A 72,089-nucleotide genomic window follows, 5' to 3' on the forward strand; every position below is an offset into this window, starting at 1 on the left:
GTCCTTTAAAAGAACAACAAGGCAATCTGCAAAATATATTAAATATCAACTTAAAGCATTTTGGTGTGTTTTTATCACTCATTTAATATCTACGTTAAGAGTGAGAAGGAGTTAATGATGCTCAAAAGCAATGAACTGAATTTATTCACCATGAGGAGAGAAAAGAAGTTATGTGTCACTATGAGGAAGTGAGCAGAAAGTTGATGCTGTATTCATCTCTGAGACTGTCTCATTTGTGAGATTACACTGAAAGCACGATGGCTGCATTCACATGGATACAAATGTCTTCATTACTGATGCTGATGCTTCAGTTTAAAGGTAAGTGTACATAGAAACACATTCAATTAATAAACTGCATTATTATCATAATTGTTACATCTTTATTTTTCATTTGCAGCTGATGTTTGTTTCCTGTGAGATGAGTCTGATCACTATTTTGGTCACAAACATTTTGCAATGACTGAGTTTAACCCTGCAGACACTGAGTCTGGTCCAGGAACCAGTCAGGAGATGGTAAGATGACACCCTACTACCAGTTCAAAGTGTTATGTTTAGGTCAACAGAGAAGAGGAAGAACCGGGATGTGATGAGGATAAGCTGAAAATGAATTTACTTAAATAAATGTGAAACTCACCTGTTATAAATCCACACATTACTGAGCAGTCATTATGTTGTCTTCACTGTGAAGGCTGAAGATGATGATGGTGTTTCCTACGTCTCCATCAGCTTCACAAAGAAAACCAAGAACAAAGACCAGGTAAGATTTTAATATTTACAGACATGATGTTAGCAGTACGTTTATGTTTTTAAAGCTCCTGCCAGGTATATGTATTTAATAACACATACTGTTTACTTATAGTCATGTGGTGATGATGATGATGATGATGATGTGTGACTTACATCACTGTGAAAGCTTCCTCCTTTCCCACTGGAGTTTCCGACCATCCCAGCGACCTCTATTCCACCATGGACAAACCAAAGAAACAGTATGTTGCTAATGAAAGGTTGTGTGCTGTTTTTCCTTCATGCTGATGAATGTTTGTTTGATAGAGTAACTTCCTTTTTCTTCCCTTTGAAAAATATATTTGGAATAAAGGTATACACATCACTTGTCCAGTTTTTAAAAAGACTGTTGTTTAGCTTAAGCACATTATTAGAGCTAAATATTCATCTGTAATTTGATCCCTTCACAGAGCGCTTTGATTGAACTACTTCATCTCAGCTGTTACAACATGTAGCGTCTCAGTTCAGTAAACTCAAACAGTCTCTGCAGTTGGTTGATTTACTTTCTACAGTTTGATTGGTTTGTTTGAGCCATAGTTGTAGTTGTTATTAACCAAAATCCTCAAGTAGCAGTGACTGTTTTAAGGGCGCTGATGCCAAAAGAGTCTGAGCTTTTTTAGTCCATACTAATCTTTGTATTATAGATATACCTGTATGTGCACTGTAAATATGATCTGTGTTACTGAGTAACATAGTTTACAGTAGTTTATTATGTGACTTGTTTGCTGCCTTTATTCATTATTGTAAACATAATGTTGAGTATTTTGGACTTTAGTTCTTGTTATTGTTTAGTCTCAGTTTTACTGTTAAATTTGTTCCCTTAGAGTTTCCTGTCATGACTTCTTGCGCCAATTTTCTTATGTGAAGTTCATTCGTGTGTCTTTTCCACATTTAGTTATGGTTCTCACTTCCTGTTTTATTGTCTTTGTGTTTAGTTTTACTAATTAAATTGTCTTTGATTAGTTTCACTTACATTTCATCAACCACCTGTGTTCACTTCCTGTAATTATGATACCCTCGTTTATAAGCAGTGTTGTCCTTCTTTCAGTCTTTGCCTTAATGTTTCTTATCTTGCCTGTGATTTCCCAGTTGGTTTTGAAATCTGTTAATTCGATCAGTGGACTTTGTATTTTGGACATTTCATCAGTTGAAATAAAGGCTTTTAAATCAGTCAGTCTTTTGTGTGCATTTTGGTCTGGAAATATGAACATAATTACTTTTTTCTTCAGGTAAATGCAACTACTCAGTAACTTCTAAAAGTATTAAAGAGGGGTGCAAATTTTAAACCATAAACAAAATGTTTTGAGTAAACCTGAAACAACTACAGCTGGGCAGAAACTTACTGGAGAGAAACTTTAGTTCAGTAAGTGTCATCTACAGATTTCTGTCCAGTGATATGAGGTTTAGTACATATTTACTCATTAAATCTATTTAAAAAGTTTTTTAATCATTATTTTAAAAGAAACAGGAAATGACAGCATTGTTGTCAGCTAACATATTAAATGTACAGACCCACATACACTGTAAAAAAGAAAAAGTTGAGAAAACGTAAAATTTCAAGGCAACATGATGCAAGAGATTTTTGAGTTTTCTCAACTTTTGCAACTGTTGTTGACTTAACTAAGATTTACAAGTTCTGCCAACTTGGTTCTTCTTGTTCACCTAATTAGGATAATCCTGGAAGTCTAACGAAGAAATTCTGGTTTCAATGCCATGTTTTTCTGCCTTCACCAAACAAGGATATTCTTGTTGAGTAATCATACAATTCTTACTCCAGTGAGTTGAAAATGTACCTATATAAACAAAGGAAAATGTATGCTGTGATTGTACTTGAAAGAACACTCAATAAATAGATATAGAATAAAACAAAGCACAATTCAATGTTATCTAAAAGCTTATTTATTTTGTTCAACAGTGCTTTCAGTACATTTCAGAATGTCATGGGCAGTAGGGTGAATTTCTGTTAAAAAAAAAAAGAAAGAAAGAAAAGAAAAAAACCAAATAACAAACAAACAAAAACATGTTGCCAGTTTCTTTTGTGTGCTTTGAGCACCCCAGCAGAGACGTTAAAATTCCAGAGTCCAGAACCAAAAAAGAAAAGTGTCCAGCAACTTAATAATTCACACACATACCCTGACCGTCTTGTAAAAGCTTAACATAACTACTGCACCTTAAATAGGGTAATTCCACAAACGATTGCCTATGTACCCAGACATTCACATTTTACATGGGCTTACTATGATGAACTATGGAAGTTAAAAGTTATTAGAAATGTTACCATCAATGAAGAGGAAACAGGTAAAACACCAGTTCTATGCTTCATGTGAAGTAGAAAACACTTTAACAAATCTTTTAAAATACTACAAGACAAAGTTTCACCATATATTCTCAACAATACAGATTCATCTGACTAAAACTTACATTTCGAATAATGATTTATCCACGTCACCTTCATATTGTCCGACCAGGTCAAAATAAGATGGACTCAATTGCTTCAAAGGTGTAACTCATCTGCTTTGAATAATCAATGTTGAGGGCATACAGAAGGCCAAAGAGGTGTGCCAAGGCAGCAGAGAGATCTGGAATGTTATGTAGCACGATGTCCCCTTCCAACACAACTGCATGTTCTCGCACAGACGTATCGGTATCGTCATCTTGTAGGATGGTGAGGATGGCAACTGATACACCGTTCAACACTGGTTACAAAATGTCAGTGCCCTGAAGAAAAGTAAAATATGAATTATTGAAAGCTAAGAAAAACTAAAGACTTTAGATAAGATTTTAACTTTAACCTCTATACCATGCTGGTCATTTGACTCAAAGGTTTTAAGAACAAAAAGCTTATTTTCCTTTAATTAATGCCACCTTGTGAGTGGTATACATATTTTCTTCTGGAACACCCACTAACAATGCCCAGCTGCTGCTCAGCAGAAAAAAAAGGAGTGAGAGTTATGACAACTGCAATCCTCACAATAAAATTATCTGGACTGCACTGAGGAAGCGTACATTTCCATTTTGGATTAACTCATCCTTTAAAAACATCTCATAGCAATTCGTTTTACTTGCATTACTTTTTTGTACTTACTAAGCACTTCAGGAAAACCTCTGTTGCATCCTCTCTGAGGACAATGGGCAGGCCTCTCAGTGCCGGTGGGACACAATGTCAGATGCCTAAAAAGTATTCAGTGGAAAACAAGAATTTCAGTGAGTGTAGTAACATGGTGTACTATACACAATGCAAAATCAGAACTCTCATAGTAATGAAAATAAAGCACAGGTCAGACCCAGCAACACGCAAAACTTACAAAAAAAACAAAACAACAACAACATCATGTTAACAATTTTACTTTCTATTTACAAATTAAATAGAAATACTGCCAAATTAGAACAAAGCAATGACTGATAATATAAATTTTTATTGACATGTCCACTGATGTGTTTTGTTTGAAGCCAACATCTTTTTCAGTTTCTGTTAAGAGAAAAGTATACTCTCTTCTAAAAATGTCAGATAAAGAAGCACTTCACTCACCTGTTCATCAAGTTTATCCAGGAGGTCTTCCATCTCCTCACAAAGAGCTCCCTTCTTAGACCGGTACAGTTTCAGCAGGCCAGGCACAAATTTGTCAAGGGATGCATTGAAGGTCCCCAGGAGGTCTTTGCTTGTGATCCGATGAAATTTCTCAGATATCTAAACAAGACATTCACCAAAATATTGTCATTTATTCAGCACAGAAAATTCCTGGGTAGCGGTCTTGGACAGTCTGCACCATGTTATATGCCTGACTGTGTTATCAACAGCAAAACCTACTTCAAAAATCTCTCATGAATACGTATTTTGCACAGGAATAGAAACACCGTCCACAAAACCCAGTATCAATATGCAAATACATATTATGTTCTAAGTTGCACCAAAATCTGTGACCAATCAGATTCTGTGACCTGCCTTGGTATTCTTTCCCTAACCATCTCAGTCTATAGAAGTCCTATTTCTAGCACTAAAAGAAAAACAAACAAACCCCCCCCCCCCCCCCCCCCCCCAAAAAAAAGCATGCTAAGTCAAAATTATGAGATTGCCTTTCTGTTTCACAATTTCGATTTAGCATGGGGACTCTTTTCTTAAAAGAAATTTCTTTACACATTTTCTGTGTAAAGAAAAGTTCAGGGTAAGGATTTCAATGTAACACTGGCAAGGGTCTTGACTGGAGTAGCAGCACAATATAATAAAGTTGGCCAATGCATTACCCCAGCAAATACTGTACTACTTCAATATAGTCAATCTAGTATAAATCATGCCCAATTTGAATAATAATTAAATTATAAATAAATTATGACAGTCTTACCTCCTCAGAGTAAAACAGCGCAGGTCATCTCTCCTTGACACACACACTGGACACCATAGGCTGACACTCCACGACCTCTCTCCGCCTGAGAGAAAAATATTTGCAATAATGAAACATTTCAATATAATGTAGAAAAAAATCGAATTACGGATCGGACTCTCTGATCCTTACTGCGCATGTGCAAAGTCGGACCGTACAGATCGCGTCTACCCGTGGAATTGTACATAAAATCAATTATCCACCAACAAAAAGGCTCTCAAAACAATACAATACTTTCCACAGCTTTGAAGGATGGGTCAGGTGCATCCTTTGTGGGCCACCCTATGCCAGAATTCATAGCGTGGCCCAGCCGATTCTAGCTTCCAACAATGGCGGCAGCCACGTAGTTTTAATATTACTCTTATTACTCTTTCTGGGTCACAAAGTAAACTTTTAAGATATTTTCAGGCGAGAATGTAGCTGTGTAAATTTTAAATATGTACTCAGTTTATTAAGACAACGCATATTTGCAAAAATGCTTCTACGTTTTCGGAGAAGTCTGTTACCACCGGCTTCGATAGCTAGCTGGGGATTCAAGGCTAGCTAGACCCCACCCACCCCGCGCGGTCCTTCGCTAGCTTAAACATGATATATAAGTCACTTAGATAACTTAAATATGTTACTGTTTGGCTTTTTTTTCAGTGTTTTACTCATTCCACCCTCCTGGGTCCTCAGGAGGATGCAGCCTAGGCGCTTGTAGAAAATCCTAATAATAGATCTTGTTAGCTTACCTGCTAGGGCAAATGGTCAGCAGCTCCCGCACCTGTCCAAAAAATGGTCAACTAATACACTCCAACTTCAGACCAGGTAAAATCCGTAATGGTCGAAATTTTTTAATTTTCATCCAACTTTGGCCACGTTTGTTCAAATTTTCTTAGCAGGTTTTCAGTCCAGAACACTTTGATAAACCACAATCACACAGCTCAGGTCTGCTCAGGCTCGTTTGGTCCAGTTCAAACTTGTTCAGACCACGTGTGCCAGTCATCTACGGGGTTTCCCACTGGTTCCCAACTTGACTCAAAAAATCTACTCAAAAGTTGATAATCTTTGTTAGGGCTGGGCGATATGACCCAAAATTCATATCTCGATATTTTTTACCTGGACGGCGATATAAGATATATATCTCGATATATTTTTTTAAAGCCATAAAGTAAGAACAAAAAGAGAGTTCTTAGTCAAAGCTGTGTCCCAGATGTCACACAGGCACTTTTATTAACATAGAGCATAGATGTACATAAAATTTACTCAAAAATAAATTATGAACATTTATTAAATAATCACGCTCCATAAATAAAAGAAAACAATGTTGTTTTTGTGCATAACAAAAAGCTCACAATTGTGCAGCCAAAATGTAAACTAACAGACGCTGAGCATAATAACAAAGACAGATTTCACAGCTGCTCTATTCTCAACTTCTACTGTGTGACTCACAGCATTGAGTTTGAAATCCTCTTCGTAACCACGTCTCTTAACAGGTGCCATTTATGGTCCTTATACACAGTAGGGTAATAATACGTTGAAGCACAGTACGTATCACTCCGCGAGGCTCCTCGGTAGCCGTAATGCTCTGACAATCCATCAAGCGCTGCAGCTCCGTAGCTTAGCAAAGTCGTACTAAAACATTTTTTGACAGATTGCTGAGCGCCGTGTTCCACATAAAATCGGTTCGCGGCCATCAAGCACAACCAGAATTCATACATAAGGCGCGCTGTCAACTTTTGAGAAAATGAAAGGATTTTAGGCTGTGCAGCGCCGCTGGGCTGCATGGCGTTAGCGTGGTTAGCTTGTTAGCGTGGTTAGCTAGCTAACACGTTGACGGCGTCCAGCCCCACGCACGGGGCGATGCGCAGTAACTCGTTAACAGAGATTTTGTCATCTTGTCGCTTCCTGCAGGTGAAGCGATGGGGGAGGAAGGGGAGTTGTGTTCAGTGAAGGAGGGGCGAGGCCGAGTAATGTTGCGTAAAGACAAAAGTGGACGAAAGAGAGGCAAACTTGCGGCTCCACAAGTATAGTTATAACGTAACATAGACTATATCGATATAAAGGATATTGTCACATCTTATATCTCGTATAAAAATATATCGATATTTTTTAAAACTCGATATATCGCCCAGCTCTAATCTTTGTTATGCTCTCTAGAAAATCTTAGTTAGGACAATTATGGAAGAAATTTGTTGGGCAGACAAGCTTTTTTAGGTTGTAAATGGAAACTTTTATTTCTAAGTCAGTTTAATTTGAAAACTTTAATCAAACCAACAATTACTAGTTATCGTTTTTACAATGTATAACCTCAGCGCATTCAAAATAAAACTAAAAGCCTATTAAGCGAGATATGAATTTATTTAGAACTCACCGGAAAGAAAATGCCGCGAGCAAACCAACAAAAACTTGGGGATGGCAGTGAAGTCGATATCCACTCGTCTGACCGCTGCAATCCAAGCCTGACGTCTTCGTTTAGTAATATCGGATACATGAGATCCCTCACGTTGCCTCCAGGAGGGGAAACGATGAAAAGTGAGCCCGTTTTCCAGCTTCTTGCTTCCCTATCGTGTGATCTAACGTTGCAACCGACAACACAGCACGTACGAACCATAGTGGACGCTTCCGTGTGCTTTGTTTGGCCTACTGTCATGGCGGGAGGGGGCATCACGCTCCAAAGCCCTATAATTATAACTTCTTTCAATTAAATTCACAATATGGCAAAATGTGACAAGCTAGTATAACAAGGGAAAGAACAAAGTTGCCAAAAAATACCACGAGGACATTCATCTCATAAGAAAAGAAACATCTACTAAACATTGCAAGCAAGTAGGAACCACAGGATGCTGGAAAGCTGCTCGGTCTCAGAGATGGAGAGATAAACACTCCTGTCTCATCTATTCCCTGCTTCTGTTTTCATGTTAGTGTGAAGTGTTTTTTTTGTTTGTTTGTTTTTGTTTTTGTGGGGTTTGTGTGTGTATATGTCTGTATTTTTGTATTTAGGATATTTCTGTTTTGCTTAATTTTCTTTAGTATAACTTTGAATAAACCAAAGAACAGTGTCTTAAAATCAGTCAATTATCTTGATGAACAACTCTTATTCTCCATGTGATGAATTAATTCATTTAATCGTTTTTACATTTTCTGTGATTTTTTTTACTTAGAAACTGCATTCTTCCATGTTTACTAAAAATCCTCCATATTAACCAAGAAATTAAAAAAAAGTTTTTTAATAAGATGCCACCTGCAAGAATTACTTAAAAAATGACAGGGTAAAAACATCATATAGAGGATTTTATAACAACTGATAAAAGTGAACATTAAAGAAAAAACCCCACAAAGATGTTTCCCTTAGAAAATAAAAATACAAGGTTAAACATGATCCTGAAAATAAGAATTTAAATTTAAATCAAATATCTGCTGATTGTAAATTGTTTATGAATCAACCTTAAAATCAGTCAGACGAGCCAAAGATTCTGTTGTGCTCGTATGTAAAAATAATGTAGTACAGACTCTCCTTTAACGCACCAGCAGTTACATCTGCATTCTTGTACTCCAAACGTAGCATTTTGTGCTGAAATATTACAAATTGTATTAAATGCACAGAAAATCATTTGTCCATGTAGCTGAAATCTGACAATAATTTTAATCAGCTCATAAAACGCTGCAGGAAGAGTCATTCAGAGGTTTTTCTATGAACTCTGTGATCTTTTCTGCAGGTTTTATTTTTCATCCTCGATGTTTGCAATCTTCATTTGGTCCTTGTGTTTTGCCAGCAAATCTCTGATTTTTGTCAGATTTCCTCTCTTCTTAGACAGACATACTTATATTTATTTAATACTAAATATTTCTAATTACAGCAAGCATGCAAATATCTAATAAACTTCTTCTATTGTTTAATACACTGGTGCCTGCAATAATCTAAATAAAATATACCAAAAAATTAAACAGCGTTTCAAATATTTTCTAAAACCTTAAGTTACATGGCAGCAATTCATCCCACATGCATCACTGACATCATATAAGTTACAAAATGAAACACAATCCTGAAAATATAAAAGATAAATCAAGAATTCCATCTGTAATTGTAAAATGTTTACAAACTGACCATAAAATATATCTCTTTATCTCAACTTTTAATGTACAGAAAGTATTTTATCCAGCTGAGCTCTGTCACAAAAAGTAGAAAAAAAATCTCATGAAATGCTGCAGTAAGATGTCTCATCCAGAAGTTTTTGTATTAGTTTACTTATTTCTGTTTCATGGATGTTCTGCAGGTTTTCTTTTTCTTCCTGATTTTTTACATTCTTCATTTGATCCTCATGTTTTATCAGCAACTCTTTGATTTTTTTCAGATTTCCTCTCTTCTTGGAAAGACACTTCACCACATCACTGATGTCTCTAAGATGTTTTTCTCTCTTTTGTTTTTCCTTTTGCTCAGCCAGAGCCTTTAACAGGTCATACTTCTCATCTTTGTCTTTAATCTTCTTCTCGTGCTCCTCCTTCTGAGCTGCAAACTCTTTGTTGTGTTTGTCTTTGAAATCATTGAACTCTTCAGCTTTCTTTCTGGCCTCATCTTCATATTTTTTCTCCAGATTTCCCTTTTCTGTTTTATGTTTGTCCTCCAGGTCTTTTCGTTCGTTCTTCTCCTTTTCTCTCCTGCTCTCATCTTCTTCTTTTCTTTTCTTTTCATTTTTTTCTATTTCCTGCTGTATTTTTTCTTTCTCTTCTTTCAGTCGTCTTTCCTCCTCCTGTCGTCTCTGTTCATCTTCTTGTCTTCGTTTCTCTCTTTCTTCACTTCGTTCTTTCTCCCAGGCTTCTTGTTTTCTCTTCATCTCGTCTCTGCTCTCTTCCAGTTTTTTGGCCATAATTTTCTTTTCCTCTTTTTCTGACTGATTTTGCTTATCCAGAGTTTCAAGCTTCATTTTAAACTCCTGCCTACATCTTTCTTCTTCCTCTTTCCGTTTCCTGTTCTCTTTTTCTCTTATTTCCTGTTCTTTCTTTCTCTTCTCTTCATGCTCCTTTTTCATATTATTCTCCATCTCTTTGATTTTCAGCTCTGCTTCCTGCTGCATTTTTTCTTTCTCTTCTTTCAGTCGTTTTTCCTCCTCCTGTCGTCTCTGTTCATCTTCTTCTTCTTGTTTCTCTCTTTCTTCTCTTCGTTCTTTCTCCCAGGCTTCTTGTTTCTTTTTCATCTGTTCTCTGTTCTCTTCCAGCTTTTTGTCAATCCTTTTCTTTTCCTCTTTTTCTGACTGAATTTGTTTGTCCAACTTTTCAAGCTGCATTTTAAACTCCTGCCTACATCTTTCTTCTTCCTCTTCCCGTTTCCTGTTCTCTTTTTCTCTTATTTCCTGTTCTTTCTTTCTCTTCTCTTCATGCTCCTTTTTCATATTTTCTTCCATCTCTTTGATTTTCTGGTCTGCTTCCTGCTGCATTTTTTCCTTCTCTTCTTTCAGTCGTCTTTCCTCCTCCTGTCGTCTCTGTTCATCTTCTTCTTTTTGTTTCTCTCTTTCTTCTCTTCGTTCTTTCTCCCACTCCTCCTGTTTTCTTTTCATCTCGTCTCTGCTCTCTTCCAGCTTTTCGTTAATTCTTTTCTTTTCCTCTTTTTCTGACTGAATTTGTTTGTCAAATATTTCAAGCTGCATTTTAAAATCCTGCCTACGTTTTTCTTCCTCCCCTTCCCGTTTCCTGTTCTCTTTTTCTCTTATTTCCTGTTCTTTCTTTCTCTCCTCACGCTCCTTATTCAGATATTCCCCCATCTCCTTGAGTTTCTGGTCTCTTTCCTGCTGTAATTTTTCTTTCTCTTCTTCCAATCTTTTTTTGATGGCTTCCTTTTCTTCCTCATGTTTTCTTTCTAGCTCCTCTCTCTCTCTCTTCATTTCTTCTTCCTTCTCCTTCAGGATTCTCTCCATTTCCTTCTTTATCGCTGCTTCAGCTTCTTCCAGCATCTCATTGGTGAAGCAGTTTCCTCCATTGTCCTTCACCATGGTGTCAATCTTTGTTATCAGCTCACTGACTTGTTGGCGGTTCTCTTTGTCTACATTATTGAACACATGGTATCTTCCTCCACAGTCAGAGATCAGCTTCTTGAATAAATCATCACAGTCCTCTTTAATATATTCTTCCATGGACCGCTCATCGCGTTCTAGTTCATCTCCTCCAGTTAAAAGAATGATGGTGAACTTCTCAGAGTTCTTCCCGAATCCTTCCTTGATGAGTTTTAATGTTTTCTTCTCTTCATCTGTGAATCTTCCAATATGTAACACCAGCAGGAAGACGTGTGGTCCTGGAGCCAGAAGACTGACACATTTCACCATCTCCTCATGAACTTCTTCATTTGACAGAGCTGTGTCAAACAGTCCAGGAGTGTCGACCACAACAACCGGACGGCCGTCCACCTCACCCTTTTTTTTCTCACAACATTTGGTGACTGATTTTTGACTTGACTTTGCTTTAAACGTGTTTGATCCTAGTATGGTGTTTCCTGAAGAACTCTTTCCACTGCCGGTCTTCCCAATCAGAACAATCCTGAGACACTCTGGGCTCTTCTTATCCTTATCAGTCAAAGCTGTAACACAGTATTAAAATTAACTTTTCATTTAAATTTACACTAAATTTAGCTCAGTTCTTTATGGACAAGAACTATTATTAATGACTTATTAAAGCTTGCAGGAGACTGTGTGAGAATCAAAACTACTGAGTTATTACTTTGCAGTTTCACACTGCTTATAGTAAACTATCCAGTGTACAGTATTTATATCTTTACAAAAAAGGAAAAATGATTTCAATTAAAAGTACTCACCGGTGTTTTGGGTTTTTCTCAGCTTCTCAAGTTCACCCTGTTGTTTGTTGATCTGTTTCTCTTGCTGTACGACTCTTTCCATTTGGGCATCTAAAAATGTTTCTGTTGTATAGTAGGTTGGTTTTCCACTGAAGTGTCTTATTTTCTCCACAGTCTCCATCAATTTTGGGCACTGCTGTTTGTCCTTTATGTTGAGAACAAAATATCTTCCCCCACAGAGTTCCTGGATTTCCCGATTTTCCTTTAAAACGTTAAGAACAGCTGGATCTGTAGGATCTGAGTCCACAGTGAACAGAATCATAGTGAAGTCATTGACTCGAGAGCTGAATGTGTCCTGGATGGTCTCTAACTCTTCCTTGTCTTCATCAGTGAGGGGAGCCACAGGTAGGACCAGGATGAAGGCATGGACACCCTCAGGATCACAGAGGGAGATACACCTGAGTGATTCCTCCATCACTGCCTCCTGAGGTTTTCCATACAAGGCAGGCAGCTCCACCAGGGAAACCCGACGTCCACACACCTCTCCCTGATGTTTAACACACTCTGATGAGTTGGAGACTGAATGAAGCTCAGTCTGACCTAAAATGGCCTTGGCTGCTGACGTCTTCCCTGCTCCTCTCCTCCCACACAGAACCAGGTTCAGAGGCAGTTTCATCTGTTCACACTCTGGTCTTGTGATGTCTTCAGTGAAGGTGAGGAACTTTTCTCTGTTTTCATGCACAATTTTGTCAATGCTTCCCATTAATTGTTTACGATCACGCTTAACCATGTTGTACGATTTACTTCCACAATCTTTTAGCAGCTCTTTCACAGCAGGATTTGCCCATGTTTCCTTGTGTGTTATGATGATCATTGTGTGTCTAAAAACAGTTTGGCCAAACAAGTTCAGGATAAAATTAAGTCTGTCTTTGTCATTTTCATTAAAGTCAGAAGGGTTCACCAACAGCAGCAGAACATTTGGTCCAGGGAAGCACAGATCTGTGCACCTTTTCACTCGTCTTCTTACTGTCTGCTCAGTAAAACTGAAAATGTTTGGTGTTTTTACCACTGTTAAAGACTTCCCGTTCCACTCTCCACAGGAGGCCACACAGTGGTCCATTGGTTTTTGTTTTTCTGAATTAAAACCTTGACCATCAGTGATGAAGTTGCCAAGTTTATTCTTTTTTTCTTCACTTGTTCCTACCAGCACAATCCTGAGTATAGCAGCTGCAATACAAAGACAGAAAGGGAGACAGTTTTCAGAGTTCAGTGTCAGAGATAAAAAGCAAGTAACCTAAATTCAGCCACTCTTACACAGCAGGGGCTTAATCATGACATAAAATGTCTTAAAAACAAAATGATAAATACTGACTGTCAGTATTTAGTTTCTGGACACACTGATTAAAGTTTATATATGTATACACAAAGTAACACATAACCTAAAGAAATTAAAAATGCATTTCTCAAGTACAGATTTTTTTCCCCCTCAATTTATCTTACACTTTCAGTGTGAACAGCCATTTGTAACATCTTACTCTTGAGTATTTGACAGCATGTAGTGTGTAAAATACATCTTTTTTTCTAAAAACTAAAAAGAAAAAAGCAAACAAACTAAAAACACACACACACACACACAAAACCCTAAAAGATTCTTGCTGCGTGGTTTATGCACTCCTTTGTATTTTTCTGTATTCATCATATTTGATATGATTTTATTTCATTTACTTACATTTATTGGATGCACTTTCTGCTGGTGATTGCATTCCTGGAATGTAATATGTGACGACTGTAAAAAAACAACAAGCAAATCATAAATAAAAAAAATAAATCAACTTTATGTGGCTGCCTTAATAAGTGTGATGATTTTTCAGTTTACTCACAGTTCCATAAAGACTTGCCTCCTGTAAAATGCAAAAATAAACTGTCAACTTCAATAACTGTTAATTATTTTCAAACTTAACCAATGAAAATATTCCTGAAACCTACCTGCAGCTCCAGCAGGATCCGTATTGACTGCTCCCCCCTGCCTGCTTAGTAACTCAGACGTTGTGTTCTTAAATGCATCACAGCTCATGTGATCTCCACCATTTTCCTCAACAATTTGGTCAAACAAACTTAACAACTTTGAAAGTTCAGTGTTCTCCTGCCACCATAAGTGGTGTTTACATTTTCTGATAATTTCACCTAATGGTGGATGTTTGTCTGTAAGACCAGTATTCTTCTCTCTGGGTGCTGAGATCAGTACCAGTGAATGGTGAAAGGACTGACCACTGAAGATTTCAAGGATCGACTGAAGCCTCAGTCTTTGCTCCTCAGTGAAGTCTTCAGGCTGTAGAACCAGCAGGAACACATGAGGTCCAGGATCAGAGAGCCTCACAAAGTTTTCTACCAGCTCTGTCAGTTTTGGTTCAGAGACCCGGAGCAGGTCCGGAGTGTTGATGAGAGTTATTAATTTCTCCTTAATCTGTCTACTGTGTTTCAAGCATTTGTCTAACTTATCCTCAGTGCTGAACTCAGTCTCTCCCAGGATGAAGTTCCCCACGTCGCTCCTCAAAGACCAGCTGTTCCCCAGCAGAACAACCCTCAGCTCAGACACTGAAAAGAAAATTCTTTGTTATTTAAAATTACTGTTAGTTGTATATTGTATCATGCCTGTTTCTTTATAAACTATATTTTCTATTGTCAAATAATAAATAATAAACCAATGCTATTTCAAACACACATGAGTCTCAAGTCACCCTGATTTCTTTGTATTTTGTGCCCAAGGATGTAGCATTTTGGGCAACTTCTTGCTATTTATTAAGATAAGATAAGATAAGACAAGATAAGATAAGATAACCTTTATTAGTCCCACACGTGGGAAATTAGTTTTGTCACAGCAGAAAGTGGACAGTGCAAGTTATATAGCAAAAATTAGAATACAATACAAATAATAGACTGTACAGAACTGTACAGAATAGAATAAAATAAAATACTATATACAGTAGAATAAAATAGAATAAAATATACAATATGATAAAAATAGAATACAAATGCGAGGACACGAGGAAATGAGAGGACATAATAAAAGCCTCTCATAATGTGTGTCTTCCCTCTGTTCCAGGAGAGAGAACAGAAGGAAGACACACAGCAAATGGCACAGTGCAAATATGAATCCTGGCCTCAGCCTTACAGAATGTGGGTCAGTCCCAGCGGCCTACACCAGAGCTCCAGGACAAGCCAGGCTTTCTCGTCATTTTTTTTCTCCAGGCTTTCTGAAGCTCTTTTCAAACTTCTTCTTCAGACATCGACTGCTTTTACATTCATTTCAGTTCAGTTTTCGTACCTGACTATTTTCAAAAGACAGGTTTTTTTTTTAATTATTATTTTGGTGTTTTGTTTTTAAAAACCTGAGTATGAACTTACATGAAATGCCGCAAAATATATATATATATAAAACCAAAACAAACAGTTTTATTGATTATAAAATACACTATATCAGATTCATATCGGTATTGGCAGATATCCAAATTTCTGATATCAGTATGGGTATCAGACATAAAAAAGTGGTATCATGCCATCTCTACACCATACAATGACACATTTCAATAAACTGCTCCACAGAGATTGATAGATAGACTTACTTAAAGGTGACATGTATCCAGTACTGTTTCCTTGCATCTGCTCACTCCTGTTGACTGTAAGATAAAGAAACATTAAGTCTCTTTTTTCACATGTGCTCTCTAAATCAGACATTCTTAACCTTGTTAGGCACATTCCCTCATTTTGAATATGTCATATTTTCACAGAGTTGTGGGTTTTTGGTCTTTGATATTTTGTGTTTGCTTTTAACCAGAAAGTGTAGGCGTTGTCAGAGGTTTACATCCATTCATCATGGGCATGGATTCCATGGTAATTTGAGTCTTTTAATGATTTCTTTGAACTGTTCTTTTTCCAGGGCAGAATGATTATACGGCACACATTTTAAATAACTTTTAAAAACAAGAATTAGGTGCACAAATTAATTATTTTGAATTTGTTCTAATCCATACAGGCTCAAAAATTCACATAGACCCCCAGTAATATTTGGTTAAACGTCCCTTAGCAAGTTGGATCTCAACCAAATACTTTTGGTAGTCATCAACAACACAACCAAAGACACCAAGAGTACATGAAACAAATATAAACATTAAAAAACCAACACAGAATATTTGAATGAACACTAGAAAGTCCAAAAATACACAAACCATGGGTGAAAGGGCCCAGCACCATAACACTAAGAAAAGAATAATGGAAGCTTACTTACTTTAAAATACACAAGCACCAATGTTAACAAGGCAGTTAAAAAAAGCTTCCAAATTTGTATTGATTGTCTGGAGTAACAGCTTCTTAAGTATCTCATCCTCAGACTGACCACTCACCTTTCGGCTTTGCTCAGTTGTAGTTCCTCTAAAGCTCACAATATCATTGCTGTTAATCTGAGCAAAGTTACTGTTTACATAGATACTGAAGAATCACGTCCTTCATGCTGAGTTTTTTCACAAATATATTTCATTATTTTAACTGATTTACTGACTCACAGTCAGGCCGTAGAAAATCTGGGCTCCCCTCGCGCTGCTCAGGTTTTACAACACCGTCCTCTGTAGAAAAAACAAACCTCAGAATGATATCTACACTTATAACTGAAGTCATCTTCTTTTTCAGGAAAAACTTCAAGTTAGTTTCAACACTGATTTTTCCAGGACAGATGTGCAGAAAACACAAGAAACAACAAAAAGAAAAACATGATTTAAGGAGATTGCAGAGAAGCTGCAACAGCGCTGCTGAAAAGCACCAAGTTTGGGACAATGAAAGATGTTTATGTAACTCTTCTTCAATATATCTGGATGTTACGACTGTGGTCGTAATTATCATATGTAAATTTGAGTGTCCAGGTGCTCCTCCGTGATTGGTGCATCCAGGGTGGATGGATCGCACCGATTGGCTAAGGACTGGGAGGCAGCGGATAAGAAGAAACCGCCAGGACTGCCAGGTCCTTCATCCTCGGCCCAACCCAACCGGCAGACGGTTCACTGTGTCACTATGTTGGTTAATGTAAGAGCATGTAGGGGTGGACCGCCTTTTTTGTTTGATCAGTTTTCTCCTGTTTTTGTTAGGTAGGGAGGAAAGTAATTGTCGTTTGAGTTAGTTCTTTTGAATAGGTAAGTTGTATTTACTCCTGAGATAGGTTACCTTTTGTTTGTTGTTTTGGCCTTGGGTTCACCCTGAAGTTATAATTCGCTCCCTTCCTTTGTTTAACTGCACTCATTGTAAATAAATCACTGTCACAAAGTATTAATTGTGTGAAGTGCTGCTTGGGGTTGGACAGGGATGGATTACCCTTTATGTTGTGGTCTGGCCGCGCCTAGACGGGCTATAACATAATTGGGGGCTCGTTCCGTCTCTTTTCTCGCTTTTTGGTGAGTTGGGTTGGCGTGTCTTGTTCTGGTTGGCAGTTTTATTTTTTTTGTGTGGGGGGTGTGTAAGAATGGATTTTTCACTTGAAGGTTTTGTGGAGGTGCCTTCATGGGAAAAATTGACAAATGTAAGAAAGCGGACCTACTCATTGTGGCTAACTCTTATGATGTGGAAGTGTCTTACAGTGCTCACAAGGCAGACTTGAAGGAAACCCTGGCTGAAAAGCTAGTGGAGAAACGTGTGCTTCTACCACGGAGGGATGCTGAAAACAAGCCAGTGAAAGGGGCAGATGGCACTGCAGCTGATACGTCTGCTGCTGGCACGGAGGCTGATCGGATTTCTGAATCCAGTGAAGGTACGTCAACTGAGGATCTGCGCCTCACGCTCTGCATAAGAGAGGCGGAGACCCGCAACAAGGAGCTGGAAGTGCAAGCTATGCATCTCCGTATCAGAGCTCTTGAGCTTGAAAAGGGCTCAGCTCAAGGGCGATTCTAGGATCAGAGCTTTGGGGGTGCTGAGCACCCAGAGAGCTGCCCAGCCAGCCAAGATAAACCTGTCTCTGTCAGTCCCTGCATCCTTAAATGTCTCCAGTTGTCCTGAGTTCTCTATAACTGTCTCCTTGGTGCATTTAAACCCCTGTTCCTCCCTGTCCTCATCATCTGTTGTCTTTGTCTCCGTTATCAGTCATCATAATTTTACCATCTCTGTGCAAGTCTGCAAATTTCTTTATTAAATCATAAGATTCTTAAATCCATCAAGTCTCTCTGTGCCTGGGTCCTCGTCACAAAACATGACATCACTGTTTTGTACATTTTAACACAATTTAATCCCCACATTTGGGAAAGAAAAGCAAAACACTTTTTTGAAAAGTCTGTAACAAAACCATCAAATCTGATCAAGGTTATTTAAATGCTGCTAAAGAAGAATGGATTGGAATTAAAGAAATATACATCCTAACCTTAATTACTGCGGGAGAATAATGAATGATGCTCACAGTGAGCAAAAAGTTAACTGAGTGCATTTTTTGGACAGAGATTCACTTTGAATGTGTATGTATAATATAATACAGAAACAAAACACTCCCAAAACAGAATAAATTATTACAAAATATTAATAAAAACTATAAAAATTGAGGCAACTTTGCCTGTGGTAGAATTTATACAATGTATGAAAAAATCTTTATTGCAGATACTGATTTTACTAATTTAATAATACTAATTTTGTGTTGTAAGATTTATGAGTTTCATGCTTTCATAGTGGTCCTTAGGAGAGCTCGACATTTTCTCAGGTGGTACACACTGTAAAAAGTTTGAGAAACACTGATAAGTGTCTGTGTGCTTTTGGAAAACATTTAAAGCTGCTGTACAGAATCTTTGAAACAAGCTTAAAACATGTTTAGAAACAGAACATCTGCTTCTCTTTACAGCTCCCCACTCCACCAGGGCTGTTTGGCACTGATAGTGTGCAAATGTGATGCACGTACTGCGGCAGTCATACAGACAACTGGACGGTCCAAAAGTTGGCCGACCTGTTACTGGCTGAGGTTTTAGTAGAGTTGTGGCTGAACCACATAAAAAAATATCATTAATTTTAATCTCCCCAATCAATGATAATGTTATGTTGGAATGTTGTTAAAGAGGGTCAAAAATGTTTCAACCCAGTTTGTTTAGCAGATTCTGTACAGCAGCTTTAATATCGGGAGGACACAACTTCCAGATTGTGAGTAAAATCAGTTTTTTGCTCTTTGTCAGTTTAACAGTTTCTGTCTGTCACTGTTCCCTGTCTGTTTTCTTACCTGGTTCTTCCTGACCTTGTTCTTTCTCCTCACGTTCCCATCTTTCCTCTCTCCCTCTTTGGACTGACAATCATACACAAATAGATTGTATTCAATTAGATGAAAAATTACATTAATATGAAAAAAATTGAAAAAAATAAGATCACTAATAAAAAAGTCCTCTCTCAGTTTACTTTCAACCAAAAGGCAAATAACCAAACCACATGAACATCTAATAAAAGATATAAATATTGAAACACTGATCCAACATTATTCCTGATTCACAGGTCATTTGATTTTACACTTTTACCTGAATGTGGCTCCTTTTTTTGAAAAAACCTCCTCATATCTATTATGAACCTGGCTGTCACTCTGTACACACACACACACACACACACACACACACACACACACACACACACACACACACACACACACACACACACAACAGGAGTTTTAAGGTTAATGGGCATTCAGTCAGTTAGCTAGTTAGTACCCATTTAAAACAGGACAGTGGTAACAACTTTAGGCTACAGACAATTATAAGTTTTAGATTTTTAAATAGGCTGTATACATTTCAATGGGAGCAACAGGACGGTGAAATGTCGCTGAATTTACTACAGAGCAGGAGGGATTGTAGGGCAGCAAACATTGTCAGAAAACACGTTTTCAATACTGCAGGTTACCTGGTGTAATGCTTTTCAGCTAAAAAGAAACATGGCCTGACGCCTACCTAAATAAAGAGTAACTGAAGGTTAAATGCAGCTAACATGTCCTGTTTTAAGCCAGGCACTCACACCTCTGCTCCGCTGCGTCTCAGCCACCATCGCTCTGGCAGCAAGAGCGCTAGAGCCAGAGCAGGGGAGAGCTGGAACAAACCATTTTAGGAGGGGGAGTTATCTATACTTTTGTTGTTAAAATGTTACGTCTCAAACAAGTACAGTACTGTATGCTTTTTATATTTTTAGTAGTGTGTCACACAAACAGCAAATATTGTCAAAAAAAGTAAGAAATCTTTGGGGGTGCTTTGATTCATTTTGGGGGTGCTGAAGCACCCCCAAAATTGGGCTAAAATCACCCCTGGCTCAGCTAATGGTTCCCCAACGAAGTAGACGGGCCATAACACTGGATCTTTATATTTCTACTGAAGATACTGACTTATTCAGAACAATAAAACATTACTGTACTCACCATGTGCCACATTCGCCATAATGAATTCTGCTTAAAATATCAGTTACACCTTCATCTGCAGGGGCGAAACACAACTTATCTGGTTAACAGGTAAGAAGGAACAATTCATTAACTGACAACAACGTCTTTGGACAAGCAGTGAATACTTTGTTTTAGTAACTTAGTACTGGGTTACCTGTGTATTAGTGCAGTGTCCTCTGATTCTGAAGAGTTCTCAAAAAGCTGTTCATTCACCATCTAAATGGGACACGAATACATTCAGTCATTTACACCAAAGGTTTGTTAAGTGAAAGCAATGTTTATTTAAAGTGAAGTGAAAACTCTAATGTCACAGAGAGCAAGAAACAATGTTGAGTTTTGTTGAATCATCATTATCGTTGAGATTTAAGCTCCATGCTGAATAAATGCTGGCTCACTAGTACAGTACTGATGAAACTAACAGTTAGATGACAAAGACATTGGAATAATACTTATTTAAAAGTTGTCCTGCCCTACACAAAATGCCACCTTACCAGGGTGAAAGGGTTTGTGTGTCACAATGATCCGATGCGCTATGTTGTTGGCGGGCCAGGCAAAGAGTGACTCAGTCAACCTCTTGTGATTCAATCCCTACTATTGGGACATGGAATGTGACCTCTCTGGTGGGGAAGGAGCCTAAGCGAGCTACTGTGTGAGGTTGAGAGATACTTGCTAGATATAGTTGAGCTCACCTCAGCACATGACTTGGGTTCTGGACCCTGTCTCCTAGAGAGGGACTGGACTCTGTTCCAATCTGGAGTGAAAGGCAGCAGGCAGGGGTTGGTATTCTTGTATCACCTTGGCTTGCTACTAATACACTGAGATTATTGCTAGTGGATGAGACGGTTTCTTCCCATTACCTTCAGGTAGGGAACTGGTCATGACTGTTGTTTGTACTTGACAGTTCAGTGCATATGCCTTGAGCCTTCTGGGAGTCACTGGGCAGTTTGCTCAAAGGTGCTCTATCCAGTGACTACGTCATCCTACTGGGAAATTTTAATGCTCATATGAGACCTGGAGTGGTGCAGCTGTGAGCAACAGAATGCTTGATCTGAGCCTGATATTCTTTTCTATTCTGGTTCACCTTAGGTTGCAGGTTAAAAATCGATTTTGTAATGGTATCACTGATCTCTAACTGAAATGTCAGCTGATTACCAGCTGGTGGTGAGTTGGATCAGGTGCTGGGGGAGGATGTCAGACATGCCTAACGCACCTAAACATTTAGTGAGGGTGGGTTGGGAATGCCTGCCAGAGGCCCCGGCCCCATGAGATGTTCAACTCAAATCTGCAGCAGAAATTTGACAGCATTTCGAGTCCAAATTCCTTCTTCTTCCACAGCATGTCTTTATCCTGTCTTCCTTCTCTCACCCCATCCAATCACAGCAGATGGCCCCGCCCCTCCCTGAGCCTGGTTCTGCTGGAGGTTTCTTCCTGTTAAAAGGGAGTTTTTCCTTCCCACTGTCGCCAAAGTGCTTGCTCATAGGGGGTCATATGATTGTTGGGTTTTTCTCTGTATCTATGAAGCGCCTTGAGGCGACTTTTGTGTGATTTGGCGCTATATAAATAAACTTGAATTAAATTGAAATGGATGATGTTCCAGATCTCTATAATTATGGCTGGTGCCTGTTGTAGTGGTAATCCCCAAACCAAATTGTCCTATCAGGCTCGGCAAGCCTGTGGGACTTCTGAGGCAGCTGACCGGTACTGGCATGCCAAGCAGAATGCAGTTAGCTTTTGCTTCAGCTTTGCCCAAAGACAAAGTTTGGTTGAGGGAAGAGAGAGTGAATGAATATGATGCAGTTCTACAGAAAACAGGCATTTTATCGGGCATTTGGGTTCTGTTTATGTTGCTTTTTCATTGTTTTGTTTTGTTGTTTTCTGTGTTATTTGCTGAGTTTTGGATGTGGTGCCCTGCCTGGGATTACTGTAATGACCCTAATATCACTAAAAAGAGCACAGTAGTTTGACCTAAAACCAGTGGAAGCGCCCGCACTTCTATCTGTTTCAATGGGTTAAATATCTTGGGAACTTGTTCACAAATAAAGGTAGTAGGACACTGACCAGCGGATTGGGGCTGCAGCTGCAGTGATGTGGATGCTGTACCAATACATTGTGGTAAAGAGAGAGCTGGGTGTAAAAGTGAAGCTGTCATTTTACCAGTTGATCTACAACCCTGCCCTTACCTGTGGTTACAAGCTTTAGGTAGTGACCAAAGGACTGCGGATACAAGCGGTGGAAGTGTTGAGCTTTCGCTAAAGGGTGGCTGGCCTCTCCCTTAGAGACAGGATGAGGAGCACAATCATTCGAGAGGGCATCAGAGTAGAACTGCTACTCCTCCACATCAAAAGGAGCCTCCTGGGTGAGGGGTTTGAAGCATCTCCTGCTGGGAGGAGGCCCCATGGCAAACTCAGGAACACACTGGAGAGATTATATCTGTTTGCTAACGTGACAATGTGTCAGAGTTCTCCTGGCTGGCCACTGATAAATGGCAGAAAATGGATGGATAGGATAAAAGTTGCCCTGTTATAATTGGTTGATCGTGTATTTATAGTTGACCAGGTGACAACACTGGGGTTGAAAAGTCATTGACTTAACTGGAAAATTAAAGCTATTATTATTTAGACTATTTTATCAAACTCTTCTTCACAGCATTCCATCTGTCCAGTAATAATACATTTTATTTAAAAATAGCGGCTTTCAGAGCACCCAAGGACACTATACAACAAATATACAATATACACAATAATAAGAGTAACAGATAAAAGTTAAGAGCATGCAGAGGTTTAAACATAAGCAATTTTAAACAGGTGGGTTTTGAGGGTGGACTTAAAAAGAGGGAATGAAGTAATGTTTCTGAGGTCAGGGGGTAAGGGATTTCAAAGTCGAGGGGCAGAGCAACTAAAAGCTCTGAGAGATATGAGGTGAACCAGGCAAAGGGGGTGTGACTAATGCCAATGGATGCTAATTTGCTCAGGAGGATATTATGAGAAATTGTGTCAAATGCCGCACTAAGATCGAGAAGAATGAGAATGATTAAAAGACCAGAATCAGCTGCCATCAGAAGGTCATTAGGAATCCCTAACAAAGCAGTTTCTGTGCTATTATTGGGGTGAAAACCAGATTGACATTGTTCATAGAGATTATGGTTATTGAGGTATGAGTGAAGGCAACAACTTTCTCGAGGATTTTCAAAATAAAGGGGAGGTATCTCTTTTACGCTACGTCCACACCTACACAGGTATTTTTGAAAACGCAGCTGTTTCATCCACACGTAAACGGCATTTCGAATCACCGAGAACGGAGATTTTTTAAAACTCCTTTTTTGCGTTTACTGGACGAGGAATACAGAGTTCGTCATGCAACGTCAAAGGTATGTGCCTTTTTTCACGTCACGCTGTGCGCCACGTTATTGTTTACATGAGATGAATTGCAGAATGGCAGATAGAGACGAAATACTGTTAATCTGACTGTCTGCAGGTTTTACACACAGTTACTGTCCCTCCATTTACAAAGGCAGAGGCGTCACGCTGTGATTATTTTACATGTAGTTGTTTTTTTCCTGTGTAATAATATTCAACATTGTTATCAATACATTTTTCAAAAAATCCGTCTGCAAAATGGGTTCAAAAACATAAACAACTGTTGGATGCTGTTTGTCCGTGATTTGAACCGGGGGAACAAATCGTGGCAGGATCAGCCTGATGTTATTTGTATCCCACTGTAACTTTACTGTATAAAGAGCAAACATTGCAAAGGACTTTACAAGCAACCTGTGCTCTATGTGTGCCTTCCTCCTGTTTTGTACATATTTCTGTCGTTTGTATATCATCTGTTATTTTTCTCTTGCTGTCCTATTTAAATTTTTAATTCCATACACAGTTTGTGTGGAGCACAATTTGCAATTTGCAATGACAATAAAAGGCTCTTCTAATCTATTCACCACCAGAATGAACAAAAACAAAAAAAAGATCTAGATGATTACAGCCTCCTTTAACTCACCAGGTGTTGCAGTTTCCATAATATCAACTGTCACATCAGAGTAATTCAACTGAAGACCAGCTGCTTCTAACACCTAGATGAAGAATGCAGATTTAGGTGAGACAAAGACATTATCAGTCAGGTTTATAGAAATTACATTTTTTGTCAAAGTAAAACAACACAAACGTGAGTTACCGGTTGACAGATTATTTAAACACAGTTGTAAAGCTTCAGTTTGGATTACTGCAACTAAAGAATTTTCAGCACACAGACACATACAAACAGTCTTACATTCATTCTAATACACACTCATTAGATGAAAATTTACAGCCAAAAAGAATGGGAGAGAGATTATAGAAAGCTAATTTTAAAAGTTACTTTTCTATAGTTATTTTAACAAACAAAGATTCGGCCAATCTGAGGAAGGCGAGAGTTTAGGTGCTATAATCAAACGTGGGAAGCACCAAATGCTTTGTTGCTGTACTTAAGTAGAACTTTCAGGTATTTGTACTCTACTCGAGTATTTTTTTTTTCTGAAAACAAGTACAGAGAGTCCTGTGCAGCGTGCTCCGGGAGTTTGGGGTGTCTGGCCCACTGCTTACGGTCCATTCAATCCTTATAGTACAGTTGCAAGCGCTTGGTCCGCAAAGCCAGCAATAATTCAAACTTGTTCACAATGGATGTTGGACTCTGCCAGGGCTGGAATTTGTCACAGATTCTCTGTATAATTCTTATGAACAGAATTTCTAAGCGTAGCCTCGAAGGCCTCCAATTTGGTGGTTTCAGAATCTCGTCTCTAGTCAGATGATGTGTTTCTGTTGGCTTCATCGGGTGAGGAGGTGGAGGAGTTTAAGTATTTCAGGGTCTGGTTCACAAGTGATGGGAGGAGGGAGCGGGAGGTCGACACACTGACTGGTGCTGCAGCTGCAGTGATGCAGATACTGCACTGCTCCATTGGGGTAAAAAGAGAGCAAAGCTCTCAGTTTACCTACCGGCTGATCTACGTCCCTACCCTCACCTGTGGTTAAAAATCAAAGAAAGAGGTCGCGGACACAAGCAGCAGAAATGAGGTTTTGGGTCCAGTCTGCTCCATACAGCTCAGGTCGTAACAGAAACATAAAAACAAAAATATCTTCTATTATCTCATAAAACCAGAGACAGAAATAAAACGGGCTGCTGTCTTTCATTATTTGTTCTACAACGCTTTCAAAATGTCATTTTCTTTATGTTTTTATGGCATTTAGAATACATCATGAACATCTCCAAAAGTTGATTCTGTTCATCTGGACGCAGCGTTTTGTGGGGGAAACGTTTCATCATCATCCAGGTGACGTCTTCAGTCTCAGCTGCAGGTTTCAATCTTATAAACAGGACATTTGCATAATGACTGAAACCAGCCCACTGAAGGAACAATGGGCTGGGAGGTCAGTTCCTTAATCTTAATTATGCAAATTCTCATGACCACTGATCAAAAATCATGAACATTTTACTTTCATGACCCTGGCCTCACTGTGGTAGAGGCAGTCAGTTTTCAGGCTTCACCAGTAGGTGGGGCTCTTTACTATAGTTTTTCGGTACCGGTCACTTCAACCCAGTTCACAGCAATGTTGGTAAAACCAGAAAATTAATGATAATAAAAACAACAACAACGAAGATGTGAAAGGGGGATATGATTTATACCAACCTAAAGGGCAGTACAATAGTCAGGTTGTGATTAAAAACATGAGTTAAAAAAAGAAAAGTAAAATATAAGAAGTTTGTTGGTTCAGGGACGAGTTCCTGCCCCACATGGAGGAGTTAGTAACATGTGTACATATATATATATATATATATATATATATATATATATATATATATATATATAAACAAATTTGAAAGTACATAGGTTTAAGGATTTTGTAAGTTATATTATTGGACAAAGTTGAGATAGTTTTGACATGCAAAGGGGGGATAGTGGATATACTGGACAAAGGACATTGAAGATGGAGCAGCCAGGCAAGAAAAGAAGAGGAAGACTACAAAGGAGCAGTGAGTATAGTGAAGGAGGACAAAGGGTTGGTGTGACAGAAGGAGGATTCTGGCAACGAGATGAGATAGAGATGATCTGCTGCAGTAAGTGAAGAGCTGTAAATAGATTTTATGCACTTTAACTATATTATTCAAAAACAGTTTCTAACCAAATTTATCTTAATATAAACAATCGATGTTGGGCAGCGTTAACATATATACAGCTAACAGCTAACAGATGTACAGATCTGTACAGAATAATGCAGTAAAATTATGCCAAGACCATATTTATATACATTTTTTGACAGTGCTAGAAGTTATCTGTATAATATAATTCATTATAAATCCATGCAAACTGACATTCCTTTAATCAATATTGGATAATATTACTTTAAAACATATAAAGCACTATTTTATATAAGATGTATTTACATTAGATTTTACATTTAATTCTGGTAAAATATCCCAATTTTCTACCTTAAATAAACAAGGAATTCTGTTCTGTTCCGTGTTTTATTTAAAACTATTGACTCTGTTCTTAATGCACCTTATACTGACTGTATCGAGCCCTCATCAGATGCCTGTGAAAAGTTTTTACACTTTTTTATTGAGAAGGTCTCCTCCACAAGGGCTCAAATCTCTCCTTGTGCTTATGACCTCTCAGTCTCTGTTTCCTGCTCTGCTGTCTTTGACAGGTTTGAGCCTGTGACTCTGTCCTTTTTAAAGGAGACTGTTGGTCATCTTAAGCCTGCAGGGTCTCCAAATGATGCTGTCCCTCCTCAACTTTTAAAAGAGGTGTTACCTACAGTTGGTCCTTTGGTTCTTGAGCTGGTAAACCATAGTCTGATGTCAGGTGTTGTCCCTAAAGATTTTAAACATGCAGTAGTCAAACCCCTGATTAAAAAACCTGCTCTTGATCCTACGGTTCTTGCAAACTACAGGCCTATCTCCAAACTACCTTTTCTTTCCAAAATTCTTGAAAAGGTAGTTTACAGCCAAATAACGGCCTTCCTGGAAAAGCAAAATGTTTTAGAGGTTTTCCAATCTGGTTTTAAACCCTTTCATAGCACTGAATCAGCCCTTTTAAAAGTTTTTAATGACATATTTCTAGCGACTGATGCTGGGGACTGTGTTGTTCTTGTGCTTTTAGATTTGACAGCTGCGTTTGATACAGTGGATTATGCCATTTTATTCTCTCGTTTGGAGCACTGGGTGGGCATTAGGGGCACAGCACTGGAGTGGCTCAGGTCCTACTTGGCGGGGTGAACTTTTTGTGTCAGCCTTGGTGACTATGTGTTGTCCTCCGCTCCTCTCTTGTGTGGTGTCCCACAGGGCTCAGTTCTAGGCCCCCTCCTCTTCTCTTTATATCTGCTTCCTCTTGGTTCTGTACTGAGAAAACACGGCATTCCTTTCCACTTTTATGCTGATGACTGTCAGATCTATGTCCCTCTAAAGAAAAAAGGCAGATACCTTACACAGCCATTACTTCAGTGTCTCGATGACATTAAGACTTGGATGTCTGTTAACTTTTTAAAATTCAATGATAAAAAGACCGAGGTGATGGTTTTTGGTAGCCCCACTGAGACCCCCAATGTGTATGTAGATTCCCTGGCACAGTATGTTAAGCCAACTGTCACAAACCTGGGGGTCAAAGTGGACTGTGATCTGAAGTTTGATAATCAGATAAAAGCAGTGGTAAAATCTTGCTTCTTTCACCTCAGGCAGCTGCAAAAATAAAGCAAATTCTTTCACGGCAGCACTTTGAGACAGTGATCCTCGCCTTTGTTAGCACTCGGCTGGATTACTGTAATGCACTTTATATTGGGGTCAGCACATTATATATTAGTCATCTACAGAGGGTGCAAAGTGCCGCAGCTCGTCTTTTAACTGGCACTGGAAGGTTTGAGCACATTTCCCCTGTTTTAGCTTCACTTCACTGGCTGCCCATTTCTTTTAGGATTCATTTTAAAATTCTTTTATTTACTTTTAAAGCTCTCCATGGCCTCGCCCCATCGTATCTCTCTGAGTTGCTACAGCCTCATACACCCACCCGCTCTCTCAGGTCAGCTGATCAGCTGCTCCTGAAGATACCCAGGACTGGACGTAAACTTAGAGGAGATCGTGCTTTTGCTGTAGCAGCTCCAAAACTGTGGAACGAGCTTCCTTTAGAGATTAGACAGGCCAGTTCTTTATCTGTTTTTAAGTCCCTCTTGAAAACCCACCTTTTTACCCTGGCCTTTGACACCACGTGAGATGTTGGTTTTTTATTTATTTATTTATTTATTTATTTATTTATTTTTAGTTGTTTTTAGGTGATTCAATGCTGTTTTATATTGTTTTTGTTTCAATATAGGGCTGTTTTAATTTTATGTTTTATGTGTTTTACTTATTTATTTTGCTGTTTTCTGTTATTCTATGGTTTTAACTTATTTTCTGTACAGCACTTTGTTCCTGTGCTGGGTATTTTAAAGTGCTCTATAAATAAAATTGGATTGGATTGGATTGGATTCTGTTATAATTGCTCTACTTGCTGTAAAACATCTCAAGTACGCTACAATCTTGTCTACTAGCTGTAAACATAGTTAATTTATTTATATTAATTTTTAACAAATATCCTACAAATAAAACTGAGTATGCTTTAAATGACGTTTTTCTCAAATTGGCGCAGCAGAAGGAAGGACTGTAGATCCATAAACATTCTCTCAAATAAAGTTTTGTCCATCAGAATTTCTGTACAAATGAAGTCACTCTCTACTTTTTCCAGAAAGAGCGTCTTAATTAACATGAACAGAGTAAGTATAGTCATCTTCCTTCTGTTTGCTTTGAGTAACTGAGTGTTACAACTGCCTGCTGCTCCACCCCACCTCCCCCTTACTTTTGAAATGTCTTCTCTGCACTCTGCTAACGCCAAAATCGGGTGTTCACCGACTACAAACAGGAACAGACGTTTTTGCATACAAATGAATGGGCCTAAATAAATCTCTGAAACAAAAGACCTAATAAATAATTTCTGAATTCTATAGCTATACGCAGCTTGATAGATCTTTACTGAGTATCTCTTGTTAAAAGGGTAAATTTACCACCAGCTTTGTGTTACGTAAGCTCTTCTTCCTGTTTTGCCAAACCCGAATCTGAAATGGCGGAAATCAATCTTTTTACTCAAACTTTACAATTTCAGATCTGATCCTTCAAAATGCTGTCAGTGTCACAGTGTCACCTTAAATTTACTCAATTTAAACACGAAATGAACATTAGATCACACATTAAACCGCAGACATCGCGTCTGTTTGAGAAGTAATGTCCTTATTTCCTTTTAAACACTTTTTGAAGAAAAAATACTTTAATTTCACCAATGTATCTGAAGTCGCGTCAGTTGTTACGTGATATGACAGTTTGTGTAGAGTAGAAGTGAGTTTCAGCTCAGTCAGTGTCGTTACTGAGACAAATAAGAAACTTTCGATTTAATCTGAGCAGACTCGAGCTGTACAATCAGTGATGGATTTTCAGTTAGTAAGGTCAATAAAGAAGCGTGTGTGGTTCAATGATCCGTTTATCCGCTATCAGCACGTTTCTCCCTTTGTTTTTATTTTCATATTTTAATGTTATGTTGAGTTACTCACCTTGAGTGTTCGCCACTAACTTTCTCCACAAGAAAAGTGAAAGTATTCAACAAGCTTAACGCTGACAAGTACGAGCTTACGCTGCAATCATGCTGGCCTTCAAGTTATCTGTGTTTTGTTTTTTACCGTAACAGGTAAAGCAGCAAATAAACACTGAACATTTCAACTTTGACATTTGTGAGGTTGATTTAAACCCGTCAGTCTTGTTATTCTTGACCAATAAACTCTTAAAAACTGTCTAAAAGTTTACCTGCACGAGACGACCGCGAAAATGGCAAAACAAATTAACGTCCCCACACCGATGCTGTTTACAGGACAAGTCGGCGATCTGGAGAATCCCATCTTCGTTATCGTTCCTCGCTTTTTATTACACCGATTTCAGCTTTTTCGCCCCACGACTAGAGCGTGCAGTTTACTTTGTGTGCATTGAAATGGAGTCGAGTCAACTAGCGCCCCCTGTGGCTAAGTGCCATAGCCTACAGCCGATTATTCCTCATTCACCTCCAAGAATGAGGGGACACTGTTTGTCCGTGACTTGGAGAGCCCAGCTGGTGCTCCGTATGCAAGGAGAACTATCCTGGATCCAGGTGCGGATCTAGAGAAATTTTCTTAGGGTGGGATGGAAATCAAGGGGGCTGTCAAAATGAAAGCTTTTTAGCCTTTTCTTATTATAAAAAATTACAAATAAAACTGTTTACAGATGTTATATACAATAACTATCAAAACCTATTCCCATTTAATTTGACTTTCACAGAAATCCCACCTCTCCTTGTGGCTACAGAGTACTTACTTGCCAAGGTTAGCACCTTGGTAATATTCACTAATTACAATGTTCCACATTTCCTTGCTTTTTTAGTCATTTTTAGGCTTTTTAGAGTTTTTTTGGTTGTTTAGCAGTAATGTTTCTGCCTATTTATTTCAGCCCATGAAATCGAATGCAGATCTTCCTGATGTGAGATTTACATAAATCTAAGTAATTTTGTTTGTCGTTATCATTAATGTTGTTGCTGTTGTTGTTTTTGTGCAGTTTACAATCATATAGAAACCTAGCAAGCATCAGTCAGCACAGTGCCTAACCTAAACAGATTCTTGCTTTATTCACATATATTATATGTAATTATATATACTTGTACATTGCACCTAGGGTTGCAGCCACTTGCCCCCCCCCCTCCCGCCACATTGTTGTGACAGCTCTGATTCTGCTTATACACTGCATCTGAACAGGGAACAGTCTGCCACATTAATGTATTTACATGAATGTTTTTCTCACAGATGTCAAAGTCTCAACCTCATGCTGCCCTCCTAAAGTAAGTATTTGTTGTTGTAGTTTTTATGCAATGTCTGTGTCACATGCTAAGCATAAATATTGAAATAATAACTGTTTTCTTAGCAGATTTTCCCAAACACTAGCTATGTTTGTTGTCATTCAGACCAGTACTATTAGACATTGCTTAGTGGTCATGCATGTTTGGCAAGCTTGTTATAATACCATAACAGTAGGCCTGTCACAATAATCGATATATCGACTTATCGCACCACATATGTACATAACCTCAATAATTGTTGATGATGCAATATATCTGCCATTATATTTACATAAAAAATTACAAAAATAAAATATAATAATAACATTAAATAACATTGTTTTCTATTTGTTAGAAAATGTACTATTTATCCAAGTTTTTAAGGTATCTAATATTTTGATACCTAATTTCCATGATCTAAATATTTTAAGAATTAGATGTTGGTTTGTCAATTGAAACTGTGTAGAGCTTGCATTATTATGGTGTTATGATTATACATTCATATGTAACATATGTGTTAAATGCTTGTGAATTTCACCACAAACACCCCTTTTTTTAATTAAATATTTCATTTTGCATTTCAATCTCCTACCTGTGTGATCTGAGTCTGTGTGCGTTCGTGTGTGTGAGCTGTGTCAGCAGAAGACAGAAAGAAGCGCTCTGTTGATGTGCTTGTGGCGACTGACCGCTTCATGAAAATGGCTTTTGCTTTCCTGTGCAAGAATCAGACTGCCAAGCAGGTTGCCAGAAAGTTGTGGGACTTTGTCTTTTGTGTATATGGTTTCCCTGAGCGTATTCATTCAGACCAAGGTCCAAGTTTTGAGAGTGAATTGTTGTCTGAGCTTCTGCAGATTTCGGCCGTTGCCAAGTCTCACACTACTGCTTATCACCCTATGGGCAATGGTGGAAGCAGTACTAGCGTACGCAGGCTTTTCACATGAAAACAGTCACACAGCAACAAAAAGAAACACAAAAAAAGCCAAGAAGCTGTTGTATTATTAACTGCAATAACCAGTCGCGTGACAGGCAGGGGAAGCTGACGGGTAAAGAGATCGGTTGTTATCAGATTACGTCGTGGAAGAGAAATTGTTCGAGCCGTGTTTCCAAAGTAACAAAGAGCCGACGGATGTCCAGGATTGCAGACCAAATATAACGTCTCAGAACATCCAGCTCACAGGTTAGTCTGCTCCAAGCATTTCCACAAAGGTCAGTCGTCTGTTGTAGTTATTACGTAACTTATCATAATTGTTGATGTAGGTTACAAATAAGTCTTATATTGATTTGAATTGAATTCATTGCTATGCTGCTTTGTTCACTGTGGCTTTGCCGGCTAATGTTTGTTGTGTTTTGTAGGAAAACCAGCCGACAAAATACTGGAATGTGATCCAGACTGGGCCCCTCTATCAGCCTGGATCAGACCGAGTTTAAAGCTGCTACCACAGCCAGATTTGATCGGTTAAGAGAGAGAGCGAGATCAAAACAGCCACAAAAAGTCCCGCATGTATGTGCCCAAGTGTTGTATTGAAGCAATCAAGTGATGAATAACTGTTTTCCAGTATGTTGTTTTGCAGGGTTTTTGGGGTTTTTTTGCATTGTTGATTTGTTTTTCACCGAAGCAGCAATAAAGCTGATGGATTTTTTACAATGTTGCCTCTTTCATGTAAGATTCTCTAATAGAACGAAACATTAATGCCAGTTATAAATGAAGACAATAAATTGAATGAATTACAAAACACTCAGAAAAGGATATGGTCAATATCTTTACAAATACTATCTAAACTTAAACGGGATATTCCCTCTGCTTCTTCTGCTTCTCGTATACACCCTCAGGGTTTGTGATCAGCCAGCGGCTGATATGATAATTAATCCTGTAAAATAATATTCTTTTGGTTCATGAATCTGTTTGCATGGATTTCTTAATCCGTTTCCACTGTTAGCAGAAGTTGTGCATGCAGTTTTGGTGTGCTGCTCTCCAAGACTACAAGCTGCATTAAAGTTGGAAGTAACTGGCCGATGTTCCACTGTTGAAGACCAGCTGTGCCCATTTGTTGCACATTGTGGGAATGGAGAAGTTGAGGCCCTTGCAGGCTACGAGCGAGCGACCCATTAAGAAATTCATGCTCACGGTTTCATAAACAAAAGGGATTAAATTTGACAATATCAAATTTAATTTTCTGACCTTTTCATAAATGAAAAACGCCTCCACGCAATCTGTTTTCATTTTTTTTTTCACCCATTATTCCTTGGGAACACTGAACTCAAGAATCAGTTCCAGCTTTCTTCAGTAAGTTTTGTTTGGCTTTGTTCTCAAAAACATTTAAATAAAAAAGATAAAATAGAAAATAAAGCTTTTTCTCTTGCGAGCTCAATTTTTAAATATACTGTGCTATTAAAACAAAAGATGTAAGAAAAGAATAAATAAAATCCTAACCAGAAAATCAAAATACTGCAACAAATAGCATGAATTACAAAATAAACTTTTTTGAAAAAACCATAAGGAAATATGATAAAATAAACATTGGAGTCTTGTGTTTGTTTGTGAGATTAGCTTTTCCAGTTAAATTTTTGCATCCCCTTTGCCTTTCCATGAATAAAGCCTTATTTTAAGTTTTTCCCCATGTGTGTTTAGTCCTGCGTTGGGGCCCACTCCTGCCTGCACACAGCTGCTCCCTGACATTCTCTGTTTGGCTGCCTCGGCCTCTTGGCACATCTCCCTGTTGAAGCAGCTGCCTCCATTCTCCTTCACCATGCTATCAGCTTTTGTCAGCAACTCTCTGACCTTGATCTGTCTGACTTTTGCTGTTGAAGACCTGATATCTCTCTCCACAGTTGTGTAGCAGTTTCTTCACAAAGTCATCAGTCTTCTATCTAACTCTCAGTTGTTTCATTTTTCTTCAACAGCTCAGCTTCCAATGGAATACCCTCCCAAACATCAAGAACGCTGACTCTCCACTTTCAAGTCTCATATGTATGCATAGTATGCAAACAGCTACCAAACAGCATCATAATTCCTCATACAATGAGAACAGGACAAATCAACAACTGACAATGACTCATTAATATTAACATCTGTAACATAATGTAATGTTTGGAGTTTAGTCTGTTACTGTTGCTATTTTTACCATTTCTTCTTAGAGCAACTGTGACCCACATAATTTCCTTAGGGATTAATAAAGTATTCTGATTCTGATTGTTTCAGGATGAACCTATTGTGATAAGGCAAAGCAAAGGGTAGCCAGAGTCCTGACTGGCCCCGGGCCAGGACCTTTGCTGGTATCTAACCCTGCACCTGCTGTCTTTTTGTTTTGTTTGTTTTTTTGCCTGTCCTGTCTGATCTTAAGGCATCAGAATTGTTGTCTGAAGGCCAAGAAAGATGCCAAGTGGATTTACTTTACCAAGTGGATCATCATGGCCATATTGGTCCATTTGATTGACCTTTATTATAATTATGTATTTATTTTATTTTTGTTTTTTAAAGACGGGACAGACATGACTGGGGGATAGGACAGGGAGAAAGAATGGAAGAAAGAGAGCGAGAGAAAGAAAACTAGAGGAGGGGAGAGATGGTGAGAAAGGGGGGAAGAAAGAAAAACAAAAAAACACCTGGATCACCTGTATGGAGATAAAAAAAAACTGAAGAGAAAACAAACAAGAAAGAGCAACATAATAAAAACAGCACAATCACAATAAACTAGCTAGTAGTAGATAACAGTAGATAATAAATATTATGTTATTGTGCAGCACGCAAGATCAACAGCGCACAATGTGCTTTGAGGCAGCAGCCAAGAAAGGTGTAGTTTGTGTCTGTGAACACCTGTGTGGATCAGCACGCTTGTATTCAAAAGGTTTCTCCATGTAATGATCTGCTAGGGAGTGTGGGGGGCCATAGCCCCGTCCCCCAGGGCATGAAGCAGGTATGGAGGAGATCCAGGCTCCACATATCCAGAGGCCCCAAAGTACGAGGACCAAAGGAGGACCACCGGGGGGGGCAACCGTGCTGCCCTCCTGGGAAGAGCTGAGTAGAGCCCCAAACGAGAGGTCACCCAACAGCCACGGAGCAGAGGCCAGAGGGGGTTTCAGTGACGTGCCCGTGAGCTCTGCTGGCAGCCAGCTGTGGCAGAGAGGACCGGGCCTAGAGGCCGCAGGGCACCCCACCCCCCGGAAGGGGCCCAGCTGGGCCGCAGGATCCAGGCCCCAACAATCGGCCACCAGGAGTGAGTCGGTACATACATGAGCGCCCAGCCCCAGTCGACAAGAACCACCAACACACCAACGTCTGAGGGCATCAGCCACCGGCAGGAGTGTGGTGAGGGGAGACAGGCCTCCGTACCTCGGAGAGCCTGGGATGTTCCCAGAGAGGCGGAGTCTAAGACCCAAGCTGACATATGGACACAGACGAACAGGCGCACACAGACACAAACGTGCACCTGCTGTCTTTGGCTGGAGGACAAGAGGACAGTTACCCAGCAGCACGGGGCAGGGTTACTGGTCCCTATAAATTCAGGGACCAGAGGACACCCCACCTTCTTTCTGTCCCTCTCTGTGGGGCTCTCTACTCTGTGCTTAAGGCTGTACACCCCAGGGCTTTGCTTTTACTGTGTGTTGCTGTTCTGTGTATGTACTTGTGTTCATTTGCTAGGGAGGTCTGGGCTTCTCTGCTTAGGCTGCTGCTGTGACGTGGCAATGGATAGATGGATGGAATACTTTGTGAAAATATATAATAAAGTCACAATCAGCTGCCTCTCCAGCAGTTTGTCATCTCAAGGATCAACTCTGTGATCATAGTCAGCTTCCAAATATTCTGCCTCTAAATGGACTTTAAACAGATAAATGACATCTAGAACGCCCCTAACAGCAGATGGAGGATGTCCACCCATCAGTTCATGCCCTGAAACTCAAGACCAATTGGGTTATGCAGCAGGAGAACGATCCGAAACACAGCAGGATTCCCCAACTCTGATTGGCTAAAAAAATAAATAAATATATAAACAAAACAAAAAAAACATGAAGCTTTTGGAGTGGCTGAGTTGAGATCCAGACTTAAATCAGACTGAGATGCTGCCCAAGTTAGAAACCCCAGCAGTTCTACAAAGATGAGCGCTGATCCATCACAGTGTTCAGATTTTTTATTCCCAGACCTGGATCATCCAGAAAAGCCCTGATAACACCCTAAATGTTACATTATGGTCAAACTACATTTTAAAACCACTTTGAATTAAACCAACACATGAGTGTATGTAATTAAGAAATACATCACATTTTATTGTACAGTGTTATTGTGTAACTCATCAGTATCAGTATTTGCTCACATTTATCTTAAATGTTCTCACCAGAAACTAATGTTGCATCATTTTTGCCTCCAGTGAACAAAAGCACAGTGCTGACAGTAACCAACGAGAGCTGAGTGAATGCAAACAGGGACACAGGCTGTGTCAGGGGAGAGGAAGACACCTGACGAGACTAACGTCATCAAATCAAGACATTTATGAGCAGTTATGACAGGCTCAGTGTGACTCAGCAGTTTATAAATATAATGAAATAAAAATACAGCAACGATTGTGAGATAAGCTTGAGATGTAGAGTCTTTATCATTTAATGTTTTCCACTCACAGAAATGGACTAAAGGAAATTTAAATGCTTTTGAATTAAAATTTAAGCTTTTTTAGTTTTTCTCTGTGACCCTTATGTTGCTCTAACTTTTGAATTTCTCACGTGTTGGATCAATAAAGTATCAATCGAATCTATCTTATCTATTTATATCTATCTAAGCTTTAATGGAGAGGAAAACTGCATAACAGGCGTCACTCCAAATATTTTTGCTTTCACAGTATAAATCTGGTCACCTTCAGATGTGCCAGATAAAAAATGTTCTGCTCGATATTTGAGGAGTTTCCAGACGTGTTTGTCTCCGAGTGTCCTCATCATGACAAATGTAAGTATTGATTGTATGTTTACCTCCTTATTATCTTTAAAGAATGAGTTGTTCAGTCTCTGCTACATGTCTTTGTTACTTTCTTCTTGGCTTGCAGATAGAACAGGGCCGTGCATCAGATTATGTTCTGGTACCTGTTGTTTTTCATGTCCTTCTACCAAAGCTCACAAGGTTAGTCCCGACACAAACACACAGTGTCACCTGCTGGTGTAGCGTGGAATTACATCAGTTTCACCACAGTAAATCAAATCTTGCTGTTTTGTTTGAACCTAAATTTGTCTTTTATGTGTTGCAGCCAACAGCTGTATTATGTCAACCACAGGGTAACATCAGTGTTTTGAGTATTTGTGAGACTGTGGTATGAAAACACTCATTTTAAATCAATTCATTGCTTCGCCTGATCTAAACCTGTTCAGATGATCAACATGAATCAAATGATGAAATCAAATGAACTTCAAAACTTCAGCACTGGATTATTGGCCCTGACATCGTCCTGACACCACAGCTCTGAGGGAGAGACTTTGTCAGGTGGCTGAGAGGCACAAAGACTAAAAAATGACAGTAAGTCTGGATGAATGTACTCTGCATCTCTGAAATATTATTATGCTGAAGGTACGACTCTTCTATGAAATCCTGCACACGATGCACTTGAACATATAAAAGTGATGATCACCTCTTTCTGTTAGGGTCCCTGGGTCGTCGACCCAGTGTTTTGTGTTTTTGGTTCTTTGATTTTGTTATTTCATTATATTCTAGCTTTGCTTTATGGGTTTTCGGATTATTCTTAGTTTAGGTTCTCTGGGTGGGGTTTGGTTAGAGTTAGTGTTCTGGTTTTCTGTCCCCTGTCTGCAGTATCCACACGTCCAGTCAGTGTCAGTGTCTGCCCTGGTCCCACGTCTCTGTTCCCTTTGTTATAGTGCCTGCCTGTGAGTCTGTGTTATGTTTCCTGTTTTACTTTGAAAGTCCATGTCTGATGTTAATGTGTCTGGGTTTGCTTCCTTTGTCTCGTTAGGCCTGATTTGCCCCAGCTGTGTTTCCCTCCTGTTACCCTTTCCCTGATTGCTCCCTCTGTGTATTTAAGCCCTGTGTTTCTCTGTGTCTGTGTCGTGATCTGCTCTCATTTATGCTGTGTGTCTGTCTGCCTGTGTAAGTTTATTTTGTATTTTTTGGGGTTTTTGTTACGTTTTCCCATCCAGCAATAAAGCTGAGTTTTGGAAGTGCACCTTTTGCCTGTCGAGGAGTCTGCACTTTGGGTCCTTTTCCTGCCTTCACACAGCCGGTACATGACACTTTCATTGAATTATGAGTATTTTAATCAACCTTGTTACATCATTTATAGGAAGTGATGTAATGAGTTAATGGGGCTGAACGACCCCCTGAAAGACCCACTGAACTGAATTTGGTGATCAAAAATGTTTGTTATGCTACTAAAACAGACTGGTGAATTATGACCAGGAACACTAAAGTAAGGGGTGAGGGTGCACAGAATCGGACGGTTAAAGAAACTGTAATACCAGACAACATAACAGGGATGGAAATGTGTTTTTTAGTCTCAGGACAATAAGACGTTATAAATCATCTCCATCTTAGCCACAAGCTAAGCCACCCAGGTGACAAATGGAACTTCATCTTTTATAAATAACCCTGCATTCTCTTGACTTGATGATCAGTGCAGTCCTTTAAGTGATGCCTGTGGAGCATATGTGACCAACAAATGTGACATAACTAACAGAAATAATGGTAAATGGTCTATATTTATATAGCGCTTTACTAGTCCCTAAGGACCCCAAAGTGCTTTACATATCCAGCCATCCACACATTCACACACTGGTGGTGGCAGCTACATTGTAGCCACCCTGGGGTGCACTGACAGAGGCAAATATTAATTAATTCCTATTGTCAGTTTACTGCATCTAAGCTGAAGTAAAGAAATTAAATTGCAACAAATTATTAAGAAATGAAACTCTGTCCTGCTTTCTCACACTTGTTCTGCAGATGTGTTATCGACAGACCCAGCACCTGCTGCACCTCCCCAGGTGGAGGATCTGTAAGGAAACCTGTGCAGCACAACTTTATTCTATCGTCTCCAGAGAGTCCTTGTTTTTGTTGTAGACGATGTCACATGACTGATGGAGCTCTCTCCAATATTAGACTTATAGATAATTCTTTTACTTGAAGTCATTAAATCCTCTGAGGGGCAGAGTAAACGACAACCTAACAAACATCCCTCACTGAACTTTAAATAACGTTCGAAATTTGAGATGTTTACATTTATAACAGTCAGGTTGTTCACTCTGATTTATGGACAATTTCTTCAGTCAATAATATTCATACGAAATTGGCTGCAGTTCATCTAGGGGGCGCTAATGAGACAGTCCTCAGTGAATAGGAGTTAATGGGGCCAAACCATTATTTGTGTGTATGTGCAGCAGCAGGTGTGGTAACTGGAGGTGATGCTATGAGACTGCTCCACTGTGGGAATGCAACACTTACAAACATGTCACCAAATCCATCCTCCACTTGTGGTCTGCAGCTCCACCTTTCTGGAAAACTTAATGAGTCCCCAAATAAAACAGGAAATTTGAAAATTCCTCTTTTCCCTCAGTTATGATTCAAATATCTCATTGCCCTCTTAATGCACAGCACAAGAATCATGCAGCTGAGAGCAGCTAAGAATCATGGGTAGTGTAGTCACAGAGAGACGTGTCAATCATTTCAACTGAACATAAACCTGATCACAGATTTTTCTTTCAAACTGAACTCTTTGTGCAGCTGTGGGAACCAGATGTCTGTCAGGTCCTGTTTGCTGAATATGCCTCAAAAGACCAGGTACCTGCAGGTGTCCTACACCTGCACCAAGACAGCAGTCATTTTAAACAGCAGCACAAATATTTGAATCTGTTTTGGTTGAAGTGGTTCTTCCTCCTCCTGATGCTCATCACGGTTCTCGTTCCTCTGCAGGTGAAAACAAAGCAGCCTATGAAGCCTGAATCGTCTCACGTTGTCATAAAAATATTTTTGCACATTAGATTCAAGAACTGACCTGTAAACGTTCTTGTGTGGATTTCTGAAACATTCAACAGTTTGAGCTCATTTACAGCAGAAAGACTTGAAATCCATAAAATAACTTTTCCTGGATCGTCATTAATGTTGTGAAATGAATTTTGTTTATTCTAAATGTCACATGATCTCCTATGATAGACTTCTGTTTATTATAGGTCATCAGTTAACTTCCTGTTTTTGGATCATTTTGCAGAAAGTAAAGTCAGAAGTAAAATTCAAACAATAATCTCTCTGTCAGGTGACGGAAAATAAACCAGCTGATTGCTGAACGAAAGGTCATGAGACAGAGGGTCGTCTTTCTAAATGTTCAGCTTCCGCTTTCTGCAAATTCAAACAAAACCCACCGCAATGTGCAGCTGTGTCCACCAGGGGGCGATATTCGGCTCTAACAGGTTTATAGAGAAAAACAAAATGTACTTAAAACAAAACACGTAAACTTCCCTTTACAACACTTTTAAAATAATGAAACATAATTAAATCTAAAATGTTAGTTTTCATTGAAACTGCTGATGCTCACTTTTAATTATGTCACCTCAAAAAAATCATTTTTTAATTATTACTGAAAAAAAATTCTTTTAATGCATATTACACATTAACAACGCTGATTATCAGGTTTATAATATTTACTCTGCATTTAAAGCCTCGCTTCAATAAATGCGGCGTTTTCTGTGGTTTCTAGTATTTTATCCTTAAATGTATTCGTGCATTTCTTTACTGGGTTTTCTCTCTGCGTGTTTATGCTTTCAAACATTACAAAAGGCCTTAAATAATATTTGATTCGAGTTTGATCAGATATCCTAAACTAGTAAAATAATGTGTGTGGTTAAAGAAACGTGTTTGTACAGTTGAGTTTCGTGTGTCAGAATAAGCAGTGAGTCAGGCTCCGTGTTCTCGCTCTTTGTGAAGAAACGAAAACGAAAGTAAAGTTTAGTTTTTGAAGTGTTCGGCAGTCAGTGTGTGTCCGTGTGTGTGAGCGGACGGCAGCATGGAGGGATCCGAGTGTGCTGTGACCGTGGAGGGGGACTGGACTCCGGCTCAGACCAAAGCCCTGAAGAACAAACTGCACATTTACTTCCAGAGCAAGAAGAAGTCGAGCGGAGGAGACTGCCGGGTGGAGGCGGAGGAAGGAGCCCCGAGGGCGGCCGTTTACTTCAGCTCACCGGAGGGTGAGTCCGCTTCATGATGGTTCAGATAGTAAAATAAATCATTTAATAATTAAAAACACCAACAGACGGAGACCTGTGAGTGTAACGATGGAACAAACAGAGAGTTTCACTGTGACCGGACAGACTGCAGAGAAAGTTTGGCCACAAAGCTTTGAAGGATCTCAAAACTTCATATTTTTAATTTTTCAGCTCAGAGATGAAAGTTTCAGAGAGCAGCTGACTCACATCAGCTTTAAAACGCTTTCATTCTTCATATTGTCACATCTGTCCGGTTATTGAAGCTGGTTAATAAACACCCAGAGCCTCTGCGATGATTTCCCAGCATGCACTTCACCCTCCAGTGCCACTCCTTCCTGTTGTTGCTGAGGCACAGCTCCTCTGGTTAATAAACAGAGGTGGGACCAAGTCATTGTTTTGCAAGTCTCAAGTAAGTCTCAAGTCTTTATCCTCAAGTCACAAGTCAAGTCACAAGTCACTGTAAAAGTCCGAGTAAAGTCACAAGTCTGAAACTTTGACTTTCAAGTCCTTTCGAGTCTTTAAAAACAAACAAACTGAAAAAGCATGTTGCAGTTATGCTAAATGTAAATATTAGACCATGTGATTTTTAAATCTCTGTTTTTCTCAACACAAGACGAAATAGTGAACTTAGAAAATATGCACAAATTGTGAAATTGCACCTCTATAAAATGCAGCTCAATTAAACTTCACTCCAAGAATAATTTTCACCGACAGTTCTGAGATAAGCTGCATGTTATTCTTGGATGCGCTTGTAGGACCGGCTTTAAAATCGCATGACAAAAATATCATAAACATTAAAACCAAACAGTATCATCAACGTAGCCTGGACAACGTTTGCTAGTTAGATGAAGTCATGATCTCATCGTAGCAAAAGAGAAGCACCACCTACCGTTCTTTGGAAGTTGTTCCATCTGTCTGTGATTCTCTGCTTGCATGTTTTGCATGTTGCATTTCGGTTTTTGTTGACTACTTCATAGTTTATGTACCTGAAAAAAATAACTCCTTGCAGCATTTTTGAGCGTTTTTTTTTTTTCTTCTTAAAAAAAAATCGGGTTAATTTGATTGGCTGTGCTACACTCACCCACACATACGTACGGAGTGTGGTTGGAATGAAGTGAATTAATGGTGCACACTTTCTATATAATATGTGTGTTAAATTTTAGATTTGGGGTGAAATATCAAGTCTCTTCAAGTAAACCGGTTCAAGTCCAGTTCAAGTCCCAGGTCACTGGTGTAAAAGTCCAAGTCACAGTCTTAGAACATTTTTCAAGTCAAGTCTAAAGTCATGAAATTAATGACTCGAGTCCAAGTCATGTGACTCGAGTCCACACCTCTGTTAATAAAGCACATCAGGAGCTCCTGGAGGTTTTTATTTCCATGCTTCATGCTTAGAAATCACATTTAGAAACGTGTATTTAAAGCCATGAAAACGATTCCACACCAGGACTCTGTGTGGCTTTGATACTCAGCAGCTGTCACCAAAACATGACAGGAAGCAGGTTTTTATTCACAGGAAGTGGAAGCAGGGAGGGATTAGTTTCTTACTTTCTTACTAACAGCTGATCATTAAAAGTGTGTGTGTGTGTGTGTGTGTGTGTGTGTGTGTGTGTGTGTGTGTGTGTGTGTGTGTGTGTGTGTGTGCTGTGATTTCAGTGAGAGAGCGAGTCCTCGCGAGGAAGAATCATGAGATCATCCTGGACAGTAAAACCATCCAGTTGCGGCTGAGCTCAGAAGCAGTAAGTCCAGTTTTAGATGTTTCATGTGGATTTTTTCCTCACTCAGAGTTTCCTGTTTGCTGCTCTGGGTTCAGTTCTTTGGACTAAGCACCTTTAGCTTTTTATGACTCCATAAACTCTCACTGAGCGCCTCCCTTTATACAAATATCACAGTTAGTTCTTTAAAAGCAGAAAACTGTGACATCAGTCTCGGTCCTCTGATTCTGAGCTGATCATCTGGAAACATCAGGTACTGACTGTAAAATAATCCACGCAGGAGTTTTATGGCTGCTGAGCTTCTTATCAGCTCAGGACACAAACAGATTCAGAGCTCCAGAGTTTCATTTCACAGGAAAATAATAGTTTAACACAAACGTCCTGCAGAAAAGGACGAAGCAGTTATTAAAGGAAGGTGAATATTTTCACTGGTTCTCTGATCAGATTTATTTTAGGGGCAAAAATAGTTTCCCCTATTTTTGTATATGAAACTTCAGTTGACTATTTGGCAGATTTTATCCCACAAAGGGCAGAAGCATCGATAATCATGGAGTCACCGAGGTGGCTTCATGTTTGTGATGTAGTGAGAGATTTATTAAAGAAACCTGGATTCCTGTTTCAGTGCTGATCAGTCCAAAGAGTCTTAATAACAGCACGGAGGAGGGATCAGCTGTCCTTATCAGAGGGTGAACTTCAGTCTGTGTGGCAGGTTTTAAAGGTGTTTTCTTCATGGGTGGAAATAAATTCCTGGCTGTGTGACGCAGCAGGAGCCTGACTTTCAGCTCCTCCTCCTCGTTGCTGTTTGTGTGTTTTGCACGCTGCTGTGTGATCGGGCGTGGCTCCTCTGAACTGCAATAATAACCAGCCTGGCTGACATGATGATGATACGTTCTCTTCACGTTTATAAGGCAGTGAAATCACAGCTTAACCTCTAAACCTCCCAGTTTACACGTCTCACACCCGTTTGATCCAGTCTGCATACCTGATATCCTTGGTCAGGGTGCTAACCTGAAGTAGTTCTCCATCAGACTGAGTGTTAGAGAGAACTGACAGAAGAAAGTATGAAAGGATAAACGAGGCGTGCTGTATAAAGCGCTGTTAGTGTTTGAACACTAAAATGTTATATAACAATCACTGTGGTGGGGTGTGGCTTGCGAGCTGCAGGGGAGGGGTGGAGCAGTGGGTTCAGGGTGTGGTGTCAGGGGAGTCTGACTCACACACCTGACCTCATCATCCAATCATATCTGACCTGTTAAAGATGTTGCTGGGACGTGAGGGGAGGGCTGTGTTTGCAGAAGCAGGGCAGCCGGAAAGTTACAAAAGAAAAGACGTTTAAAAAGTTCAACGCTGCTGTCGTCGGGTCCTTCACTGCCACAGTGTCACTAAATATGACTAAAATATGTTACACGGGACTATTTAGAATAGAATAGAATAATCCTTTAATTGTCCCACAAGGGGAAATTTGGTTGTAACAGCAGCCAAAAAGACAAATATACTACAAACAGGACACAGAGCAGAAACAAACACAATGTTTCTTACATATTTACATTAAGGACAATGGTTACTATAAACAGAGAGTACTGTACAGTTATTAAATTAAATAAAAATAATTACAGGTAAGAGGCAAACCAGGTTGTAGTGCGAATTGGTTAATTAACTAACTTGTTGCAGTTACAGCATTGATGTAAACATCTGTTTGTTGGAGCAGTTCAGATTGTACAGTCTGACAGCTGCAGGGAGGAAGGACCTGCGGAAACGCTCCTTCATGCATCGAGGACGCAGCAGTCTGTCACTGAAGCAGCTCTGCAGTTCAGCAACATCTACATGCATGGGCTGGGAGACTCTGTCCATCAGAGATGTTATTTTGGCCAGATTTGTGATTTAAAGAAAATCACAGTTATGATGTAATATCCTTTCTTATTTTTCCTAAAATCACCTTCCTGGATTTTTGGAAAAACTTGAGGTGAAGGAAAGCTGTCGTGGATTCTGACACTTGAGGAAAAGAGAAGCACGATCTGCTGTGTTCAAAGTTTCCCAAATTTAAACCAGAGAGTCTCAGATACAGATGCAGGTTTTAAAGGTGGACAGCCTGGTGAAAAACACGAGGCTGGGAATAAAAGAATAAAGTTTCACCGTTACACAGGTCACATGGTCGTAATCAGACATGCTTCTGTCAGACGTGTGGAATTATAGAAGAATGAGGACCCGAATGCAGACACGGATGCAGGAGAACGTTTTGGGCTGAAAGTCTATTTACAGCTGATCAATACTGCAAACAGGTGGAACAGAGAAAACTAAGGAAACCTACACCGAGGAAAGCTGAGCATAAACACAACCTGAGGGACGAGGAACCGGGAAACACAGGGAAAGCTGACGGTGGTAACGCTGAGGCAACACGGGGAAGACGCGCAGCGGTGATACAGACAGACCAATCACGAGCAAAGAAGACACGATATATAAGTACAGAGGGAAACAAGGAAACTGAACACAGGAGGGAGACACGGCTGAACCTAATTGATGTTTTGGATTCAGGAGACAGACACTATCTCTACTTTTAAGATTCAAACTTTCCTTTTTGCTAAAGCATATAGTTAGGGCTGGACCAGGTGACCCTGAATCCTCCCTTAGTTATGCTGCAATAGACGTAGGCTGCCGGGGATTCCCATGATGCATTGGGTGTTTCTTCTTCACTCACTATGTATTAACAGACCTCTCTGCATTGAATCATATCTGTTATTAATCTCTGTCTCTCTTCCACAGCATGTCTTTATCCTGTCTTACTTCTCTCACCCCAACCAATCACAGCAGATGGCCCCGCCCCTCCCTGAGCCTGGTTCTGCTGGAGGTTTCTTCCTGTTAAAAGGGAGTTTTTCCTTCCCACTGTCGCCAAAGTGCTGCTCATAGGGGGTCATATGATTGTTGGGCTTTTCTCTGTATCTATGAAGCGCCTTGAGACGACTTTTGTTGTGATTTGGCGCTATATAAATAAAATTGAATTGAACATAACAAGACAGGAAGGAAGCAAAACTGAATCCAGTGACAAAACAGGAAACACACCGACTGAACTCAAAATATGTAAACTTAACACAAAGACCATAGAAACCTGAAACAGGGGACAGGAGGCTACAGAGAGATGACACAGGGAAGCACAACAACACCTAAGAATTAGAACTGAGGAAATACTACTATGGCGCTAGAAATACTAGGACAGAAACCAAAACGCTAACAATGACAACCATGAATAACAAATAATCAACAAACACAAATTAAACAGATGTAAAACACTGACCCAGGACTGTGACAGTTTCTCAGCCGGTGATCCACTAATGCCGTCACTTCCTGCTGAAGAGACAAAAACACTCACGTTTCTTTTGTTCCTGCATCTCTCAGGTTAAATAATTTCACATCACAAAATGTGTCGCACAAAGAAAGCGACTTCACAACACAAACTTCAGGTCTGTGGAGACGTTTCTGCTCTTATCCACGAAGCTTCTTCATTTCTAAATCAGCTGGTGGAGTGGAGGGTAAATAACCCCTAGTGGGGGCTGTCTCCAGTGGAGGTTATATGACTTACTATGGTCACCTGAACAAATGTGTGAGTGTGGGGTTGAATTGCCTGGGCAGGGCTCTGAGACTGCAGGTGGCTGATAGCTGGAGTCCTGATCCAGCAGCTCCATCCACAGTGGGTACAGACAGCTCCTCTCTCAAACCTTCTTCTCAGTCCAAACACTGGCGTCTGAAGAAGCCCCTCTATGAGGGCGAAACATCTTTACAAGCCTAAAGAGGTCCAGTCCTACACAGATGCTTGATAAAGACTTTTGATTCAACTTTTGATCACAAAGTTGACGTCATTCTCACAACGATCGGGAGGACTGATCGATGTTCTGACTGTGTGAGCTGGTGCCAGCAGGAGGTCAAACATTGGATTTGCAGTGCTTTGGTCAACTTTGTGTTGATTCTGGTTAATGTTGTTCTTTGAAACTCTTTGAAATACTCATTAAACTGACTGCAGATCTATTTTTATTTAGATTAAATCTTATTTTTGTTTTTTTCTCAGAGCTCAACAAGCAGCGACGATGTCTCAGGTAAATCCTCCTCCTCAGCTTCATCACAGAGTTTATTTAGTTTTTTTAGCTTCTTTGTGTAAAATGAGCTGCAGTGAGTGTTTGTGGTACTGAAGGGAGATTTTACTGGACTTTATTTAAGTTGAAGCACATTCACATCATGATTTGTCACGATGTCAGATACGTTTGTTCTTATTTGACTGATTATTCATCGTTTGTATGAAGAAAAACAATAAGATCAACTTTAAATCAGTTTGATGTGTTCAAGCTTCATCTGAGCTTTTCTCTGAGCTCCTGTGTTCTCTGTGTTCATGTTTGCTGATCATTACTCTAAACTGGACAAACTGGATCCTCTTGATTCTCAGACTCATCGACAGACTCAAAGAAGCCTCCGGCTGAACCTGGAAGTGGAGCTGCTGCTGCCAACAAAGAGGGTAAAAACAAACTGATGGAACAAATGTTGTGACAGTAATTTATGAAAACTGTGTCAAAGCTGGAGCTGGTTCAAATTTAATATTTCTGTACGTGAAAGTTTGTTTTAATTCCTCTGCTGTTAAAAGCTGTGGTCACACATGCACTGAGTGAACTCAAGTATGAACTCAGTGTCTGAGTGACACAGTAAATGTATTAAAACCAGTGTAAAGTCCAGTTGTGAGCATGTGTGCCGATGTTCACAGTGTGGAGTAAATGTGCTGTTTTTGCAGATATAATAGTCGGGATAGAGAAATGCATAGAGATGGGGGACGACTTTGTTACTATATTATGTAATGTCAGTGTTCATGAGACTCTCAGGTCTTATTGATGAGTTCTTGTTCATGAAGATGTGGTCCTGATGGAGTGGAGCCCCTCTTCAGAGGTTTATTGGACACAGCAGTATGGAGGTCAGCTCACTGACACAGTGGACCTGCACTGTGCTCATGCCTGGTTGTCACAGACTCTCAGTGTCGTAGCTTCACGCCTGTAGTCATTGTGTGAAAGAGGTTTACTCAGCAGTGTGAAGGACTCACAATTAAAATATTTTTATTAGAAATAAATAATAAGCACTTACACCCTGATGCACTTACACCCTTACAACACTGATGGGCTGTTTCTGACTCGTGTTTCTCTCAGACTCAGAGTCGTCTCAGAGCTGTGCGGTGGTTTTGGAAAACGTCACAGACAACATGTCCACAGATCTGCTCTCCATGCTGGTGGAGAACATCTCTGGGTTGGATGAGAACGGCTACAGCATGGAGAACATCTGGGAATCCAACAGCACCGTGGTCACATTCAAAAGCCCTGCAGGTAGGACACACCTGGACTTTTCCTCCCACACACTACACTACAGGTCAGGCGTCCCAGATCCCCTTTGTTAAAACCTTTGATTCTGATTTTACATTTTAAACTCTCTTTATGCAGCAGTCAGAGGAATTGTGCAGATTTGTCCATATTTACAGAAGATTTTAATAAAACTATAAGATAGTAATTGAATAATTATTTTAATATACGAGTTTACAAAACTTGAAATATAAAAAACTGTTATCTTAATGTACGCTGTCCACTGGTGAGGTTTCAGGCACATGTGGGTTACTTGTTTCCTCTGTATAACCTTTCACTGCACGTCTGAGCTCAGTGTTCACGTTGGATACAACCCCAGATCTCATTTCCCATGTTTTGGGGCGATCGTGGCTCAAGAGTTGGCAGTCACAGTGTTTGTGTGACTTTGGGACCTGAAGTGGCGATTGGACCCGGAAATAATGACGTCAGACTTAAAGCCCGGATACTCTGTTTCTGAGACACGCTTCTTTCTTTGACTCTCACATGTAGTGAGCTGATTCCTGGCAATATTAGAGGATGACAACAAGAAAAAAGGAAGAAAATTCTGTCAGAATTGGGAAGTAGAGTAGTTTCTTAGTTTTTATTGTGGCTGCATTTCCTTTTCTTGTGTCCATCAAATCCACATAAACCGTTTCTGATTTGTGACCTTTTAACCGCCACTCGACCTTTAAGAAAGCCTTCCCCTCTTTCTTCACGGCTGAGCTTTGGAAAGGCATCCGTTCCACAGCGCTGACTTATGGAAAACCAGAACGCAGTGCATTTGCTTGATTTGTGGGGCAATAAAACTGCTGCGCAGATTCACACATCTGCTGATTGTCCAGCACGCAGAACTTCACCTCCAAAGGTCATATAGAGTGTCTTTATTGGAGCGCTATGGCACGCTGACGGCATGTGTTTATCCCCACTAAAGGCTCTCAGCTGGAGCATTTGATCTAGTGTAAGGGGGCGATCGTGGCTCAAGAATTGGGAGTTCGTCTTGTAATCGGAAGGTTGGCGGTTTGAGCCCCGGCTCGGACAGTCTCTTTTGTTGTGTCCTTGGTCAAGACACTTCACCCGTTGCCTACTGGTGGTGGTCAGAGGGCCCGGTGGCGCCAGTGTCCGCCAGCCTCGCCTCTGTCAGTGCGCCCCAGGGTGGCTGTGGCTACAATGTAGCTGCCATCACCAGTGTGTGAATGTGTGGATGATTGGTTGTGTAAAGCGCTTTGTGGTCCTTAGGGACTAAGTAAAGCGCTATACAAATACAGGCCATTTACCATTTTAGAAATGTTGCTTTAAGATGTCTATGTTTTCAAACCGTGTCTTTCAAATGTCCTTACAAACATTGTAGAGCTGATATCAGTGGACAGCTCATGCTGGCTCAGTCTTTGAGATTAAACATTGATTTTAACCTTGAAACAAGTTCTATTAGAAATAACACTAAAATAAATAAATCTGACATTTTATAGCCCAGCTCTCTCTCTCATCCTCTGATGAAACAGTTTCAGTCTGAAAGGATTAATCTGGATTATTTTGCAGATGTGGAGAGATTCCTCTCTGTAAGTCAGACCAGCTCAAAGATGAAGAAGCATGGACTGACCGCTCGGCCTCTGGAGGCAGCAACGAACATCCGAGTGGAGAGTCTTCCTCCGACTGTGGTTGAAGGTACATGTGCTCCTAAAAACCACAGACTGTATATAAAAGTCTAACTTCAAAAATTATCAACGTGTCTTTTAGACCCCATTCCTACAAAACTGCTCAAAGAAGTCCTGCCATTAATTAATGCTTCAATCTTAAATATGATCAACCGATCTCTAATAATCGGCTATGTACCACAGGCCTTCAAGCTCGCTGTAGTTAAACCTTTACTCAAAAAGCATCTCTAGACCCAGCAGTCTTAGCTAATTATAGGCCAATCTCCAACCTTCCTGTCATATCAAAAATCCTTGAAAGAGTAGTTGTCAAACAGCTAACAGATCATCTGCAGAGGAATGGTTTATTTGAAGAGTTTCAGTCAGGTTTCAGAGCTCATCACAGCACAGAAACAGCTTTAGTGAAGGTTACAAATGATCTTCTTATGGCCTCTGACAGTGGACTCATCTCTGTGCTTGTCCTTCTTGACCTTAGTGCAGCATTCGATACTGTTGACCATAATATCCTATTAGAGCGATTAGAACATGCTGTAGGTATTACAGGTATTGCACTGCAGTGGTTTGTATCATATCTATCTAATAGACTCCAGTTTGTGCATGTAAATGGAGAGTCCTCTTCACACACTGAGGTTAATTATGGAGTTCCACAGGGTTCAGTGCTAGGACCAATTCTGTTTACATTATACATGCTTCCCTTAGGCAGCATCATTAGAAGACATAGCATACATTTTCACTGCTATGCAGATGACACCCAGCTCTATCTGTCCATGAAGCCAGATAACACACACCAATTAGTTAAACTGCAGGAATGTCTTAAAGACATAAAGACTTGGATGGCCGCTAACTTTCTGCTTCTTAATTCAGATCAAACTGAGGTCATTGTACTCGGCCCTGAAAAGCTTAGAAATATGGTATCTAACCAGATTCTTACTCTGGATGGCATTACCTTGGCCTCCAGTAACGCTGTGAGGAACCTTGGAGTCATTTTTGACCAGGACATGTCCTTCAATGCACATATTAAACAAATATGTAAGACTGCGTTCTTCCATTTGTGCAACATCTCTAAAGTTAGAAATATCCTGTCTCAGAGTGACGCTGAAAAACTAGTTCATGCATTTATTACTTCCAGGCTGGACGACTGTAATTCATTATTATCAGGATGTCCAAAAAACTCCCTGAAAAACCTTCAGCTAATCCAAAATGCTGCAGCAAGAGTCCTGACAGGGACTAGATTCATGTGCTGATTGTGTGTATTTGTGTGTATTTTAAAGCTTTGTTGCATATTTGTTGATGATTCCTTTTCTCCTGGTTTTCTTTTTTTGTTGTTACCATTTCACATTATCCGGGTTTTAAATTTCTTTAAACACACTGTAAAATGTGTTGAACCTCACGAAAGAGGAAAAAAACTGATCTGTATGGTTTAATACATATCTGTTTTTTTCCTCTTTCGTGAGGTTCAACACATATTACAGTGTGTTTTCAATATATGGGATGAATTATTAGAATTGTAGATCCTAGCATGTCTCCGGATTTCTTGCCAAAACTGTTTCAGATAAACAGAAAAAAAAAAGATTCTCACACGTAGTAGATTCTATATTATTAGAGTTTTTTGTGATGTTTTGGAAAAGTTCTATCTGTCAGTTTGAGCTGACTTTTATTTACAGCATAAATATGTGTTTTTAAAACAATCTATATGGCCAAATGTTACAGAATAAACAAAAGAGTTATGTCATGTTATTTACAATGAATGCTGGATGTCCTGAGGTGGTTCTGCTGTTCCTGAGCTCATTCATCATTACACAAACCTCACGTTATTGTCAAATTTCATGGAGACCAACCTTTAGAAATTGAATTTATCCTTTAAGCAGCTGTAAAATTGTGTATTTCTGTCTTATTTCTAGACATGCTGGAGCTGTATTTTGAGAAGACCTGGACTCTGCCGGCCAAAATTGTCATGATCCCAACTGAACAGGCTGCCATCATCACTTTCAGCGACCCTAAAGGTTCATTTAGCACAGTGGCACGGTGGTTAGCACGGTGGTTAGCACGGTGGTTAGCACGGTAGCCGCACAGCAAGAGGGTCCTGACCCTAACCCTATTCACACACTGGTGGAGGCAAGCTACAGTTGTAACCACAGCTGCCCTGGGGCAGACTGACGGATAGGTTAATTGATTAATCTAAATTGCCCATAGGTGTGAATCTGTGAGTGAATGTGAGTGCGAATCGTTGCCTGCGTCTATGTGTTAGTGTTCTGGCGACCTGTCCAGGGTGTACCCCGCCTCTCACCCTATGACAGCTGGGATAGGCTCCAGTGCCCCCCGCAACCCTGGAAAGGATAAGCGGAAGCGAATGGATAGATGGATGAAATAATTTGAATATGAAAAGAGTTATAGAAGAATGTTTTATGTCTGTGGGGTTATGTCAGATAAAAAAAAGGTTCGAAACCCCTTGTGACTTGGATAAATCTTTATAGAAACATTAAAAAAATCCCCTTAACACCACTTATCTAACCTTTGCTTCTCTGCTCCTTGTTTGCTGCAGTTGTGGAAAAGATTTGTGTAAATAAAGACCTCGAGATGAAGTCTATCACAGTGAAGGTATATCCATACTACGAGTCACTGGGAACCGCCTTGTACAGCAAAGATCGCCCAACATGGAAGATGCCCGAGCCCTTCACAGAGCGTGTTCACCACATTATCTGGAAATTCCTTGTGGGGAATAAACTATCAGAACACATCAATGATCAGATGCGTCCACATTTCTGCAGAGTGGATTTGAATGGCCCCGACGTGAAACTCAGCCCTGTGCCAGAGTTTTTGAGGCAGCAAGATCTGACAGCAGAACATGTAGAAAACTGGATGAGTAAGGCCCAAGAGGCCTTCCGTCGCCTGATGTCTCAGTACACAGCATTCGAATGTCAAGCAAATACACCGGGATGGACAGCTGCAGAGAAAGATGTCCGTTTGGTGGTGAAAGAAGATGCCATCCTGGTGCTGGATGCATCCAAAGGGGTTCTGACTGTTGCTGGCCGAGCTGATGATATAAAACGAATCAGGGCTCCTGTGGAGAACATGCTTCTGAAAGCCATGAGTCACATTGAACGACAGACAAACAGCATCTCTGAGGAAATGATTTTGTCCCCTGCATGGTTCTACATCCTGAAGCAGGAGGGGCTCCAGAAAGCTGCTCTGGACATTTCTCCTGAGATGAAACTCTCTTATGATGAAGGCACCCAGAAGTTAACCATTACAGGACTCACTGCAGAGGTCTTCAAGACTAAGGCGTGGATCTTGGAGAGGAATGTGAAAATGAGTAAGAAACATCAGAATGTCCCCCCATGTCTTCTAGACTTTCTCAGAACATTAGATCCCATGGACTTGTCCCAGGATCTGTTCACATCTCAAGGCATCAGTGCAATCTACACCATTGAAAGCAAAGGGCTTCTCCTGTTGGGGAGTTCTGACAGAATCCTTGCTGATGCGGAAAGTAAGATGAAGGCTGCTTTGGCTCATCAGATTGTAAATGTGGAAGATCAGGAAGTTCTAAAACTCCCTACCTGGGTGGACCTGAAACAAAACCTGCTAGATACCTTCAACCTATCCAAGAAAAAAACTGTGGCCATTCAGATGCATCCAGAGAGAAAAATAACAGTGGCTGGTTTTGTGAATCCAGTGAAAGAGGTCAGCCAGAGTCTCAGGGTATTTGTTGAGAACTACTCACGAGTTCAAGAAACCATTCGTGTCCAATCCTGTGCTGCTGTTCAGTTTATTGAAAAGAAAAGAACAGAGGAATGGTACAGTATTGCCAAAGATAATAATGTTTCAGTAAGTTTTTATGTAGAGAGGCCAAGAATCAGCTTTGCAGGAGCTCGTCTTCATGTCCAGAAAACCAAATCCTGCTTTATGGAACTGGCCAATGCTCTCTTCACTGACACCTTAACTGTGGACAAGCCCGGAGCAAAGAAATACTTCCAAACCCAAGGAAGCATGTTCCTGCCTACAATAATGAATGAGTTAAGATGTGTTATTCTCCTTCGTCCAGAGATTGAATATGAAGAAGAAGAGGAAGTAGAGAATTATGAAGAAGAAACGGCCCTTTGTTATTGTAAAGTGCAGACCAACAGTGGAGTACTGATTTCTGTCAGTAAGGTGGACATCTGCAGCTTTGGTGTGGACGCTGTGGTCAATGCAGCTAATGAGGACTTAGACCACATTGGTGGCCTGGCTTTGGCACTGCTAAAGGCTGCAGGACCACAGCTGCAGAAAGAAAGCAGCGACTATGTCGCTAAATATGGACGTCTACGTCCAGGTGACGCCATCATAACAGATGCCTACAACCTGCCTTGCAAACATGTTGTCCATGCAGTTGGTCCACGATTCTCTGACTTTGACAGGAAGACGGCAGTGTCACGCCTGCAGACTGCAGTTAGAGAAAGTCTGAGACAAGCAGAGATGGCCAACTGCTCCAGCATTGCACTGCCAGCGATCAGCTCGGGCATCTTTGGTTTCCCTGTTGACCTCTGTGCTGAGACCATAGCCCAGGCAGTTCGGGAGTACTGTGACAGCCCACAAGGTCTGAGATCATTAACTGAGATTCACCTGGTGGACAACAACGATAGCACCATCAGAGTCATGGCCACAGCTGTGAGCAAGGAGTTCTCAGACCTCGGACCTACCATGACCATCCCACAGCAAGCAGGCGGGAAAAGAACAGGGGCTTCAGGGTAATGTTAAAGTTTTTTAATAATGAACTTTTACTGCATGCAACTCAACATTGATGCCCATCAACAATAAAAAATAAAGCAAAAGCTGCAATGAGCAAGTAGTTAGATTAGATTAGCAAAAATGCTGGAATCAGGGCAAACAGCTAGCTTGGCTAGCAGCGTTGGCTCACATGTAACAACATCCATGGGCTTTTTTCCAGTTCTTGTGCTAAACCTTTAGCTTTGCCATGCTACATAACTGACAGTGTGGTGGTAATCGCTCTCCCTAAAACAAATAAATACAATATATCTTTCTTTAAAGCTTCACTCAGATTTACTGTTCATGGCTACTTACCTCTTAACCCCCAGCATCCCTGGTACCAAAGAGCTACAAAAAAGGAGGGAAGATTCAATTTTATCGGCTATAACATGAGGTCGTTATGTAAGTCTCGGGATGTGTGGCATCCACAGAAACCTCTGAATCTCAGCTAAAAGCTAATATAAACCATTTCTACAACCACCCAACACAGCAAACACAACAAACAATTAAAACAGCAGTAACATCATTTCGCAAAATGTCCATAAACACAGGCAACCGAGCCCCATGTGCACAGAACCACAACTAACCAAGCGAACCATACATTTTCTAAAAGCTGAGCTCTCATAGATTCCAAAAAGTTACAGCCCCTCAAAGTTTAAAGGGACAGGGGCTATTTAAACTGACTGTGGCACAAGGCAAAACAGGCCCAATGTACGCGAGTGTGTGCGTAATTCACATGTTCACATGTTGATTACTGGTTTTCTGGAGTTTAATGTCTTCTGAAGCATATTTTCAAAGTGGTTATATGCAATAAAATCCAATATATATATATATATATATATATATATATATATATATATATATATATATATATATATATATATATATATATACACATACACACATATATATATGTGTATATATATATACACATACACACATATATATATATATATATGTATGTGTGTATATATATATATATATATATATATATATATATATATATATATATATATATATATATATATATATATATATATATATATATATATACACATACACACACATATATATGTGTGTGTGTGTGTGTGTGTGTGTATTGTGCTATTCTTACTTAGTGTATTGTCTGTCTTTGTTACTGTTTGTTTATACTGGAGCACTGTAACCAAAAATAATTTCCCCTAGGGATCAATAAAGTATTCTGATTCTGATATTTAAACGTCTGATGAAATCTCACAAGTGTTAGCTTTATTTGGATACCAAGATAGTTTACACAGGGTTTGTGCTGGCAAAGAAACTTACATGCAGCATGTAAGTTGAATGTCAGCCATTTTATTAAAACAAAGTGAACTTAAACATTTTAAAATTGTTTCTCAGTGGATATCACCGAGGTCGAGGCAAACAAGGTCAGAGCCAGTCACATGGTGCCAGTTGGTCTGAAACAGGAGGACGAGGAGGAGGACGAGGAGGAGGACGAGGAGGAGGACGAGGAGGAAGAGGTGAATTTTGGGGAAATCATCAGGGTAACAGGGGAAGCCAAAGTCCCAAGCATCACACCAGCCATGGAGAGCACGGAGGGTAAGGTTCCTCATCTTCTTTTCTTTGGTTTTATAAAAAACTGCCATTGTGTGATGTCATCAGTTCTGTTATCTGATTGGATGTAGGTTGGAGCAGACCACGGCTGAGGGATTAAAGATCATTCTGTGCAGGGGAAACATTCAGGACCAGACTGTGAGTACCTGTGGTGCTGTTTGGATCACGACTGAGAGGATTCTGCAAACTGCTGGTTTTTAATTATAACATGAGAACAATTTTTCTACAAATTTCTACAATTTGTAGAAAACCCTTATAGTTTTGTCTTTTGTTGATCTCTGTTGACCCCTGACCCCTATCTGACCACTCACATTCCTTTGCTGATCACACGTCTTTTTATTAGTCTTTACTCCTCAAACTTTGCAGATGACTAGGATAAACACAGTGCTTGAAAATGTCACAACTCTTCACAACTTTTCCACATTTTGTCACATTTCAGCCACAAACGTAAATGTATTTTATTTCTATTTTTGTGAGATTGGTCAATCAAAGTAGCACATAATTGTGAAGTGTTTCTACGTGGTGTTTTTACGAATAGAAATCTGCAAAGTGTGGCGTGCATTTATATTTACCTTAACTCTGATACCCTTAAATAAAATATTCAGTACTATCTTTACGAGTCACAGTAACAGAGATCATGGTTTAGTTTCAGCCTAAATAACCCACGTGTGTTATTTATTTATTTCTTAATACTCCGTTGCATGTCTGTTTGGAAGTTTCTCCTAATATTTCCAATAATTTTCTGAACTTTTTTATTGAAAAGGTTGTCACCACCAGGGCTCTTATCACAGCTCCTGTCTCTGACCTTTGCACTGCTGTTTTTACTCAGTTTGAGCTTGTGACGCTCTCCACTTTAGAGGCTGTGATTGGCCACATTAAGCCCACAGCTTCCCCTCGGGATCCTTTTCCTCCACAATTTTTTAAGGACATTTTTCCTGGTATAGGGCAGTATGCCCTTGAAATTATTAACAGCAGTTGGTCTTCTGGCGTGGTTCCTGCAAATTTCAAACATGCAGTGGTGCAGCCACTGCTTATGAAACCTGGCCTTGATCACACAGTTTTAGCGAACTATAGGCCTATTTCCAAGCTGCCTTTACTTTCTGAAGTTTTAGAGAAAATAGTTTTTAGTCAGCTGAAAGATTTTCTAGATAATAATGCAGATAATAATCTGCATTATTGAGGGTTTTTAATGACAACCTTCTGGCATGTGATTCTGGTAACCATGTTGTTCTTGTCTTACTGCTGCTTTTGACACCGTAGAACACAATATTCTAACTTCTCGATTACATGATATACAGTGGTTTGCAAAAGTAATCGGCCCCCTTGAACTTTCCTACATTTTGTCACATTACAGCCACAAACATGAATCAATTTTATTGGAAGTCCACGTGAAAGACCAACACAAAGTGAGAAGTGGAACCAAAATCATACATGATTCCAAAGGGGGCTGAATAATCACACACAACCCACTTTTCAGTTATTTATTCGTAAAAAATGTTTGGAATCATGTCTGATTCTGGTTTTCTGGAGTTTGATGTCTTCTGAAGCATATTTTCAAAGTGGCTATATGCAATAAAATCCAAAAATAATTTCCTTGTTATCATTTAATGTGAATTATCAAAGGAAAAACTTTTATTGTGGGGCTGAATATTTGGCTCAGGGTTGTTTTTGCTGTTTTGACGTTGGCATTTTACAAAAACCTAATCTGGCCAGCCTGAGCAGACGCCTGCTCTGCTGTAACCAGTTTGGTATCGTCTGCCACACTGTGCAGTTTAGTTCCTCGGCCGTTTTGTTTTAAAAGTGAAAATCATAAAATGTTTTTGTATTTTTGCGTGAACCGTTGATTGTTCAAGCTTAAACTTTGTGCCATTTTGCTTTTGTTCCACAGACTGACGTCATCGTCAACACCATCTCACAGGACATGAACCTGAGCCAGGGAGCTGTGTCCAACGCCATCCTGTCAGCGGCTGGAGAGAGTCTGCAGGACGCCATCTACTCTGAAGCCAGAAGGAACACGCTGTGGCACGGGGAAGTCGTCGTCACTGACGGCTACAACCTCACATGTCACAAAGTCTTTCATGCTGTTTGTCCATCCTGGGACAACGGAGGCGGCCAGGCAGAGGAGGTGAGGCTGTTCATATATATAAAATCACATATTGATAAATAGCTGAATAAGAGGAGAGTGTGTGCAAAAAGGGTGTAGCTGTTGCAGTAAACAGTGTGTTAGATGGAGGAGTTGTACAGGGAGCCACAGGCAGGAATGACTTCCTGCGTCGTTCAGTGGTGCATCATGGGTAATCTCAGTCTCTCACTGAGCTCCTGTTACTGACCAGCACGTCATGGAGTGGGTGAGAGGTGTTATCCAACATTGTCTTTATCTTGGACAGCATCCGCCTCTCCGACACCACCTTGAGGGAGTCCAGCTCCGTCCCCACAACATTACTGGCCTTACGGATCAGTTTATCGAGTCTGTTGGTATCTGCGACCCTCAGCCTGCTCCCCCAGCATGCAACAGCATAGAGAACGCACTGACCACAACAGACTCGTAGAAAATCCTGATCATTGTCCGGCAGATGTTGAAGGACCTCAGTCGCCTCAAAAAATAGAGACGACTCTGGCCCTTCCTGTAAAGTGCTGTGTGTTTGCAGCCCAGTCCAGTTTATTGTCTATGTGCACTCTGAGGTATTTATAGTCCTCATCAATGTCAACACTGACCCCCTGGATTGAAACAGGGGTCAAGTGTTTCCTGGTCTTCCTGAAGTCCACGATCAGTTCCTTGGTCTTTGCCACGTTGAGCTGCAGATGATTCTGCTCACGTGACAAAGGAGTCGACCACAGCCCGGTGCTCTGTCCCATCATCCCTGCTGATGCATCCAAACACCAGTCATCAGGAAACCTCTGAAGATGGAGGTCTGTGTGCAGTGGCTGAAGTCTGTGGTGTAGAGGGTGAAGAGGAAGGGGGAGAGGACAGTCCCCTGTGGTGCCCCGTGTTGCTGATTACCTTGTCAGACACACACTGTGGGAGACGCACATATTGTGGTCCAGATGGGTGTAGATACGATTAAGCAGGGAGATGATATTTAAAGGTGTTACGTTCCCCTAAAAGGGTCCAGGCGGTGAGGGGGAAGTAACAAAGAGTGTCCGGGTCGGAAAAAGAAGACAGAGGCAAAAGTGTTAAATTAAAGAGTTTTATTAAAGTTTCTATTGATAACTCAACTAAGAGAGACGGACAAGCTGCTATCACCATTTAAAGAAACAAAACAAAACTCAAGCATCGGTCAGTAAACTGAAAAGTAAGTCAAAAAGAGATTAGTAACCAAACACACTCTCCACTGAGCAGGAGCACGCAATCACAACACACAGCTCACTAGCTGCATATAGTGATGTGTCCTGTGCGTCGAAGCTTCAAAGCGTGTGTCGGGATGGTACAGTAGAGCAAACGAATCACCACAATGCTTCGAACCATGAGTCGACCAGTTGGATGGCAGCTTCAGTTCATCACGAGGCTTCATCTCACCATCACTAGCTGCAACCACCAACGTGGCTCTCTGGCCCAGAGCTCACCTTCCCCTGGGCTTAAATACCTGTAATTGCTGATGTGAATCAGCTGTACAAAAGAAAAAGGTGGCACCTAAGGCAGGAGAGCTGGTAGGACACGCCCACACAAGGCCCCGCTCTTTAAACAAAGAAAAGTCAAAGGAAACTCTGAACCGTGAGGCTCACTTACATGATTCAGAAGAAATGTTTCTTTGTAATTGAATATTAAAAACATAAAGCCGGGACCTTTTTGGACAAATAACAAATATCGAGACAGAAAATAATCAGACAGAAAACAGAGAAGCTGAACGGCAGAAGACAGTGGTCGTCTATACGAAGGCCTCAGATCATCACGATCCTCTTCTGCTCCACATTCATCGTGTGTCTGATACCGTTTCTATGGTAATGCAGCATTAAGCTTGTTATGAAGCCACGTCCAAAGTTTGGCTTTAGTTAGCATTCTTCAGTTAAACACACTCAATTAGAGACATTACAGCACTTTGATTAGAGAGTTTTAGATCTTCAGCGGCACCTAGTGGCAACAAAAAGTAAATTCAGCCACAGCATGTGATGGAGACATGTTCTCCAAGATCTTGAAGTGATTAAAATTCTTTAAAACAAACAAACATATACACCGTACTGTTTATAACCCGTCACTGAAGTCCAGCCTCACTTTATGCCTCATCTCTGTCAGGAGTTAACGTCCATCATCAGATACTGTCTGGTGGAGGCTGAGAAACGTCAGATGGCATCGTTGTCCTTCCCAGCCATCGGGACAGGAAACCTGAGCTTCCCCAGAGCCCTGGTGTCCAAACTCCTGCTGAGGGAGATCCGCTCGTACAGCAGCAGCAGAAATCCTCGCTGTCTGAGAGAGGTGGTCATCATCGTTCACCCCAGTGACAGCCAAACCGTGGATGTGAGTTTGTGACTCTGATCGGAGCTGAGAGTGTTTATCATGTTCTGACAGTGAGCACTCGAGACGAGCAAACCCACCCTGTTAGTGCAGCACAGAGTAACACACAGTACACACTGTTTATCACATGAAACGGGTTTGAGAAGGATGAGAAGGTTTAATTAACTCAGCCTGCAAATACAGCAACAGGAAGCAATAAGAACTAGAAACAGACAAAATCAGACTATATCAAATAATTACTTTTAGAATTTACTTGTATTAAAATCCAATTAAAACTGCTGTGAGGTTTAAAATGATGTAATGTGTGAACATAAGTCTAACTGTTACCTATCAATTCATTGAGCTGCAGTTATAGCAGTAACATCTAAGTTATATTGTTGTTGGTCAGTGTTTCACCCAAGAGTTCACCGGTCAGAGGAACGTCCAGCGTGAGCGGCATGATTTTAATGAGCTACCAGTTCAACAGCCTGTCAGCCAATCACAACACTCCTCAGGTAAGAAGTCCTTTAAACTTTACAATGAGTGATTATTTAATATTAAACCACTATATGATGATTTAATAGAGTTTAGTTAAGTCATAGAAACATGATGACAGTCACAGTTTTATAAGAACAGCCCTGATACGACCATCAGTAACAACTCGTGTTTTTATGATGTAAACAGACGATGGGTTAAGGTTATGCAACAAGTGTCACTTTTTAGCGTTAGGTTAAAAACATTATGAGCTGGACTCAGATGGCCAGTGGTATGAGGCAGAAGAGAGAAAAATTATTTCTAACCGATATACCCCATCAATTCTATTCAGTTGAAAATTCTTATTTAACACATTTAAGACAAATCAGCTGAGATATTTAATTAGAGTGATCAGAAAAGGCCTCATTATTTACAGATAAGGATCTTAGTCACTGATGTTATTTTGAGCCTCCAGATAAAATCGCAGGTCTAAAATCATCCACTGAAAGTCTGCGTGTGCTTGTTTCAGACACTTTTGGCCCAGTTTTGTCCACCTCCCTCGGTGTGTACCAGATGCAGATGGGTCAGCTTGCCTTAGAGGTGTCGTCAGGTGACATCACCAAAGAGACCAGTGATGTCATTGTCAACTCGTCCAATCAGACCTTTAACCTTAAAGCAGGTGAGTGTTTCTGAGTACTGAAAACACAAAGACTGTATTCAACTGTAGAAAGTCAGTGTAACGTCTGACTTACTGCTCTCCTCTTATCTTTTCTCAGGAGTGTCGAAGGCGATCTTGGACGGCGCTGGAATAACAGTGGAGCGAGAGTGTGCGCAGTTCGGTGTGTACCTACAATTTCGTTGTACATGTACACTGATGATGAAGGTCTATTCTACTCTACTCTATTCTACATGGAACAGCACATTTGACTCCCTTTTCAGCATCACCAGGCAGTTAAAACTGAAAATGTATTAATTTCAAAACCCTGAAGTCTGTTTCAGTTTATTCACAAATCAAACGTGACAACACGTAAAGTAGTTATTTGTGAAATAGGTTCCCTGAAAACTGTCCAGAGCTCATAAACAGAATCGTAGATATCAGATGATATACAGGAAATACATCATTCCCAACATACACTGTACATAGTATACCAACCTAACTCATAAATAAATAACACAAATCCAACGGATCTAGAAAGTCGTACACGAAAATAGTTGTGTGAATTTAAGTATGAACTTTAAATATTGCGCCATGTTTAAAGTTCAAAGCTATATTTATAGATCTTTGCTACACAGGGTTCAGAAACATATTTTAGTAGCAGTTTATTAAATCCCTGTTAAAGATGGTTGATGACAGTGGTTAACGTTTATAAAGTGTTTCGAAGCTCATTCCATATTAATGTATAATGTGTATGTGTTAGTCCCTGTCTTAACACAAACTTATCTTCCTTCGTGTTGTGTGTGAGTCTGCTGTTCAGTCTTAATGCCATATTACACACAACACAGACATTATGAAAGTTAACGTCAGAAGTTTGTAGGATCAGAGCATCTTCCCTGGACTGTGTCATGGCTCGTATACCTGCCTTATGTAAAGTCTGTAATCTGTTGAGATGAGTAGGAGACGCTTTGTACCATATAAGATTACAATCATAAAAATAAGGTCAAACAAAGACTGGGACAAGGTAAGTAGAGCTTCACATGGAAGGAATGAGCCAACATATTTAACGTCTTTATTAATTCTTCAAGATGCCTCTTAAAGGTCAGATATTTACCAATTTAAACCTTTAATAAATGATTGAATTTTACTTTCAACTTTCAATAACTGGACCATTTATCAGGATACAGACATGTTCAATACTTTTCCGATTTCAGCAAACATTACAAAACTCTAGAGGAATAGACACCGAATCACTGAAATATGAAAGGAAAAGACGTCGTCTTAATATTGATCACTTTGAGATCACAAATGTAATAGTTTTACTAATGTTGATGTTATAGCTTTTATTTATAAATGTACATATAACTTCCAAACGAGTGCTGTGTCTCTAATGGAGTTTTAATCGCATCAAATTCTTTTGTTAAGATTCCTCTATGATCAGCATCTTTAATTTCTTTTTTCACAGATATCCAAGTTAAATAATTAACTTGTAAAAAATGACAGAGGAAGGAGGGTAGGATGAAGAGCAGTTAGTGAATAAGGAAGTGATGCCAGCTCTGAAGAGAATAAAGACTGGAAAGGTGATTGGTGCAGATACCTGTGCAGGTATGGAGAGGTGTAGGACAGAGAGACATTTTTATGAGACTGTTTGACACATGAGAGGACACCTGAAGAATGGAGAAGTTTACTGATATCATTAAGAAAATGATATGTGATGTTTGCAGACACTGCGCTCTGTAGTGAGAGTAGAGAGCAGGTAGAGGACCTCTAAAGGGAGCAGCTGAAAAAAGAGCATGGCCTGGTAAATGCAGTTTATATTGGCACTCGGGAGGAGTAATAGCCCTAGAAAAGGTCGTCTCCTTTGGAGATAAACTGGTCAAAACTATTTGCAAGATTTTCATCATTTAATAAATTCTGGCACAATTTCTTGCTCAACTGTTTTTAGGTGTTAAATCCTCCAAATTCTTTCGATCTTTGGGCTGAAGGCAGGACAATACTCGGTGTATAAATGCTCAATCAACACTCTTTTATTTCTTTTATGAGCATGAACCATCCGGATGGGGAGACATGCATGAAGAGGGTCACAGCAAGTCTCAAACTGGTGGAGGGTTACTCAAACTCTTATAGCCTCTGGTGGCCCCCACCTACTCGTAAAAACCTAAACATTCACATTCTCTCTAACTCCTCACGAGCCTGACTTATGGCCTTGGCTCCTTATTTCGTCTGCCTTCAACAACGGTGGGGGTGATGTGCTCTCTGTCTCCTCCACTATCAGAAAAAGCAAAGTCCTGACTCTCTGAAAACAGGATTTCCTATAACTCAGCATAAACAATATCATTCATTCACACTGAATCAGCCGTCTAATGTAATACAAATCAGTCTAATAACTGTAATCGTTTCACCTTCTTCTAATCCAGGAGAATCCTGCAAACTAAAACTACATAATAATTTCATAATCTTTAATCAGGGGTCTAACATGGCGTTAGATAATATTATAATCGCACATAGGAAGCACAGTGGTTTGTATGTTTCTATTGACACTTAGTGTCACCTTATTTCTGTATTTTATATATAATTCTTTGTTTCCATCTCTGAAGTTTAATATAACGTTTATTAAGTATGTTCTTTTTTAAACTACATTTTAATACCTGAGTCATTTTTTATTTATTTTTAAAATGATTTCAGGTATGGTGGAGTTTATGGACGGTGGTTAGCACTGTTACCTCACAGCAAGAAGGTCCTGAGTTCGATTCCACCATCAGGCCTTTCTGTGTGGAGTTTGCATGTTCTCCCCGTGTTTGTGTGGGTTCCGTCCGGGTACTCCAGCTCCCTCACACAGTCCAAAGGCATGCAGTTAGTGGGGTTAATTGATTAATCTAAATTGCCCATAGGTGTGAATGGTTGTCTGTCCCTGTGTGTTGGCCCTGCGACAGATTGGCGACCTGTCCAGGGTGGACCCGCCTCTCGCCCTATGACAGCTGGGATAGGCTCCAGCGCCCCTGAAAAGTATAAGAGGTAGAGGATGGATGAAGTTTATGGAGTGAGTTATTTAATCAATTAAAGCATTAAATTTTGCATCTGGTTCTTTGCAACTAAATACTGAAACTCATGATCGATATGTTCTTTCAATTTTCAGCCTTGGCCCTTGTATACAGAGATTTATCTACAGTCTCTGAATCTTTTGGTGATATTATGTACTGTAGATGATAAGACACTTAAACTCTTTGCAATTTTGCATTTACTGAAATGTTTCCACAGTTTGTACAGCTACTCGCATAGAAACATGTGCAAGTAGCCTGCAGGAGGTCATTTTGCAGGATTTTGACAGTGCTCCTCTTCCTCACACAAAGGCGCATATACCAGTCCTGTTGCTGGGTTGATGCACTTCTACAGCCCTACAGCTGTGTTTGGCCCATCTCTTAGACTAACAATCAATATCGATCAATATCTTTACTGTAAAGTCACTACCTTGCTGTTACCTTTTACCAAATTTCAGGTTCCGATGTGAAAAATAGAATTTCATAATTATGGATCAGATTGGAATACTTTTTAAAATATTTCAAACGTGTAAAGCTTTGGACTGGAAAATACCAATTCTGCCTCACTGTGTTATAAGCCTCATGTGCTTCCTCTCTGCAGTGAGCTCCATGGCTCAGCCTCATGCAATGATCCTGACATCAGCCGGGCAGCTGCCCAGCAGGAACATCATCCACGTCGTCGGGCAGAACGACCCTGCAAACATTAAAGACATGGTTTACTCAGTGCTGAAGTTCTGTGAGGAGAACAAGTTCAGCTCTGTGGCCTTCCCAGCCCTGGGAACAGGTCTGTACATATTATTTATGGTATTCACTGATTTGCTGTGCAGCAGTGCAGAGGTCATTACTGCATGAGGAACTGTGGCAAAAGTCTGATCAGAGTTTGTGTCAAACCAAATTAATATTAAGCTGAAACACACCAACTAGCCAGATCCCTTCTACAGAGTCCATGAGATGTTAGATTACACCAGAACCATCAGTTTGTTGGTTTTGTCCAACTCTTTCATCTTCGAGCTGTAACGAATGTTGCAGCCAGATGTGAGATTGTTGCGGTTGAGTTTCACAAAGTGTACTCTTCATCCTCTTTCCATCCTTTCATCATCACCATCATCATCACTTGGTCCTTGTCTGCTGTCAGGTCAGGGAGGGGCCAGCCCTTCAGCGGTGGCTGACGCCATGGTGGATGCAGTGGTGGAGTTTGTGAGGAAGAAACAGCCGAGGTTTGTTCAGAGCGTGAAGATCCTGATCTTCCAGACGGCCATGCTGAACCACTTCCACATGAGCATGAAGAAGAGACAGGGAGAGACGGTGGAGGAGAAGAGCGTCTTTGGCAAATTCAAAGGTATGTTGCTGTTGTTTGGTAGGGAAACCCAACTGTAGATGGGGAATTATTTACTTATCCATTTCATTTTGATCATGGTGGCTTAAAAAATACCAGTAAATTTCTCCTAAAAGACTGCTTTGCTCTTTTATTGACCAAAATCAAATTTCAGAATAATTTGAGTAAAATAATTTAACTATCTGTACATCTCTGTGGTTCGATACAGAAGATATAAGTCTCTACATATCTGTGATGTGTTTTTAAATTAGGTTTTACATTTTCCTCCTGGTCATTGTGGTAATGATGCATTTGATAGGGAGTGTTCTTTCAAAATCTTTCTTTCAAAACAAACTAATAATGTTAATGAAACTGTAAAATGTCTCAGTATCTGTTTTCTATGTTTTTTGGAATTGGGGCTTTACACACTTCCATAAACACATAAGATGAACTATAGCCAGAAGGAATGGGTGAAAGATACAGTAAATGCTAAAATATAAAAATGAGTATTCGGTCAGTCAGAAGGTTGCATTCACTAATCATTGGCATGAAGACACTGCAGGACCTTGAGCACCACTTATTAAAATATTTAAATGAGTGTACGTAAATATTTGGGCCTGTGTGTATACTTATGACCACGAGTGGATTAGAGAAAATGAAAAACAAATTCATATTACACCCAGTTTTTGTCATTAAATGTGTTTGCTCTACAATCACTTCACGCTGTGAAAAAAACAGTTAAAAGAAATCATTAAAAGGCCAAAATTACCCGACATTCATGCTCACAATGAGTGTTTGGAAACTTCTGATCATAACATAAAATGTTGATGGATTCACGTTGGATATTATTATTGTTTCAGAATCATTCCGCCAGTTCATGTCAGGTCTGGTATCCGGGTCGGATCAGTCCAGCTCTGTTGACTTAGTTCTGGAGAAGGAAGAGTTTGAGCCCACAGTGTTTCAGCTGTGTGCCGACGACAATAAGGTACGCATTTATTCGTTTATTTTTTACTCCAACAATATTACATTTTTTGCACAAACATGGATGGATGGAAAACGATCAAACATATCCTGCCTATTGTAGCAAGGCAATCTGGATCGACCAACGTGCCCAAAGTCACACTGCAAATCTTTGTGCTAATCAGAGAACAAAACAAATCAAAGCCTGTGTGGTCTAAAACAGAAGACGGCTCCCTCAGCTGTAGCTCCCACAAGCTTTGGGTGAAAAAATAAACCTAAGAAAATGTTAAATGTTTCAGGCATAACCTTTTTCAGGTTTCAGGCCTGTGCGGCTCTTTTTCTCCCAGTATTCGGTATTCGAGGGGTTAAAATGGCTTATTTGATGTTGAAGGTTGCCGACCTCTTGTCTAAAACAAAACTCTTTTTACAAAAACTTAGAGTCCCTAGACTTTCGCAAAGGTTGTTTTTGAAAAACAGTGACTTTTACAGAAAGGTAAACAGTTGACATGCCAAATGAACTGTGTCCCCCACAACAATTTTAATGAGGAATTCTGCCCTTTAGTTCACCAACAAGGCATAATTTTTGTTCTTCCTGTCTCTTCTGTGCTTAATGCATCTTGCTGCAGCCTATGTGTAAATCTTCACATGTCTGCACTGCCACCAGTTAATAATATAAAGCTCAGGCTACAGCAACACAGACAAACACAAATCCCTATTCTGATGTGGACACACAATATGATCTTTGCGTTAGCATACTGTCTGTGCAGATGCCTGCAAAGAGCCAAAGTTGTGTTAGCAGTGTAATGTAGTTTCTGTCCTGAACACAGTTTGCACTTTACCACCACGATCTTGCTCTTTTGTGCAATAAAACAAAAACTAATGTCCATATCTCCATTCTTCAAAATCTGTATCGATGTACCGTTCCATCTTTTTCCTCCTCCCACACAAACTAAAATCAGCTGATAGTGGAGAAAAAAACATGTTCAACATTCAAACATTTTCTATCCAACTCATGTGCAGATAATTGTTATATTGTAATTGTAACTTCATGTTGCAGTTAGCACTTTCATCGGTGTGCATTGGAGGAAAATGGTGGAGTGATAAATTTAGCTGCTGAAAAATGCAATACTATTGCAGTTAGTTTGTAACACATTACTATTTCAGTGACCTTGCCCTACATGATTGGTGAGTAGCTCCCTTTGTCCCAAGACTCTGCTTCCTATACAGTAGATGTGTCAGTGGGATTAAGAAGAGCCTCGAAGCATTCCTTCCCCCACCCAACTAGATCCTCAGTTGAAGTGAACAGTGTCCCACCCCCACTACATACCGTGTGGTTAGACAACCACTGTCCCCTCCTGTGTTGCATACCCAGAACCAAAAGTCTTTTCCCCTGGTCTTACCAAACTCCTCCCACGCCCAATGTTTTCAGTCACATTCTACTTGGCCTGCAATACCTGCCTCTCAAGTCCCACAGGCTAACCAGGTCTCATAGGACTCCTTCAGCTTGATGGTTCCTTTCACCTCCAGTGTCCTCCATCTGGTTAAGGGATTACGACCATGACAGACACCAATCACCTTGCAGCCACAGCTCCTTACAGCAGCCTCAGCGATGGAGATGTGGAACACGGTCCATTTGGACTCAATGTTCCAGCATCCCTGAGAATGTTGTCAAAGTTCTGCTGGAGGTGAGAGTTGTAGATCTCGTGGATCAGGGCCTCTACAATGCACTCCCAGCACACCTTGCACCTTCACCATAGGTTTGGGTGCACGAGGCCTGTCCAGCATCCTCCCCTGCCACCTGATCTAACTCACCAAAAGTAGTGATCAGCTGAAAGCTCAATTCCTCTCTTCACCCAAGTGTCCAGAATATATGGCTGCAGATCTGATGATTACAAAATCAATCATAGACCTGCAACCTATGGTATCCTGATTTCTGCACTTTGTGCTCATTTAACCTGCGATCTGTGGTATCTTATGGTATGCTATGGTATCCTGTGCTCTAGACATTCTTATATTCGAACGTGATGTCCATTATGGACAAACTGTGATTCAATTTAATTCAGATAGAGCACCCTCAAGATCCCTGCTCAGTGACTCCAAGAGGACCAGTTACTCTGAACTGTCATTTGGCATATAAGTACAAACGACAGGACCCATTCCCCGACCCGAAAGTGCAGAGAACAAACCCTTTCAAAAAAAAACAACGTACAGGCAGCTAACCAGTGGGATGCAGGTAGACTCACCCCTGCCCGTGGCCTCTCACCGAGGGCATCTCCAGACTGGAACGACATTGTTCACAGACAAATCTGGCTGCTGTCAGAGAGCCTGTGTAGAATTACTGGACAGACTGATGCACATTAAATGGTTCCAGAACACTGAATAAATCTTTTGTATTTCTGTGAGTTTAGGAAAATGTGTCGATACCTGTAACTAAAATGCACCACGATTTCTCCAACCCTGCAGGCTTTGAGTGAGGCCAAGAAAAGGATTAATGACCTGATTGTTGCCGAGCAGGCACAGAAAACCATCTCTGACCCGTTCATTAGTCAGATGTCACAGGCTGACATGGAGGAGCTGAAGGCTCTGCAGAGGAAACTGACGGTCAGCATCCGTCTGGACAAAGGAGCAGAGGACCAGGACCCCGAGATCCATCTGGAGGGTCTGACCAGAGACGTGTTCACTGCTGAGTCTGCACTTAGGTCAGCAAACAGAGACGTAAATGTATTTCAAGAATGTTCAGTGCAAAGTGCTAACTGCTTTTTCTATTTGATGACCATCAGGGACATCATCCGAAAGGTGGAGAGGGCAGAGAACTCAAAGACACAGGCTTTGTTAGTGAGTAGTCTGGTAGAGTGGCAGTATCCAAACCACAGTGGTTCAATGGTGCCGTTTGACATTTACACCAACCTCAAACTGGAGGAGGCTCTAGAGAAGAAACAAAAGGTGAAGATCAAGATCAACAATGAAACGTACACCGCTGATCCAGGACATAGAAAAGCACTTTCAGCAAAGAGGCCTCCTATGGAGCTCTTTCGGAAAGACATGAAGGGTGAGTCATCTAGGCACTTTGTCTTTTATGGAGGTTTTACCTCAGAAAAATGCAACAGGTTAAATGAACACTAAGCGGTGAGTTCTGACTTCTTCCCTTAAAATGTTAAAATACAAAAAATTATAATAAAAATATAAAAAACAAGCTGAGAAACAGAAGAGGTGATCACAGTCCTTAGCCACCACATGTTACATCTTCCACTGAAACTCTAATCACAGCATGTTGTACATATGCACTGTTAGTTTGAACTGAGCCCTTCCAATGATTTTTACAGATGACACTGCTCTGCCTCTGCCTTCTTGTTGGGAGGACATGAAAGGAGACCTTGTGAAGTTGTTTGCTCTGACTCAAGGATCTCAGGAATACAACGACGTGGAGCAGGAACTGACAAAGAATCGACTTCGTGTTAACATCATCAGTGTATGTTCAGTCCCAAATACACAGAGCAGACTGTAGGACTGTGACGGTTAAAAAAATTGGCTAGTAAAAGTCTCCATAGTAAATGAATGTTTTACATATGCTGTACATAAAAGATGGATGAAGTCACCATGGAATCAGCCACTGCTGTGAGGTTAAAGCTTTGGTTTTAGCTTCACCATTTATAACTGAAGATTTTTTTGTAGCTAATGCTAGCTAGCTTGATTACAGGTGTGTCACACAGACACACATACCTGCTAATTAATGTCTGTGTAGGTTTTCAGTCATCCGGGCCATGGTGTGCTAACAGGCTTAAGTCAAAGCTCTTCAGTTTAGAGCTTAAGATGCCTTTTGGATAACACGTGAAACATCTTCAAGAACATCTAAAAGAAATCAAGCTGCCTTCGACTCAAACCTCTTATATCTACTAATTAGTCTTAAATTATTCAATTCAATTCAATTTTATTTATATAGCACCAAATCACAACAACAGTCACCTTACAGCTCTTTATATTGCACAATAGATCGTACAATAATAGGTACAGAGAAAAACCCAACAATCATATGACCCCTATGAACAAGCACTTTGGCGACAGTGGGAAGGAAAAACTCCCTTTTAACAGGAAGAAACCTCCAGCAGAACCAGGCTCAGGGAGGGGCGGGGCCATCTGCTGTGATTGGTTGGGGTGAGAGAAGGAAGACAGAGACAGAGGTTAATAACAGATATGATTCAATGCAGAGGTCTATTAACACATGTTGAGTGAGAAAGGTGACTGGAAAAGAAACACTCATTGCATCATGGGAATCATTGAGTCCACAGTGAAATCCTATCATTTCACTGTGGCCCAAAACTGGAGCTCTGTTAGAATAATTAACAGAACTTCAGCCATATTATTTGTGAGATAATAGGACAATGCTCCAAAAGGCTCCAACTGCACACACATGGTAGACACACAAACTTTATTGACTCCAGTTAGCTGAGGTGAAGCTTTGCAAACTTTAGACCTTAAATAAATCAAACAAGTAAGTTATATAAAAGTTCCTCCTCATCCCCAAAGTTGGTATGAAGGCAGTGATTATCTATAGAGACCAAAACATAACCATAACCATAACGTATGTATTTGTGCTATAAAGTTTGGACATTTAAAATGGGTCTATGGGGACTGAAACTGCTGGAGCCAGCCTCAGCAGACCTCTTTCATATGGATGAAATCTTTCAAAGTTCATCTATGTACAAAGACAGCCAGGTGGAGGTTTCTGCTTGTA

General features: G+C 40.1%; 2 protein-coding genes and 1 long non-coding RNA gene across 3 annotated transcripts in view; 1 reads left to right on the forward strand and 2 right to left on the reverse strand.

The window, feature by feature from the left end:
* Nucleotides 1–8,685: 8,685 nt before the first annotated feature.
* LOC102784892 (uncharacterized) lies at nt 8,686–15,593 on the reverse strand. The gene is made up of 4 exons (XM_087849517.1): nt 15,546–15,593; nt 13,909–14,517; nt 11,944–13,149; nt 8,686–11,709 (listed from the first exon to the last, which is right to left on the reverse strand). The coding sequence occupies exons 1-4, from the start codon at nt 15,580–15,582 to the stop codon at nt 9,338–9,340; spliced, it is 4,224 nt and encodes a 1,407-aa protein (XP_087705643.1). The 5' UTR covers nt 15,583–15,593; the 3' UTR covers nt 8,686–9,337.
* A 4,730-nt stretch (nt 15,594–20,323) lies between these two features.
* Nucleotides 20,324–30,366, reverse strand: LOC148100362 (uncharacterized). The gene is made up of 4 exons (XR_015719876.1): nt 30,197–30,366; nt 24,341–24,413; nt 20,499–20,560; nt 20,324–20,378 (listed from the first exon to the last, which is right to left on the reverse strand). It is a non-coding gene; the product is annotated as an uncharacterized LOC148100362 (long non-coding RNA).
* A 10,834-nt stretch (nt 30,367–41,200) lies between these two features.
* The window catches only part of LOC102794592 (protein mono-ADP-ribosyltransferase PARP14-like), a 34,687-nt gene continuing 3,798 nt past the window's right edge, over nt 41,201–72,089 (forward strand). Inside the window, exons 1-21 of the mRNA XM_087849547.1 lie at nt 41,201–41,411; nt 43,083–43,165; nt 47,199–47,226; nt 47,571–47,639; nt 48,316–48,489; nt 50,038–50,163; nt 52,052–52,153; nt 52,693–54,874; nt 56,271–56,471; nt 56,558–56,624; nt 58,375–58,611; nt 60,718–60,939; nt 61,325–61,430; nt 61,919–62,068; nt 62,166–62,228; nt 65,684–65,866; nt 66,218–66,421; nt 67,258–67,382; nt 69,821–70,056; nt 70,138–70,406; nt 70,681–70,826. Of these exons, the coding sequence (XP_087705673.1) occupies nt 41,231–41,411; nt 43,083–43,165; nt 47,199–47,226; nt 47,571–47,639; nt 48,316–48,489; nt 50,038–50,163; nt 52,052–52,153; nt 52,693–54,874; nt 56,271–56,471; nt 56,558–56,624; nt 58,375–58,611; nt 60,718–60,939; nt 61,325–61,430; nt 61,919–62,068; nt 62,166–62,228; nt 65,684–65,866; nt 66,218–66,421; nt 67,258–67,382; nt 69,821–70,056; nt 70,138–70,406; nt 70,681–70,826 (5,154 nt within the window). The 5' untranslated portion in view covers nt 41,201–41,230. The remainder of the gene's footprint in view (nt 41,412–43,082; nt 43,166–47,198; nt 47,227–47,570; nt 47,640–48,315; nt 48,490–50,037; nt 50,164–52,051; nt 52,154–52,692; nt 54,875–56,270; nt 56,472–56,557; nt 56,625–58,374; nt 58,612–60,717; nt 60,940–61,324; nt 61,431–61,918; nt 62,069–62,165; nt 62,229–65,683; nt 65,867–66,217; nt 66,422–67,257; nt 67,383–69,820; nt 70,057–70,137; nt 70,407–70,680; nt 70,827–72,089) is intronic.

This window comes from Neolamprologus brichardi, chromosome 12, assembly GCF_056152115.1.
Source record: "Neolamprologus brichardi isolate AB-2024 chromosome 12, ASM5615211v1, whole genome shotgun sequence".
Classification (NCBI taxonomy): Eukaryota; Metazoa; Chordata; class Actinopteri; order Cichliformes; family Cichlidae; genus Neolamprologus; species Neolamprologus brichardi.

Coding starts and splice junctions, on each gene's coding strand:
- LOC102784892 (XM_087849517.1), bottom strand. CDS start 15,582: ATGCAAGGAAACAGTACTGGATACATGTCACCTTTAA. Junction 13,150..13,908: donor GGATCCTGCTGGAGCTGCAG/GTAGGTTTCAGG, acceptor TTTGTATTGCAG/CTGCTATACTCAGGATTGTG. Junction 11,710..11,943: donor GAGAAAAACCCAAAACACCG/GTGAGTACTTTT, acceptor ACTGTGTTACAG/CTTTGACTGATAAGGATAAG.